Consider the following 72,089-nt stretch of genomic DNA (forward strand, 5'->3'; position numbering starts at 1 on the left):
GAAAACATTGCATTGGCTCAAAGTGGAGAGATGAAAGGTTTCAAATTCCATCACTACTCACTGTTGATGCACTTGACCTTATATAAGAATGTGCGGTATATAAACCCTAATTTTATTGAACATGCCTCTAATGCAAATGGAGAGCTGTCAGTTCAGCTGTGGACACGGGTATGGGATAATTGATATCACTTTTCTAATTATTTATCTTTTTTCAATAATTTTAATGCTATCATGATGAAAATGCTAGACCCAGGTTACTTTAGGGCACCTAAAATCTTAAAGAGTCTTTTGAGACCAGCTCTACTCCTAAAGAGCAAAAGATTAGACCATAATTAGGGAGATATCTTCATGTTTCCAACTTTTCCTTTGATGAGAGTATATGGTTGTCCCCAACTGCCCCACATATTGCCAAAATTCATCCCTCCTATATTGGCCATTATTGAATTTATGTAGCAATTGATTATGGTTAATAGGGATTATCTAGGGGCACATTTTTGTGTAGATGATTCAAGGTTGGGGACTTTTCAATTGGAAAAGAGGCCCTAGATCAAATTCATTCTTTCCTCCACCACTTCAACCTGTCAACTAGCCCTTACAAGATGCATGATCTTGATAATTGGATGAAGAACACCCTCAAAGAAATAAGAAACTATGTGTTGCCCAATACCAAGGAGCTACCCCGTGAGGATGTTATCACTAATATTGTTGTAGAGGGGAAGGTAGCAAATAAGTTGGCCAAACTTGATGATGTGTTGAGGGTAGAGAGGGAGATGAAGAGAGTAGATCCCAAATTCAAGGGATTTTATATGGATGTCTCCTATCCTCATAGGATTATGAAGATGGTCACTGATCATGCTGAAATTATGGCTCAAATTCCAAAGGGACCCTTAGGAGAAGAAGAGAGGGTCTATCTTGATAGCCCTAAACCTAATGTAACTCTAGAAGAAGAAATAGAGGAAGATGAGTATATTGAGGCATCATGGGTCACTAGGAGAAACAAGAGACAAATGGTTGTCCATATCCCTGTAGAGGTTAAACAAAGGACATTACAAATCCTACTTGGTAAGAGTCATTATTTTACTGACTTAAGGCAAAGTTATATATAGGACAGGGTTATTGCAGCTAAGAACACACTCACTAACCTAGAACTAGCTATAGCAAGGTTGGATTGTAGGATCATCCAAGCCCAACAATTTATAGAAGATGATGAATTCATCAAATTGGTAGAATTCGAAAGTTTTTTGTACAAGGTAAAATAGAGTGAGTTGGTGTTGAAGATGAAACCAAGAGAATCAGATGAATAGAAGCTAGAACTAGTTGAGAAATTGCAAGCCTATGATCTTGAGAGTGAAGTCATGATTCTAGAGGAGGCAAGAGAACTTGTGCATAGGAGTGGGATGTTGTTGGTACCCAGATAGGATTTGGAGCAAGCATTTATGCTTGATCAAATCAAAAGACAGGAAAATGTCATCTCATATGAGGCATATGGTGTTGATGAACTGTAGAGAGGATTAGAATTCAACATTGACGTCAAGTCTCTGGCAGTATGGAGCATGGCTCCTTTATCAAACAAACCAAAGTTGATAGATATGTAGAGCACAGAACAAGGTAACATGGTTGTGTGGACTTTGCAAGATACTTTAGGTACAAAGATCTCAAAGGCCATGAAACATTTTTCATTCATGAATGAGGCCAAGGTATAGGAGATACAAATAAGACTTGCCAAGTCTGTACATTATTACATTGGTGTAAGGGAGCTCTATGAGGATGAGCTCAAAAAGAGCCATGTCTACAAAGAGAAGATTGAAGAACTTGAGGCTAAGGTCCAAGTGTTAAAGGTTGAAGTTACATCTCTCATAGAGCAACTAGAAAATGTAGAGCAAGTGGCTACTGCAAAATAGGGAAAAGAACAGGACAATCAAGAGCAGTCATCTAAGGTCACAACTAAGGCCCCAACACAAACAGATGGGCTGGAGGTAGAGGATACAGCAGAGCCCAAGGGAATGAGCATTGATGCTCCACCAACTCAGCAAGGAGATGAGGTAAGGACATCTGTCCTTAGGTGTATGATTGGCCATAGGGTTGAGATTCTGAAGAGCACATCACAACAAGCCCATACATTGTATATTTCTTTACAAGATGTTGAGCAATTTTGCAACGAACCACTTTCATGGCTATCACCTACATTCAATCTGTAGGGGCCATATACTCAGTTCTTAGAGAGGCTTATTATGTTGATGGCTAAAAAGCCAAATTTACCTGATAAGATAATCACCACCGTGAAGGAGAGCCTAGAAGTAGTTAAAGATTTAATTGATTTCTTCACTGGGAAATTACAAACTATACAAGGAAAACTAAAGGTTTTATCTCAGAAAATTGATCCTTACATACCACCAATTTTGGATAGAAGCAACATGTTGAGAGAATGGCATGAATGGTTTGATGAATTCAGTACAATATTGAGTCTAGAGGCCACAGTGGCAATTTTTGAAGACAACACTAATGCCCCTTTCCATAATTTGATTGACTCCTTGTTCAGGGTTGAGATAGATTTTAATAAATTCATAGTGGAATCTAAAGCCATAACAAATGCCAAGTGGACAAAAGCCACTAAGGATCTAGAAGAGGCTAAAATGATAGAGTGGCCCACCAACCGAGCGATCTATGTTTGCAAAGCGGTGGGGGAAATAAAGGCTCTACCAGTAGGATGCAGCTAAGAAATAATTGAGATTAAAAGCGATGAGAGATTAAGGATAAGATCAAATACACCGATTAATCAAAAGGATAAATCTGTCATAATTATGCCCTTCAATTTTTTACTCTTTCGAGGAATCAGAGGGCAGAAGAAGACAAAGTGGATTAAAGTTAAAGTTGTTGCAGTAAAGTGTCACCTACTAACTTTTCAACTACCTTCCTGATTTTGGATCACGCACAAGAGAATGTTTTTTTAATATCTTTTTGTTTATGTCTTGCCTTTTTATTTTCCATTAAGGCGATGACATGTGTCCTCCTCCCATCTATACCTTGTTGCAATCTTTTATAAGGATTTCCAAGATGTGGAGTAGAGGTCGAAAGTCTATATTTTTTTTTAGTTCATGTTATTTTACAATCTATCCAATCTTTTGTGATTGTATGAATGTGTTCAGGGTTGTGAATTTGAAAAAATAGTGAATATGAATGATCAAATTGCCAAGTTTTGAGTTATACTATGAGTTTATATCCAGTGTCATGTATTTTCAAAGGAAATTCTGCATATCTATGTATCTAAAATTTATCTCCTTCCTTGCATATTTGTGGTCCTGAGATTGAAATGAGCAATATTCTTTTAGTTTAATGCAATTGAAATAGATTGTATATCTCTTATTAATTGCTTTTAGTTCAAAGAATTAAGTAATTGCTTTAGTAAGTGGTAGGGTTTTGGGTATATAAGGGGCATATGATAAGTATGAGATTCAAAGTTCATTGTTGACAAATTTAATTGCAAGTCAATTAAATAGGTCTAAGACTGTTGATATTGACTCTATATAACAATGGATAAGGCACTAATCAATTAGTTTCAGTTGCAAGTTGATGGTTTATACAATTGCAAAATATACATATCAATCAAAATCAACTTTCCATTTTATGTAATGAAGAACTAAAGTTGATGGTCAACCCTTATTTGTAATAACTTTCCTCTTAATTATAATTAGCCATTATGATCAAGAAGTTTATTACAAATCTAAGAAGAAATTGTGACCAAGATCTATTGTAAGGGATAGTTTTGAGGGAAAGTGTATTAATAAGTAAGTGTCTAAAGATAAAATCCAAGTTAATCAATTGCCTTCATATCCCTGAGGTTCACCCACCTTGGCTTTGCGAAGCCTAAATAGTAGATAGTATTGTGTACCATGTTGAAGTTGGTCTACATCTAAGACTAATCACACAAAATATAGGATCTAGCTAATCCTTAAGTTTTTTTATGTCTTATGTATTCTAGGATTGGGTTTGAAGTACCTAGTAGTCTAAAAAACAACCAACATGTCTATTCAAATAATTTTAACACCTCACATAGAGGTCATGTAAAGAGAACTTCAAGTGGCAAAGGAGGTAGTACAAAGAGATCCAAATCTCTCTATTGTTGACAGTTTGGTTGATCTAGTTGCTACACTAGAAATAAATATTCAAATTTTGGAGTCTATAATGACAAGTTGGGATCATGCTTTAGCCCATGATAGTACAGATTCAGAAACCATTTTTTGATAAGTATGGCATTACCACTACTCTACCCCAACAACCATGAGTGGAAAAGCAATGGGGGTAATGGACATGATCAAATAATGAGGGATAATGGACAGGATCGTATGAATCGAATAAAGAAAGGATCAGATGAAGAAAGCTTGTGTAGAAAAATAAAATAGTTTTGAAATTTTGAAGTTCTACATGTATATACCCAATGGTAGAGTTAGTATATTTACAATGAATACCAAGCAAAGTATGGATTATAGTCTAAGGGAGAGTACTTGTGTTTCAATTTTGTATTAAACATATGTTGATCATGACAATCTTAGTTATTCATAAGTCAAGTATTGAGCAATAGTTACTACGGAGCATGCTAATGGTCACCGAGTACTCACATGATTGTTGATAAAATCAAAGATCACAATGCATGTTGAGTTAGTCACAGTTTACTGGAATCCAAGTGTTATATAAATTGAGTCATACAGTTCACTCCCATGTGACTCAAATGCCTTCAACTTCTTTTCCATTATCTTAACTATTCTGTAAATTGGTAAAGTCATAGTCAACCACCCAATTTCCTCATAAATGCGACCACATTCAAATCATCATTACTATCTCAAAAAAGTTTGTCAACAGCTTACCCACATGTGCAAGGAGAACGGAAGTTCATGGAAAAAATCAACCATTTTTAAAGTTGCTTGTAGATATATTATTACAAATTCTGTAATATGAATTCCAAATATTTTAAAGATTCTCATAGTAGAAATAATTATATTAAATGGTTCTATTGAGTATTTCTCTAAATATTGATTTTATTTGAAACAAAATAAACACAAGAATGATTGAATAAATAATGATAAAAAAATAAGATACACTCTTAAATCTACAAGAGAGATGTATAATTATTCACAATTATTTAAACCTTCAAACTTCTCTATTATATTATCAATTCAACCCCATCTTCTATCTCATATTACATTAAATAGAATTACACTATTAATTTTTGTTCTTTTTGTACTTTTTCAATCGATGTTATTTTCACAAGTTTATTTGTGTTTTATTTTTTTTGTGTTTTTTTAATATTTCTATATTCTCTTTCTTAATAATTTTATTAAGATATCTCAATATCCCATTTTGTAGTTGTTTCTATTATACCTCCCATTATTATTTTTTCTTTCTTCATATATATTTAGGTAAACATTGGTTTGTTGAAGCATATGATTGAAAATATCTATATTCATATATTGTCAAATAATATCTTGATTGGTTTTAATATCTTTTAAGTAATGTTCTTAAATAACTCATAATTATTAGACGAGCTACAAAACAAAACATGTGATGATGAGATTGTAAAATCTATAAACATAATGACAAGTGCATTTATAAACAAAACAAAAATAATATGATATAAAGTTAATGATTATAGTCTATCCTATAAAATAAATTATTTAATTTAATTTTCACTTCTCCTTTCCAAAATTTGTTTCCCCCTAATATGACTACCCTTTTTAGAAAAAATATTAACTACTTTAATCTTTGAACTTATATTTTTATTACATTATTAAATTTTTGCCTCACCTTAAATTCTTTTGATTATATATTTTACCCACTTGTCTTCTTTTTTCTTTTGATTTGCACAATATTAAAATATCTTATGTTACTTTATTAAAATATCTTATGTTACTTTATTTTACATTTTATATTTGAATTTGAATTTACATAAATTGAAAAATTTAAATCAATTAAACTTGGTCATTAAACATTTTCTTGTTGCTACATGACCAATAAGTTCCATAATATTAAATGAAAACTAAACAATTAGTTATGATATTAATGCCATTTTCAATGAAAATGGTATTTAATATTTAATTATTTAACTAACATGTTAATTAAAAATTTTATTTAGTAGATTATATATCTAATTCTCTTAAACCTCCTAGTTAGATTATGTATACTTCAACAATAACTGTATGAATATTTGCTTTTTTTAAAAAACTTATAAATAATAAATAAAATAATTTTAGTATTTACTCTACTCAATTTTTAAATAAAACATATTTTATAAAATGAAGGAAAAAACACATCTAATTACAAAGAGTCATCAAGAGTCATCAATATTTTCTAAGTATTTTAAGAATTTAATCATTTTACATAAATATATTAAAGCATGAGATATAAATCAATAAATAATATTTTTAATCATTATAGAATTGATTTTCTTTTTAAAATGACCAATAATAGATTTTTTAATTAATTCATAAAAGTAAGAACATTAAATCATACATTACTCTATGGATTTAATCAAGAAAATTACTCCAACTGTGCAAATTGAAAATATCAAATTTCAGCATATTTTGTTTTAATTGTAATTTCTAAATATTTTATGATGCTTGATGGATTGTATAAGTAATTTTTTATTATAGTATATTTAATAATTATTTATCATTACATTAGAAATAATTAAATTATTCAATAATTTATAATATAGATTTAATTAGTACTACATAATTAGTTTTAAAAGTTATATAGCTTGATTATTGATATTGCATATACATCTCCTATAATATATTGGAGTTAATTGAAATTTTACAACTGATACTCCTACATACCCTTACATATACCCTTGCACCAACTTCTGATTCAAGTGCCTACATAATGTAGTACTTGAAATAATCATTGTTGGCAGACCCTTATGTGAAATCTTTACTTTCAAGCATGTAGATGTTTCATTCATCTCTTCAATTTTCTATCATCCTAAGCTAAATGTCACACACTACCTTCCAAGCTTACAAAAAGTTTTACACTTTTCCAAAAGAGTCTATTAACTAAAATTACCCTACATCTTAAATTATCATTAAAATTACAAAAGATCTATTTGATGACATTTTAACCTTAATTAAACTCCATGATAATAACCTTCAATGTTAAAAAGGATCCTCAATCGTTCTCATCCTGTATTGTCACCAATTACAAGTAATATGCTTAGCCAAAATATATGAAGAAATTAACTATGAAACATTCAAACAAAATTAGTTTCATAAGCATCTCCAATATATTTAAGTAAAGCTATGTTTATACATTTAAATATACATATTTAAGAGAAAAAAAAAAATTCAAATTATTTATTATAATTGTAATAACATGAAAAAAATAAAAAAGGACCCATTTGGCAACAAGAATACAAATAGAATAAACATATGTATATTCTTAAAATTTTGAATTCTCTGTTTGGATGCACCAAATCGAAGTTGGAATAGGAATAAAATTAGGTTTTCCAAATTCGGCACAAAAATGAGCATTTGTTGTTCCACCTAAATAGGTAGAATTGGAATACATGTTCCTATTCCAATTTTTTTATTTTAAAAAATATAAATTTGAGTCTATGAATTCCGCATCAAATTTTGGGTGAACCAAACCCATCTTCTATTCGAGAATAAGTATTCCTATTCCCAGAACCAAACAAGCCCTAAAAGAATTACATAAGAGGATTAAAAGATGATCTTTCATAGAAGGGTGCAAAATGGTTGATATAATAATACCTTACCAAAAGCTTATAATGGATTCATACTTCTATTAAAAGCATATATATAGATGTGCACTATCAAAAGCACGTTACTTCTATCAAAAGCATATATATAGATGCACACTATCAAAAGCACATTACTTCTATCAAAAGCATATATATAAATGCACACTATCAAAAACACATTACTTCTATCAAAAGCATATCTATGGATTTCTACCATTAATGTTAGTTGGAGATACTTCTATCTTGCAACTCAAACTTTACCACATTGAAGAAATGCATTTAAATTTACCAAGCTTCGAACTATATTCTTAATTTTGGTTTTTTTTTTTTTTTTTTTTTGTGATATACATTTACAAGACACAATGTTGAGTCAAATTTATTGAAGTTCTTGCTTCTTTTATGATTTGTTGGATTTTGCTCTCGGTGTAGTAATGTATAAGTTCCATTTATTAATCATTATAAGTGAAAGACATGAACGTTTTTTAAAATTAAATGTAAAGCTTCTAATCAACTCAAATGCAATCCAATAAACTAAACAAATACAAAAATATACTACTACCCTATTTTTGCATTTAAATATACGATAAAATAAAATACTTGCATGCATAAAAGATCCCATTTATCATTTTTTTACCTCAAAAGCATGCCACTTGTGATAGCTCAAACATACTACCATCAATACACACGTAAATCATACATCTTTGCTAGAACCTTCTAACTTGAATTGCTCTGTATCTTCCTTTAAATTCCATACACATCCTCTAAACATACAAATAATTATACACTTGTCAACCGAAGGAGGAGATCAATGTCATGTCCCCTATTCAAATAATTTAAAAAAAAATAAACTTTGTTAAGGCAATCAGGCTCCAAAAAGATGAAAATTCGGGCCAAAGGGGCTAATCTTTGGAAACCAATGGACTAATAAATAAAAATTATTATTAAATTATATTTTATTAACCCCTCTTGGACGTGAGTTAGGGTTATGCCCTCTTTAAAAGGGGTTTGGAGGCAGTTTGGGCTCATTCTACATCTTGATTCTTGCTAATTTCCTTGTTCTTCAGAGGCTGCCAAACCTGTGAAGAAAGAGACCCAAGAACGGGAGTTTGCAGGTTTTCAGGAAGGCTAAGGACGGGAGTTTGAAGCCATTCCATGTGCATGCTCATACAGAGTTTGCCTTTGTGCTGAATAGTGCCGATTTGGGTGTTTTTTGGGTTGTTTTTTGTTTGAGTTTGGGTTTTCAGTTGAGTGTTTCATATCAGTTTGGTTTGCTGTTGTATTTCAAACTTTATGATGTTAAAATAGAGCTGAATATATGTATTGGGTCGTGATTAAACTTTTGAGATAGTTTATGAGTGTTTTGTGGTGTTTCCGAGCATTTTTGTGTTAATTTCGAGAGCCTGATTGAGCATAGTTCTGCCCTACATTTGTGAGCTGTTGTGTAAAGGCTATACAAATCTGGAAATGTCATTTTGTAGGCTGTTATGCTGCTGAAATTTCTGTAAAAATGTCCATTTTCAGATTTATTAATAATTTGTGAAGTTGTGAAATTTTTGGCACTAATTTGGACATACCCGATTTGGGTTTTATTTGGAAATTGGCATATCTTTGTAATATTGGTTGTTTGATTTTAAAGTTCTGATTTGAGGTTGGAAATATCATAAAAAAATCAGTAAAGGGACATTGCAGTGGTATCAGAGCCGTGATCTTGCCAGCCTTAGGGTTTGTAGAAGTTGCATGTCAGTTTTAACAACTACCCAGATCTTGCATGTCAAGTTTTGATAACTACCCAAATCTTGCATGTCATATTTTATGATTGCATGCAACTAAGTGAAAGAGAAAAAAGATATTTGCAGCGAGAAAAGAATAAAGAAATTTTGATCAAACCCCCAGTTGAAAGCAAAAGTACAAAATCCAAGGAAGAAAAAAGTATGGCTGATCCAGATGAGATGGCAAAAAAATTCTTCCAAGACATCCAAAATACTCAGAAGCAAACAGTTGATGGTTTGACGGAAACTAGAGAGGCTTTGCGAATATTGACAGAAAAATTACAAGGAATTTCATCTATTAATGAGAAAGGGAGCACTTCAGAGGAGCCAACAAATGGGAGATCCACACCATCTAAATCAACCAAATCTATTTTCTTGCCTGCAGATGAGCCACCAGTACCAAATCCAGCCATTAATCCAGTGGAAGAGGTTACAGGTAATTTGATTACATTAAGAGTTACTTACAATGGCTTAGATGATGACTTTCGTAGTTCAGTTCCTTTTAGAGAATATGTGGATATGATGTACGCTTTGATGCCCAAGAAAGAGAACAAGAGGGAGCATGACACAAGTGGAAAAGAGCTCAAAAATAAAATAAGCAAGTTTACAGCACCTACTTTTGATGGAACAAATAAAATTTCAGCTAGAGCATGGCTACAAAAATTACAAACTTTTTTCACACTTAACCCCATGAAAGAGAGTGATGCTATTCAATTTGCAAGTCTACACTTGGAAGATGCAGCCTATGATTGGTGGTATCATGGAATGACTACTCAAAGTCACGATCAGGTAACTACATTTGAAGATTTCAGTCAAAAGGTGATAGATAGATTTGACCTCAAGGATGATGAAGAATACTTTAAAGAATTGTCAAAGTTGAAGCAAACCAAATCAGTTAATGAGTATATAGAAGAATTTCAAAAAGTGGTTGTTATGGTACCTGATATGAGTGAAAAGAGGATCCTTTATCTTTTTCTTGATGGTTTAGAAGATTCTGTTAAGGGTTTGGTTAAGGCTTTCTCACCCTCAACCTTACAGGAAGCTATCAAAAGAAGCTTGCAACTTGAAACTTGCGTGCCTATGAAATCAATCAATAATCAAAAACCCCCAAATCTTTGGCAACATAAGGGAAATTTTCAGAAAAAGACTTTCCCAACACTACCACCAAAAGATGTGACAAATGTGGCTAAAAAGAAGGTAGATGAAGAGACTATGAGTGAATTACGAAAAAAAAAGCTTTGTTTTACTTGTAGAGAACCATGGGTTCCAGGATACAGATGTTTGGGGAAAGGTCAAGTGCACTATATTGAAGTTGTTTCAGAATCTGATTCAAATGAGCATGAAGAATTTCATGATACTAAGGAGGAGGTAAAAGAAGAGAAAGTAAAAAAAATCAGCAAGGATGGCACTTTAGCAGCATTATCAAGAATCCCAAGATACCATCCCTTCCGAATTCGAGGGGTACTAGCAGGGCAAAGGTTGACTGTTCTTCTTTGATAGTGGGGCAACTCACAATTTTATTGATGAGAGATTTGTCATGAAAAGACGGCTTAAAGCAAAAGATTTTGAGGGATTCAATGTTACTGTAGCTGATGGATTCACTATGCCTTGCACACGGGTGGTGAAACAACTCAAGATGACCTTAGGAGATTATGAGTTATGTGATGACTTCTATGTGGTTGGTATTGGGGAGAGATCTTGTATTGGGTGTTCAATGGTTGCACTCTATCGGAGGCTATTACATGAACCATCAAACTATGGGGTTTAAATTTCATTCCAATGGGAAAGAAGTCATATTGAGAGGGTTATCGAATGGAGCACCTAAGGCGATCTCTGCAAAGAGGATGGAGAGGACTTTTCAAAGAGGACAAGTAACATGGGCAGCAGGAGTCATAATCCAACCAACAAGCTCTCCAAAGAATCAAGGTAATTTCCATTTTGAAATTCAAAATATTCTTGATAAGCATAGTATAGTTTTCAATGATTTGCCTCCAGGATTACCACCAGATAGAGGTTTTGAGCATGTTATAGAGTTAGAACAGGGTGCCAAACCAGTTATAACAACCCCATACCGCCATCCAAGAGGTTATAAGGAAGAAATTGAAAAAACTATTAAAGAACTCCTGGACATGGGATTCATAAGGCCTAGCTCTAGTCCATTTGCATCATCTGTGGTACTTGTCAAGAAAAAGGATGGTACAATGAAAATGTGTATAGACTACAGGGCTCTAAACAAGAAGACCATAAAAAATAGGTATCCCATACCACGCATAGATGAACTCATTGATGAGTTACATGGTGCTGTATACTTCTCAAAAATTGACTTAAGATCAGGCTACCATCAAATCCGAATGAGGAGTGAAGATGTGGAAAAGACTGCTTTCAGATGTCACTATGGGCACTTTGAATTTCTTGTTATGCCATTTGGACTCACTAATGCACCTGCAACATTCCAATCTTGTATGAATAAGGTATTCAGTCAGCATCTTCGAAAATTTGTTTTGGTATTTTTTGATGATATCTTGATATACAGTAAAACATAGGAAGAGCATCTAAAGCACATAGACACTGTTTTGGGAATCTTGGAGCAGCAATCCTTCTATGCTAAGCTATCTAAATGTGAGTTTGGTTTGACAGAGATCCTATATTTGGGACATATTATAAGCTCTAAAGGAGTACAGGTTGATCAACAAAAAATCTAGGCAATTTTGGATTGGCCTCCACCCACTAATCTTACACAGTTGAGAGGTTTCTTCGGGTTGTGTAGCTACTATAGGAGATTTGCCAAGAGATTCTCTCAGCTTGTTGCCCCCTTGACTGATTTGACAAAGAAAGGAGCTTTTGTTTGGACAGAAAGAAGAGGCACAAAAAACATTTGATAAGCTTAAGGAGGTAATGAGTTCATGCCCTGTGCTTGCAATTCCAAATTTCTCTTTACCTTTTGTTGTTGAATGTGATGCTTCTGGAGAAGGTATAGGGGCTGTCCTAACTCAAAGGAGACATCCAATAGCATTTGAGAGTCGAAAATTAAATCAAACAGAGAAAGGTTACTCCATCTATGATAAGGAAATGTTGGCAATCATGCATGCACTTCATAAGTTTAGACAATATTTGGTATGTGGGAGATTCATTGTAAAGACAGACCATAATAGCCTCAGGTTCTTCTTGAACCAAAGGGATTTGAATGATCGTCAACAAAAATGGGTAAGCAAATTGCAAGCTTATGATTTTGATATTGAATACATGAAAGGAAAGAATAATGTGGTTGCTGATGCTCTCTCAAGAAAGCCCACTTTGTGTTCCTTATCATCTATCTCTGCTGATTGGAAAGTCTCCATAATTTTAGAGTATGCTAAAGATTCATTTGCCACCAAAATTTTGGATAAGTTAGTGGATGATAACAGGTACAAGGTTGTTGATGAATTGATTTATTACAAGAACAAGATCTTCTTAGTGTCAAGGTCAAAAACTAAGGAGAGGATATTGAGGGTCTTTCATGACACACCTTTGGCTGGTCACCAGGGATACTTCAAGACATACAGGCAAATTCGAGAGCGGTTTTCATGGAAGGGTATGAAGGAGGATGTCCTTAAACACATTAAGGAATGTATGGTATGCCAACAAAGCAAGAGTGAGCAAAATTTTCCTGCAGGGTTGTTGCAGCCACTTCCTATTCCCGAACAAAAATGGGAAAGTATTTCCATTGATTTCATCACTGGGTTGCCCAAAGTTCAAGGTAAAGATTGCATATATGTGGTGGTAGATAGACTAACTAAGTATGCACATTTCTTTCCTATCACATCTGATTTCAAGGCATCACAAGTGGTCGAATTGTTCTTCAAGCAAAAATTTTAAATTACATGGTTTGCCTAGAAACATTGTTAGTGACCGAGACAGTAGATTCCTCAGCTCTTTTTGGAAGGAGCTCTTTCATTTGGCAGGAACTAAACTCACTCTTAGTACTAGCTATCACCCTCAAACAGATGGACAAACAGAGATAGTTAATAAATGGATAGAAGGATATTTGAGGAACTATGTTTCAAATCAACAACATGCTTGGGTGAAATGGTTACACCTAGGGGAGTATTGTTACAATACATCTCATCACATGTCTATTGGTATGCCTCCTTTTCGTGCTCTTTATGGTTATGATGCCCTTTCCTTTGTTGATCTAATACTTTCCAATAGCAGAGTACCCGCAGCAATTGATTTCATCAAGCAAAGCCAAGACATAATAAGGTCCCTCAAGGATAATCTACAACATGCACAAAACCAACAAAAGATATATGCTGACAGGGAAAAGGATTGAAAGATCTTTTGAAGTGGGAGATTTGGTATTTGTTAGGTTGCAGCCATATAAGCAAAGCACCTTGAAGAGAAGTGGGGCAGAGAAACTCAAGCCAAGGTTCTATGGGCCTTATAAAATCATCAAGAAGGTAGGAGAGGTAGCTTATGAATTGGAGCTCCCACCAAACAGCAAAATACATAATATTTTTCATGTATCTTGCTTAAAAAAGGTTCTAAGCCAGCAAACCATAGTATCTACAGAATTACCACCTCTTGATGATGAAGGGAAATTAGTTTTGATACCAGAAGAGATTTTGGATACAAGAGAGAAAAGGTTGAGAAATAGGAGCATCGTAGAGCATTTGGTCAAATGGAAAGGATTACCACTAGAGGATGCAACTTGGGAAGGAGCACATATTCTTGAGAATTCCAACCTTCATTGCTTGAGGACAAGCAATATTTGGGAGGGGAGGACTTGTCATGTCCCCTATTCAAATAATTAAAAAAAAATAAACTTTGTTAAAGCATGCAGACTCCAAAAAGGTGAAATTTCGGGCAAAGTGGGTAATCTTTGGAAACCAATGAACTAATAAATAAAAATTATTATTAAATTATATTTTATTAACCCCTCTTGGACGTGAGTTAAGGTTATGCCCTCTTTAAAAGGGGTTTGGAAGCATTTTGGGCTCATTCTACATCTTGATTCTTGCTAATTTCCTTGTTGTTCTTCAGAGGCTGCCAAACCTGTAGAGAAGGAGACCCAAGAACGGAAGTTTGCAAATTTCCAGGAAGGCTAAGGATGGGAGTTTGAAGCCATTCCATGTGCATACTCATACAGAGTTTGCCTTTGTGCTGAATAGTGCCGATTTGGATGTTTTCGAAGTTTTTTGTTTGAGTTTGGGTTTTCAGTTGAGTGTTTCATATCAATTTGGTTTGCTGCTGTATTTCAGACTTTATGATGTTAAAATAGAGCTGAATATATGTATTGGGTCGTGATTAAACTTCTGAGATAGTTTATGAGTGTTTTGTGGTGTTTTCGAGCATTTTTGTGTTAATTTCGAGAGCCCGATTGAGCATAGTTTTGTCTTACATTTGTGAGCTGTTGTGTAAAGGCTATACAAATTTGAGAAATGTCATTTTGTAGGCTGTTATGCTGCTGAAATTTCTGTAAAAATGTCCATTTTCAGATTTATTGATTATTTGTGAAGCTGTGAAATTTTTGGCACTAATTTGGACATACCCGATTTGGGTTTTATTGAGAAATTGGCAGATCTTTGTAATATTGGTTGTTTGATTTTAAAGTTTTGATTTGAGGCTGAAAATATCATAAAAAAATCAGTAAAGGGACATTTCAATCAACTAATATACCTCACAATAATACACCACTTGAGTTATAAACTAAATTGCTAAAGAATACACCACTTTTGAGTTACAAACTAAATTGCTAAAGATTTGTTTAAATATATTTTTAACCCTTTTTATAAATACAAGGGAATTATAACCTCATTTTCCTTGTATAAAAAGGATCCTTAATTTTTCTCTACCTTAATATGTATCTCCCTATACATAAACTAAACTCTATCCTTGAATTTGTCTCTTAGCTAATTTTAATATAAGCCAAAAAAAAAAAAACCCATCTACCAATATATTAACATTACTCTCTTAAAGTTTATTTCATGTCTTGGGTTTTAATCATTTTTGTGTTTAATTTAAATGCTTCATGCCTTGGATTTTAATCATCTTTGTGTTTAATTTAAATGCTTCAAGACCGAGCGTTTTCTTCAAAGCATAGATATGAAACTTTCAATCAATTAAACTATACACGAAGCAAAAACCAACTACACTTATTTCATGTCACTTAGATGAACATGCATGTATAAACCCTACTACACTTGCATCGACACTAATGCCCTCAACTATATTTCATGTCACTTTATTGCACGTGTGTATACTCTCAAGAGGATAACGACAACAAAAACATATACGTTTTCATGAGAATAATGGTGTAAAGATGACCAAAAACATATACTTTCTCATGTTTCTTTAGTTGGACAAGCGTCTATACCATCCCTTTCATGTTTACAATGAATATATGGTTGAAGCATGACCCAATCTCATTCAGTAATGATAGAAGTGTACTAAACTACATTCATCCCTTCCTATGTATTCCAAGACACTTTGGTTGGACATGCATCTATACTTCCCTTTCATGTTTACAAGGAATAGTACATTTTCACGTAGGTGTCACAATAATTAAAACATATATATCGTATTCATTAATTACATAAAAGATTTAATATACTACAAGTCAATTCAAACAATTTAACTTCTGATAAGGTTCTATTCCCTACTTAGACATGTTTCTGTGATGATATAATAGAATTTCATATTAGCGCACAAAAAATATGGCCGTCTTATTTGTCTTCATATTAATTTTTCTCATTAGACTTTCTTATTTCGCCTATTGTATAAACGAATCAAATCATTACTATTTATCTTTTACCTTCTCTCCAAGTGTTCACTCGTATATATAAAACACCCACTTATATATCTGATTTGAGCACATGCAAACATTTGTTAATACAATCTTGAATGTGCTTAGCATAAGATTTTGACCCATTAAATGTGCCATCATTTTAATAGATCATCAGCTTTAAGCACTTGAAAGATACGGCCATCACGATATTCAATCCCAATTATAACTAGAAAATATTAGATTAACTATTAAATATGTAGTTACGGAAGAAATATTTCAATAGGAAGTCCAACAGTAAAAAATTATTCGACTTTCAGAATGAATTATGTAGTTGGTTTATCATGCGAGGTAAATCTCTAATAGCGAAATTAATTTATCTAATAGCAAAATTAAACATTTGAGTATTAAAGCAATGGGTGTTGGAAGAAAAGAATAGCGTGGTATTTGGATAACAAGAAACATGGCCGCATGCATGTTTCAATGACTGGACTCAATCCCTTCTGGTAAAAGCAATCTAAACTAGTAAGACATTCCCTCAACCTAATTTAGCTATGTTAATCGTCATTGGCACACTTACATTAGATACCATTGCTACCATGTTTTAGTAGACAAACGGAGTTATTAAAAAGAGAGCAATCAAAAAACTTGAGGATGGTAGTGAACGAGTTCATCAAAATGAAGCATTTGCATGGCAGCATTCCAATAATGGCTCTGCACTCTTGCATCACTGTGTTATTTCTCAAATGTTTTAGCTTCAGGTAATAGCGCACCCTCATAACTGAAATATTGTTTAGGTATTGACAACCCATTTACTTACATGCATGGCTAAGCTTCTTTTAGATCTTGCATGCAGCTCCTTGGCCTTACTCCATTCATTCTCCCCTCAAACCAAATCCACATCACACATGTCAACCCCACATCTGTGATAGCAAACGTCAATGATGTTAGAATTGTCAAGGCTTAAGCTCATGGCTTAGCACCAATTCTGAATAAACTCCATCTCAATTTTGCCCGATCCCCGTGATAATTGGGAATCTTCAATGTAGGAACTATGGAAGCAGAAATATTATACTTTTATGATACCACAACTATATGCGGTGGAATCCCTTTGCCATCAGTGTGTGCTTTGTAATTTATATTTCATCTAGTAAAAAATTGAATGGAACCATTGTAATTTATTTTGTACCTAGGAAAATTTTGGGCAAAACCACCTGTCATATAAAAAAGGAAGCTTTCATCATATCAAGACATTTCTTGAATTGCGGATAGGAAACAAACAAAAGCCATTTTTAGCATTCTGTCTTAAGAGGAATCATGGAAAAGGGAATTGGGTGACATAACTTGTAGAATCTTTTGGGTCAGCATAAAGACAAGCACAGAGAGGCAGTTTTTAACAAACTTAAAGCAACTGCAATTATAAAAAGTATTTATGAAGTGCTACATTTGCAATGGAAATCCTTTTCAGGGATTTTTAGCACTTGTATGATTTTCTTTGTACAGATCTTAAAAATGAAATACCGTGTCAGATTTGCAATGACAATCCTCCATTGGACTTTTAGGTTATCTTCCTATTAATTTTTAAGAAATATGGTTTTACATATTCAATTTTTTATTCAATCAGGTCTGCATGTTTTGGCAGGCTCCAGAGTTCGCAGGATGAAATTATCCCTCTACTACTCAATTGATTCAAGGTATTCAACACCATTCTTTTGTAAATCTTAACTTCAAAACTCTGCAGACTTGCAAAGCTCGACATCAATTTCAGCAACATTTTGCCATTATTTCCATGTACACTTTTGCAAGCTTTCACCATGTGCACTTTGTTGCCACAGCGTCATTTCAAGCTGCAACGTCATTTCATCTTACTTTGATGGAAATGTGCCCATGTCTGCAATATGGGACCTAATCCTACCAGACTTGCAATTCAATTGTTCAAGAAATAGAACAAAATGTCAAGTTGAATTTCACACCTCCCAAATTGCTCCTCCTTGCTCAACAACCATAGTTATACACTTTCAAGCCATCCCATGGAAACATTAAACAGCAAAATTTGACTCAGACTATTTCATGTGTCATTCTGCCCCATATGTTATACTTTTGACATATATTTCTCTGCATCTTACTTTGATGGATAGATGCCCATGTCTGCAGCCATCCCATGGAAACATTAAACAGCAAAATTTGACTCAGACTATTTCATGTGTCATTCTGCCTCATATGTTATACTTTTGACATATATTTCTCTGCATCTTACTTTGATGGATAGATGCCCATGTCTGCAGTATGGGATCTAATCCTACCAAACATACAATCTCAGTTGCTCAAGAAATAAAATGAATATTGCATGGCAAATTACCAGGTTTGCATTGTGCTTGTTTTGGCACTCTCATCTTGAATTACACACAGCCTGAATTGCTCCTACTTGCTCAAAATAACCATAAATCTTCACTTTTGAGTCATCCTATGGAAATATTAAATGGCAATATTTGACAAAGCATATTACATGTGTCTTTCTGGCCCATACGTTTTGGCATAACTAATTTCAGTTTTTTGATTGCCCAGCTGTTATAGCAGTTATGTAGCGATGTACTCTGGCAAGATGGTATGAAATGGCACCATATGAACACACTTCAAGAGGGGTCTTGTGCTTGCTTTCCTAGCAAAATTACAACATTTAATATCCATATCCTTTAAAATCTGTTCACCAAATGTTATGTTGGATTGCTACTCTGAGAAAGAATGGAAGAGCCATTCGTACCACAAACATTATTTTGTGCCCTCTTTTTGTGGATAGGTGGTCAAGGGGTCAAATGTTGTGCTGCCATCTTTTTGTGGATAGGCGGTCAAGGGATCAAAGGTTGTACAAACAATAACACGAACAAAATCTTGAGGCAACTAGATTGCACATGGAAGGGGAGTCGTTGAAAACAATACTCCAATAGAAAATGTGCAAGCTAGTATGACTAAAGCATCTATTGGTAGGTTTTCTTTTTGCTCGTGGTATAAAAGAGAGGCAAATGTTGTTGATTTGTTTAATTTGAAAGCAAAAGTGGTGGCTTAAGCATCTATTAGAAGGTTTATCTTTGCTCATGGTATACCATTCCATGTGTCACATTCCTCATATTATAAACAAATGAGCGTCTCTAATTTGTACCACCTAGAGAGACAAAACTACGCAATGTTGTTCTTGATAAAGAGTATTCAAAATTGAGCATTTTGATAAAGGTTATGAAACCAAGATGGTTAAGTATGCTCCCATCATCATGGATGGGTGGACCAATATCAAATATCAATCTTATTGTCACTAGTAGAACAGGCTCTCATTTTCTTAGAGTATAGATTGTTCAGGGGAAAGGAATCAGCCTTCCAATTTCAGATTTATAAAGATGCTATAGAAGAGGTTGAACCTGCTAATGTTGTGCAAGTAGTCACTGATTCAGCTCAAGCGTGCAAGTCAACTGGATTGATGGTGGAGAGTACTTATATGCACATTTGTGTACCCCTTTTTGTAAACATGCATTGAACAACACCACGGACACTGGCAAAATTGATTGGCTAAAGGCAGTGGTGCATGAGGATAGAGATGTACAATGGGGGCCCATAAGGCAATTTTTATTTTGTGTTCAACTCAGGTAAAGAGGGGTCCATTCTAAACTGTACAATGGAGATAATGCTGCTAAACTTCAAGGTCAGTGGCTTGCATTCACAAGTCTTCATGGTCCAACCTTTGGTAGACCAGATGTGAGGACTGATAGAGCTACACTAGCTCAATCTTACCCTATTAGATGGCAGATGTGCCATGGTAGAGATGTGCCTGAGCTAAGAATTACTGCCCTTCATCTTCTTTGACAAATTGACAGTTCTGCTGCTATAGAAAATAGTCCCCTAAAAATTGGCTCTTAATCGCCTCCTTCCTGGAAACTCTATGGAGCACAGAAAATCATTTTTAATTAAATACACAATTTTTTATATTTTTCATCTCAAATGAAACTCCTAAGGTTGATATGATTCTCCACTCTTGGGAAAAGATATCAACACTATATGCATGTATGATAAGAGATGGTGTTGGTGTCCTAAGCTGCTCTTCCATTAATCCTCAAGATCTGACCTGATTACCAAGACTTAAGCTGTCAACTTGAGAAAAATAAGCTAAAACTCATTATAAGACGGTCAAGATCAGGGCCAATGCAGAGTCAATGCTAAACCAAGGAGGGAGATCCCTTGGGTTTTCTACATATAAACAAAAATAAATAAAACAATGATTAACTTTTCTTGGTAGCTACCCACCCTTAACAGATGAAACACCTAAATCTATTACTTAACTTTACCGTGCAGATCTGTGCACTGAAATTCAGATCCCATTTGATCAATATCATCCATGACAAAGCAGACAAACAACTCCACCATAACCTACAATAAATTTATAAAATACTGGCTCCCATAAAATGCTACAACATCAGTATTACCAATCTTTGCTAGCTGATAATACAAGTCAACAAAAATAAAAGATGGATGAATTTTGATTTCCTCAAGTGAGCGGGCGGTGAGCAGACCAGTGATTTCATCTCAACTGCCTGGCAGGGTTCAACCTTCTACACCAAGTGCTCATGTACATTAATAAAAGAAATTGGCATCTTAATTATGGTATGACCTAAGATGCAAAAGACAAACCAAGAGTGTACTTGAACTAATATAAGACATAGCTTTATATTTTAGTTAGAATGTAATCCAAATGTATGGCAAAAGATCAGAAATCAGGCATGTACTTTATCGATCCATAGGCAATCATATAAGCTCCATATTTTAAAAAATATACAGCAATGAACTTACGAAATCTAGCCGAATTAGCATCTTAGGATACACTTTCAAAATGGATTGGAAGAGCTCTGCAATTCAAAAGCTATCATCATACAAGCTCCACATATTGCAAAAAAGGTTAATCTATGAAAAACGTCAAAGAAACAGTACAGCTTTTGCTCAAGCCAAAAAATCCTAATCAATAATATCAAAAAATGACACCAGTCTAAGAACACCCAAATTAGTGGTAGTCTTGCACAGTTGTATCTTTTCTCTGAAATTTATAATATACATGAGCCCATTTAATTCCAGTTCTATTTGACCTTTAGGCACCCAAGACATGCATCTCAAACTAACAGAATGTCCTGGACCAATCTTGACGATGAATGCTTTCACAGTTTTCCTATCTAAAACACAGGCCAGCAATCATATTCTGAATCGAGCAAGGGAAAAGGATTGAGATAAGCAATCTAAGTTGCTCTTGAACAATTACAAATATTTGCCAAGTAAAAGAGTTAATATAACAATTACAAACAAACCAGCAGTCTCCTTGTCTGAAGACTATCAGAATCAAGCAAGGGAAAAGGATTGAGATAAGCAATCTAAGTTGCTCTTGAACAATTACAAATATTTGCCAAGTATAAGAATTAATATAACAATTACAAACAAACCAGCAGTCTCCTTGTCTGAAGACTATCACATTAGCAATTATATTGACAAAGAAACAGTAATTATCAAGAACAGAAATTTCTTTTGATAAAGAAAGAGTAATTATCAAGAACAGAGATTTCTTATGATAAAGAAACAGTAGTTATTATGGCAAAGACCAGCTCCTAATAAAGGGTTCGACTTGTAGAAAGTGGTCTAAGAATAAGCCTTAATAGAAGGATAAGTATTTACCCGTAAGACATAGCAATTTGGCATTCAGAGCCATAACAATGGCTGCCGTATTAATAGCAAGCAAGACAATAAATTAACGACGACTTTAGTAAATAATTAAGTTGCTAATGAAAGTGATGGGGTGTGACCAAGAAGAAGGAAATAAATAATTAATTTGCAATTAAGCAAGAGGCATGTCTCATCTCAAGGATCACCTCTCCTCGAAGGGGTAATAAGATTTAAAAATGGAGAGTGCTCCAATCGAAGGTATTATCATATCAATTCATATATTAAGCAGTTCATTTCAGCAGGAACAGAGGAACAAAATATGAAACAGCACAAACACATGTACATCTGAAAGATATCTAATCACTCATCAGAAACAGATAAATATAGACTGAGTGGCAGCAATAAATTAGCAGAGGAACACTGATACATGTTTACAACTCTCACCAAGATATTAGAAGGAACACCTACAGCAATCCATCACAGCAGCATAATCAAACTCTTCAAACATTTTCAACAATTCATTTCAACTGCAAAATCATAGGTATTAAAACCGAAGATTAATCATTCTTCGACATCAGAGATCAAATCCCCAGCATAGCACTGGTAATCTTGGTCCAAATAAATGCAAGGAAATGAAATACAAACTACTATTATATTTACAGCAATCTGAATAAACAGCATAGAAGGCAATGAACATTCTTTATCATCCAATGGGTATATTCATACAACCATAGGGATTACAATCATCAGACCAGAAGCAGCTACAGGAATTAAACAATAAGATAATATACAGGGACCAGATTGGTAATTGGAGAGCAACAGACCCTTGGGATTTTTGGGTAATACAAGCATCTAGCAATCTAACAATTGATATTGTGGCATTAATATTGCCTATACATTATTTGGCAATCATATTTTATGTATGTATATGATTGGATATGAAATGCATGTGTCAAAGGTCTGTCAGTAAACCTCCCTCCTCTTCGAACCTCCATTACTATGTCCTCTCCAACTCTATAATGATGCCTATTAATCTCAAGAGGTAAAGCGAGGACGGGCAAAGCAAGTACAAGCACTCCACTAGGTAGTGCTCCTAGGCAGCATGCCTTCAAGCACACCTATAGTGCTTCTTTGCCAACACCCTAATGCATTTGCAATGATCCTATAGATACTGTATGAATATCATGTATTATGAACTAACCCTATGCGTGTGTGTGTTATGGTTCTAGGCTACAATCTTTGAAGAGATTTTAGTTAGTAAGATATAACCCTAACCCTAATTATTTGTCATTATGATTTTCAAGGCAACTTAGGGAGGAGCATCAATGGTAACCCTAATGGAATTTGAGCTTGGTTACAAGATGGTAAAGCCCAGATAAATGACATAATGACACATAATAAATAGTAACTCAAGGGCCTCGAAGACCACTAAACTAGGGTTGGTCGAAATTGTAGAGGTTACCATGAAGATAACTTGGGCTAGGGCCCATCGCAAAAGGTAAAGACAATAAAATTCTTACAAGACACATGACCACCATGGATGTAGAGTTCTAGAATTTGAGTGATGCAAAAATGCCTCACTTTAGAGCTAAATAACTAGTAGAGGCAAGGGACATAAAGGAATTATTGTCTTGATTAAAAAACACATGGGCCAGATTCATAAGAATGGAGAAAGAAGACTTTTTATTCATAAGAATGGAGAAAGAAGACTTTTTATTCATAAGAATTGAGAAATAAGACTTTATAAAGCAGTACATATGGCTGAAAATAACTTAAAGAAAGATTCCAAAGTTTCCATAAGGGTGGCAACATGTTAGTTTGCCCCAAAAGGATCAAAAACATATTAGAAGAGGAACTTGGACTGGAAATACCCCAACCAATGAATTGCTGAAAAAAGACATTCCTCTTTATAATACTTTTAGCAAGGTATTAATAACAGGAGACTTTAATGCCAAGACAGCAAATAGCCAAGCCATCAACTAGAAGAGAAGTTACATAGAAAGAAGTGACCCACTATGACTAGACAAAGAGACACGTCGTGTTGAGAAAGGTCATCACAAGACAGCAAGGGCAATGTTAATCATTATGGAGCAGAACTGAAGTGCTTCTGCATTGCACAACATGTCTTTATGCAATTGTACAAAAGCAAAAGCGAAGCCAAATTCAAGAAAAGCCACTTGTAAAACATACAACTCTCAAGTGTGGTTGACTATGTTATTTGCCTTCAAGATCACACCTTAAGAAAAAAGGAGATAGAGATAGGAGACTATGTCTTCCAAACCCGACTTTAAGAGGTTCCATTGCACAAAAAGCATACTAAGACTTGTTATTGAAGTCTGAACATAGGATGCAGACCCGAGATGGAATGCACATCACAATGATGTAGTGAAGATAAAAGAGCTTTAACAAAGTGATCTTTTACACAAACAACGCAAAGGGAATAATGGATTATGTTGACTACAAGATCATAGAATTTTGGATGATGCACACGGAGAGACGGTAAAACTTATGCAGTCATGTTTCTATAACAATAGCTACCTCGAAAGTGTTGACAGTAGAAGTGTACCGTCACAATATGCTTTCAAGACAAATATCAAGTGGTTAGTTAAGATGCCCTTACATTCTCCGTTTCCTATTTCAAGTGCAAACTTCCCTCTCCTAAAGAACCAGCACCACCCAAAGCTTAAGGATGAGCTTGGAGCTTGTTATCCAAAGGCACAAGAATCATGCGATCAAAACCCTCAAGCAGGCTTGCAATTTTCAGCAAAAATCTCTGAAACCAAACCACAAAATTTCATCAAATTTCTGCAACAATTTTCATTTAAAAAATTCAATAAACAATTTTTTGGAAAAGATTCCAGATCAAAATATTAATTCTTATCAGCTTTATAGGAAATAGGAATTTCAGATTGTAATCACTGTTGTCCAGAGTTATGTGCAGATTCGATATGTTGCTGCTGCAACTTGTAATGGTACTTAACGATTTTTGTGTTTTTCAAGTCACTCTTTCAATGAATATGCATATGATATGAAGAGGCATGTCTCCCATAAAGACGTCTCTTTGTTAATATCTTAACACATTAGTTATTGCTTTAACATTTTCACAATTGATATTTGCTCGATGTATTTTATCATGATTACAATATATGATAATAATTTATTAATATATACATGTATATGTTGCTCAATGTATTTTATCATGATTACAATATATGATAATAATTTATTATAATGTGTGTGTGTGTGTGTGTGTGTATGTGTGTGTACGGGTGCGTGCGCGTGCTCGTGCGTGCGTGTGCGTGTGCGTGCGTGTGTGACTAATATATCTCATTTACATAATATACATATGCGTGTGTGTGTGCGTGTGCGTGCGCGTGCGTGCGTGCGTGCGTGTGCGTGCGTGCGTGCGTGCGTGCGCGTGTGTGTGTGTGTGTGTGCGTGCGTGTGTGTGTGTGTGTGACTAATATATCTCATATACATAATATACATATGCATATACATATACATACACACATACATACATCTTAAGAATGAGCTTGGAGCTTGTCATCCAAAGGCACAAGAATCATCAAGGATGCAAGATGGTGTACCGAAACTAGGTGCCTTCACCAAACTTGAAGTTTCCAGGAACACACCATCTTGTAGCATCAGAGACGCTTGCTGAAACCATCTTGAAGTTTCCAAGAAATCATGCGATCAAAACCCTCAAGCAAGCTTGCAATTTTCAGCAAAAATCTCTGAAACCAAACCACAAAATTTCATCAAATTTCTACAACAATTTTTATTTAAAAAATCCAATAAACAATTTTTTGGAAAAAATTCCACATCAAAATATTAATACTTTGGAATCTTTCTTTAAGTTATTTTCAGCCATATGTACTGCTTTTTAAAGTCTTCTTACATACATACATATCCAAAAAAAATTTAAGGTTGTTAGGCCACTCAAAAATTTAATTTCATTGATTGGGATAATTTGATCGAAGATACAATCATTAAAACTCCCTCTGAGCTAGGGAAGATGATTTCTATCCAAATAGACGACGGAGTAATAATGTTACCTCATGGTAACATCAAGAGTATGGTATACCCAAGCATGTCATCCATATGATATTCACCATACTCATCTTTTCTTGGTATGTGACTGACATCACATCTCCCAGATAAGATATTTGCGCATGGTGTCTCTATTGATACTACTGCTCATAGTATCCACCATGACATACCTCAATAATAACTTATAGTAGCATGGACACTATTTAGCTAATTACATAAAAGATATTCACTATGATAATCTCCATAGACGTCATCCATATGACATCCATCATGATAACAAGTTAAACTATTGTCAAGATTGTCAGCTTACAATAGTAACCACAAGTAAGCTTTCTTGACGATCGTCACCTCACAAGAAGTTTCACAAGATCATGTAATAACTCACACAGCATACACCATGAACCATATCAAAGGGTGGATCCACCAAGAAGAATCCCAAAGGTAAGGGTGTTCATATCAAACTTCTCCCTCATAGATAAGGATACATTAAGGAACATCTCAAGAAGTCATTGATGTTGAGTCTTCCTCTTAGTAAGGTCTTCGATCCATAACTTCAAGCTTGTCTTCAATGATGTACAAACTTCATTTTGGCTGAAGGCTCGGAGAAAATATTGGTTGTCAAATCTTCAGTGCTAATGTACCCTAGATAAATAACATTCCAATTATTCATCTACCGTTTAGGATTTGCATATTGGCCTTCCAATCTACACATAAGGAACTTCATCTTATGAATCATATAGTCCTCTGACTACTACAGTTTCTTGATCACAAGAGAATCCATCTCAACATGATCTACTCCTTGTGAATCACAATATGACCAAGATCTTCAGAAGTCAACAAACGCATATCCTTGATCAGCAACCTCTATCACAAAAACAAACGTTGATTCATAGGAAGATGAGTGAATGTACTAAACAATGGATTTATCCTTGGGCTTGGCGACACCACATATATAGATAATGTGCTTCCCTTTTGAAGGTTCAAGTTCATGCATCAAGCTCTTGACCTCTTTCTCCAAGGTTGCTTCATTATTAACCTAAACCATCAAATAGTCTTGTTCAATAGCTTTGAAAAGAGCATAACTTCCACTTAGTCAATGTTGCTTATTCAATTGATGATGGATACTTTGAACGTACAATTTTCATTTTTGACTTTATATATATTGTTGACTTTATATATATAAAGCAAATTTATAATCTAATTACATATATTTTTCTGTTTAACACGTCTCTTATTTCACTTACATCACTTTTATTTATATAAATATATATCAGATTAAAAATCTGAATATATTTCTTTATTTTCACTTTCTCATTTTATTCTTTTATATTTTCATTCTGGCTCACATATCTTCTTATAACGCACTTCTCTATAACGCACTTCTCTATTCTATTCATTCTGCTTTATTCTGATTAAATAGATATCAGATAGAAATATCTGAATATATATTCCTTCTTTTTTTCTTTTGCTTCTCTACACAAATCTGACTTCGTGAATAAATGACTTCTTTTATATTTCTTTATTTTCACTTTCTTATTTTATTTTTTTATATTCATTCTGGCTCACATATCTTCTTATAACGCACTTCTTTGTTCTATTCATTCTGCTTTAATCCACACACTCCAACTATTATTCTGATTAAATAGACATCAGATAGAAATATCTGAATATGTAAAACTTCTGTTTTTCTTTTGCTTCTCTACACAATCTGACTTCATGAATAAATGACTCTTCTTTTATATCATAAAATAAATCAATGTGCCTTTTCAAAACAAAAACTCACAACCCTTCAAAAAAATAATTATACTTAAACATAATCATAACAAAACCATATTTTTCATCGGTCTTATTTCTTACTAATTTCACCACTGTTATTTTAACGTATTATGCATATTGATCATATATATTTTAAAACACCAAACATTATATGTATCTCCCAAATTGCTCTTGGCACTATTTTGGCTTCCTTGTTATCAATAATAAATTTAATAAATGACACTCCTTATTTTTACCAATTATTTCAGGTGCCACCAATTTACGTGTCTTTTATTGGGCTTATTTTTGTTTAAACAAATTTTTTTTGAACTTCGATTGTGCTTCTATATTGAGCGAATGGTAGGATGCAATGATTAAAATATGAATCTTTCAATTTCGTGTATTTCCTGTGTCTACGTCTTCATACAATGGCATATACTTCAACATGATTTGACTTCTCCCGAAATCATCTTCTTTGCCAATGTGAGTTCTACAAATGTCTCTTCAAACTAAGCATTTACTCTTGTGATTTACAGTGAATACTAAAGTATTTGATTTGTTCTCCAACATGTACGTGTTTGACTTCTGGACCTGTATAGTGTTGCCAGTCAACCAGCATTGGGAATTCCATATGTTGCAAATTATGCATATATTTTAATCATCCCATTTACAACCACATATACATCATTGTTATTATAATATTTTTGTGAAAATGTTGTTTGCACAATTAACTGTTATTCCTTGCATGCCTTCAAGTCAATTTGTGCTAGACAAGATAGAAGTTTTTTTTTAAAAATCGTTCTCTTCAATATTTGTGTATTTTTATTAAATGATTTAGTCTCTATCATATTCTAGCTCTCAAACCCATGTTTGTGCCCGTACTCCATTGACAAGATGCCAATGAAGAATTCTACTTTCTTACTGTTGTAAAATGGATATGCTAAAACCATGTTCATTGGCTTATTTATTCAAGTTGTTGAATAATCTCATATTCACTGATTCTGCCGATAAGATTTGTAGCATTCCAATATACTTTTCCCCCTTATATGTGTTAACAGTGCTTTTGGAGTAATCGGTTTAAGACCAGGTGCTCATGTGTTTTATAACGTAGAATTAGTTATCTGAGATGTATAAATCGATCTCTCGATAGCATATATGTTGTTTTATTTTTTCCTATCTTCACTGACTATATTGGTAAATGCTGAAGCTAAGTTGTGTGCAATTCAAACGCAGAGATCTATAAAATTATTAATCCTCTACAAGGTCACGGTGGGTGTGGATGTATTGTTCAATCTTCCCATTTTCATTTTGATGAAGGACAATATTTTTCCTATGATTAGTTTGTTCTTCCTTCTTTTCCCATATAAATTTGGTTAGCATAATAGTAAGTATACTCTATGCTTCCTGATAATCAAATAACAATTTTATATTATAAATTCGTCCAACATTCTCTATATTTTGCAATTAGTATGCACAATACTAGATCATTGTCTTCCTAATTGGTATTTTCTAAGTAAGCAATATTAGAGTGAAGTACTTTGAATTATCTATCTTCCTCCAAACTTGGATTGGGTGATTAGGTTTTGAATGGATGTACGACACTTTTATAGGTTCACTGATTGATCCTTAGTAATATCTATCGTGTGTTTGTGCATATTGTAAGCACACTAGCATAGTGTAATCTTTTCAATGGCTCTTGATGGTGAATGGTTCTCCTAATCCTTTCAGTGTCTACTTCATAATTCTCCTCCTTTCTTACATTTGCAACCTGCTCTGATACCATGTTGAGTAACAGGGATCTTTTTCTACAAATATAATAATATAGCCATTGTGATTGATATGTTCCAAATGCAGATTTGGATCTCATATAAATATGAGAGAAGACATATCTTATGAATGAGACATGCCTCCAAAGTTTAATCATCATTTAATTAATATATATTTCATAATAATTATTATTATTATAAAATATATATATATATATATATATATATATATATATATATATATATATATATACACACACAAACACACACACACACACATTTGCATCCTGCTTTGATACCATGTTGATGTGATGTCCCCAGAGTGGGCCCTTAACGGAAGGTGATGTAAGTGCGGTTTGTCGCTACCACGTGTCTGGAGTCCTCGCCAGCGAGGCTGTCCTAGGGTTGCCCCCTTAACGCGAGGAGGTGCCGTTTACTAATAGTCCGAGCTTTTGGTGCAACGGTTACTAACTTGGTATCAGAGCCGGAGGTCTCGAGGTCGAGACCCGCGGAGCGTGGTGGGTTGTGATGTCCCCGGAGTGGGCCCCTAACGGAAGGTGACGTAGGTCTGTCCGTGAGGTTTGTCACTACCACGTGTCTGGGGTCCTCGCCAGCGAGGCTGTCTTGAGGTTGCCCCCTTAACGCAGGGAGGTGTCGTTTACTAATACTCCGGGCTTTTGGTGCAACGGTTACTAACTCCTGTAATGTCCCATTTTTTTTTGGAGAAATTAATTGTAAAGTTATCAATTAAAAAATATATATTACAAGGTAACTTTATAAATTAAATTAAAAAAAAGCTTCTAGAGGTTGCTAAAAGAAGCGGAGAAAAAATTTTAAAAAGGAGGTCGACCTATCAAAGAAAAAAGAATAAAAGGCATTGAGGGCTCATTGCCTATCATCGAGATTTATTATTGATTTTTGCTTATGTGTGTTGTGGAGCCTAGGTTTTCTGCAAATAGTCACAATTGGCCATTGAGAACGAAAACTCTCAATTGGTACGCAATTTTGAAGGTGTGCGAGATCCCCTGAATTATTGCAGCTGCGGGAAGGATATTTCAATCTTTTCATTTGTGCTTAGTTGCTGATTTGGAGTTTCCAGTGGAGTTGCACTTTCACCATATCATCTACAGCATTCAGTCTCCACCATTTGATCAATCCGGGTTCTTTATTTCAATCTGTAGTTGCAACAAGTTCTCAATTGTATACAACCAGTTAGGGTTTCTTTGTAATGTGCTATGTCATAATGTTTTGGTGCTGAAATTTGCCATATCATTTGTAAAAACATTTGATTTTCATTGAATGAATACATTGGCACTGCTATTTCTTTTATTTCAGCAATATATTTTAGCAGTGTATTAAATTTAGGGTTTGTTTAGTGGCCTACTGGTACGGGTCATTACAGTGGTATCAGAGCGGTTTCTTGCCACCCTGATAGGGTTACCCAGCCACCATTTAATTTAGTTTACAAAAGAACCAGCATAACTAAGAATATGGTTGAGAGACATTCTCAAAGTCCATCCAGAAGTGTGCGTAATGATGAGACTTTACAGCAACAGGAGAGGCTTCTACAGTCAATAGAGGCAAGTACACAGGCAATGATGGTTATGATGCAACATTTGATTGGGGAAAATAGGAAGAATAATCATAATAATGACCAGGATGACAGGAGCATAGCAGGATCACAACATAGGACACGATCTGGAACAGCTGACAGACCCACACGTCCTACATTCAGAGAAGAAATTCCAGCACGCACGCCTAATGCTATGGTAACAAATATTGTAGATGAACTCCGACAAGCAAGGAATGAGTGGGATTCATTACCAGTAACAAATATTGTAGATGAACTCCAACAAGCAAGGAATGAGTGGGATTCATTACCAGAATATGTACAAGATGGATGGACATTTGACAGGGACCTGAACTATAGGGTTGCCAAGCAAAAGCAAGTATATAAACACAGTGAGTTGCAACAGGTCTCCAACAAGTTGGTATTACCCACATTTGATGGCAGTGGAAAAATGACTGCTCGTGCTTGGATTCATAAGGTGGATACTTCCCTATCTTTGAAGACTATGACAGAAATTGGAGCACTCAAATATGCCACTTTACACTTAGATGGGGCAGCGCATGATTGGTAGACACATGGCATGATCATATTGCAACACAATCATGTAACCACTTATCAAGAGTTTGTGGATAGATTGATAGAAAGGTTTAATAAAAAAAATCCTGAAGTTTATTTCCAGGAGTTAGCCCAGTTGAGACAGTCAAGAGGCTTAGAACAATTTATCAATGACTTCCAGAAGCTTGCAGTGATGGTGCCTGACATTTCAGAAAGGAGGCTAGTCATTTTATTCACAGAGAGATTAACTGAACCACTCAAGGGATGGGTAAAGGCCTTTGATCCTCCTACATTACAGGAAGCCATGAAGAAAGCCCGCAGCATGGAACTTGCAACTCCGGCAAACCGGTTTAGTTCAAAGGGTTCTTCATCATTTAGAGATAACAAAGGGGAATTCAGCAAGGGTAAAGAGAAGGTTAGTGACTCAAAAGACAAGCTAGCTGCACCTTGGGATAAGGAAACACTTAATGACTTGCGTAGGAAGAAGCTATGCTTCTTTTGCAAAGGTCCCTATGAGTTTGGTCATGATTGTCCTATGAAGCCTAAGGGGAAGGCTAACCGGGTGATGTAGGCTTATTATGAAGGTTCAGATTCAGACATCTCAGAGCACCATGATGAGGATCCTAATGAGGTAGAGGGTGAACAAGAGGTAGATAATGCTGAGAAAAAAGAGGCTCCAGAGATACATTTACAGAAGGCACGTCTGTCTAGTATTCAAAGAGAGGGATCTTTCAAATTTCGAGGAGTCTTGGCAGGACAAAAGACTATTACTCTGTTGGATATAGGTGCCATGCATAATTTCATTGATGCACGATCTGTGGAGAGGCGTGGACTCATTACTGAGGAGTTTGAGGGACTGAGAGTTAAGGTAGCTGATGGATATAGGATGGTGCAAGATCTACCTTTGCGCCTGACCAACTATGAGTTTAAGGCGGACTATCATGTGGTCAACATGGGTGACATGGACATAGTACTTGGGATGCAATGGCTACATTCTTTGAAGGAGGTTACCCTGAGATTGGAGGATATGGAGATACGATTCGTGGTGGATGGCAGGACTCATGTGCTGAAGGCTATCCGTAATGGTGATGTTAGGACTATCTCATTTAGGCGGTTGGAGAGATTAGCCAGGCATAATAATATAGAGTGGGCAGCAATATGTGCCTTGATGCCTACCCAGGGGGAACAACATAAGATTGAATATCATTCAAATATTCAAAAATTGAGAATCAAGTATGGGAAGGTATTCAATGAGATTCCACCAGGCAGACCACCAGACAAAGGTATTGAGCACATTATCGAGTTGGAGGAAGGTGCCAAGCATGTCATGATCACACCATACTGGCACCCAAAACGACTCAAAGATGAGATCGAGAGGACCATCAACAAGTTGCTAGCAATGGGACACATCAGACCAAGTAAGTCACCTTTTGCATCTTCTGTTGTTTTGGTAAAAAAGAAGGATGGAACTCTACGAATGTGTATTGATTATAGGGTGTTGAATAAGAGAACTATAAAAAACAAGTATCCCATCCCACACATCGATGAGCTGATAGACGAATTGCATGGGGCTTGTTATTTCACAAAAATTGATTTGAGATCAAGCTATCACCAGATCAGAGTTCGAGAGCAGGATATTGAAAAAACTGCTTTCAGATGTCATTATGGGCATTTCGAGTTTGTAGTCATGCCTTTTGGTTTGACTAATGCACCTGCCACTTTTCAGTCCACTATGAACAAGGTCTTCCACCATCAGTTGAGGAAATTTGTGCAAGTGTTCTTTGATGATATTTTGATCTATAGCACGACATGGCAGGAACATTTAGAGCACTTGGAGATAGTATTAAGCATTTTACAGAGCGAGTCCTTGTATGCCAAGGAGTCCAAATGTGATTTGGGGATGACAAAATTGTTGCATCTTGGACACATCATTAGTGCAGAAGGAGTGCAAATGGATCCTGAAAAGATATGTGCTATTGTTGATTGGCCACCACCAGAGAACCTTACACAGTTAAGAGGGTTTCTTGGTCTATGTGGATTCTATCGCAAGTTTGTTAGTGGCTACTCACGACATGCAGCGCCCATGACAGATTTACTGAAAAAGGGGCATTTGTGTGGACTCGAGAGGCATAGGAGTGTTTTATGCGGTTCAAGGAAATAATGACTACATGCCCAATATTAGCATTGCCTGATTTCATGAAGCCATTTGAGCTTCAATGTGATGCTTCTGGAGAGGGAGTTGGTGTTGTACTCGTGCAGGACAAGCATCCTATAGCTTATGAGAGTAGGAAACTCAGAGGGGCTGAGAGATCATTCAGCATATATGATAAGGAGATGTTGGCCATCATGCATGCCTTGGCCAAATTCAGACAGTATCTTGTGGGCAGCAAATTTTGTATTAAAACTGATCATAATAGTTTGAGGCACTTTTTGGGACAGCGGAACCTGAATGATCGTCAGTAGAAGTGGGTGAGTAAGTTACAGGCATATGATTTTGATATCACATATGTTAAGGGGGCACAAAATATTGTTGCAAATGCTTTATCCCATAGGCCACACCTCACTTCTATGATTCGGATATCAGAAGATTGGCGACACTTGATTGTAGCAGAATATGCCAAAGACACGTGGGCCTCTGCTATAGTGGAGGGAACAACAATTGACACCAGATACACTCTCATAGATAATTTGATCATTTACAAGAACAGGATTTACTTAGTCCCAAGATCGAAAGTGAAGCAGTTGATTTTTAGAGCATTCCATAATTCACCTACAACAGGCCATCCTGGATATTTCAAGACTTACAGGTTAGTACGGAAACGATTCACTTGAAAGGGACTTAAGGCTGATGTTTTGCAATATGTGCGTGAGTGTCATGTTTGCCAGCAAAACAAACAAGAGCACACTTATCCAGCAGGGCTCCTACAGCCACTTCCTATTCCTAACAGGAAGTGGGAGTGCATCTCTATGGATTTTATTACGCGCTTGCCTAGGGCCCAGGGGTGTGATTGTATCTATGTGGTGGTGGATAGGCTGACAAAATATGCTCACTTCTTCCCTATCGCTACTACATACTCAGCAACTCAGGTGGCAGAGGTATTCTTCAGGGAGATCTTTAGATTACATGATTTGCCTCGAAGCATTGTGAGTGACAGGGACAGCCGCTTCATAAGTCACTTTTGGCAGGAGATATTTCGGTTGTGTGGCACTGAGCTTACACCTAGTACCAATTATCACCCACAGACTGATGGTCAAACAGAGATCGTAAACAAATGGGTGGAAGGGTATTTGAGGAATTATGCGGCAAATCAACAGCAAGCTTGGGTCAGATGGATATATCTCTGTGAGTATTGTTACAATACTACATATCATATGACTATACAAATGACACCCTACATGGCACTTTATGGTTATGAGGCACCTAGTTTCTTAGATTTGTTATTGGCAGACAGTCGAGTACCCCGTGCAGGTGAACTATTACAGGAAAGTAAGGATATGGTTGCTACTCTCAAAGACAACATTGGTAGAGCTCAAAACCAGCAAAAACAATATGCAGACAAGAAGAGGATTGAGCGTAGTTTTGAGGTAAATGATATGGTTTACCTCATGTTGCAGCCATATAAGCAGTCCACTCTCAAGAAGCGTGGTACAAAGAAACTCAAGCCACGCTATTATGGACCATTCAAGATCATCAAACGAGTTGGTGAGGTGGCTTATGAGTTGGAGCTTCCCACACATAGTCAAGTGCACAATGTGTTTCATGTATCACGCCTCAAAAAGGCGTTGGGTCAGAATGTGATGCCTTCTACAGTATTACCTCCTTTGGATGATGAGGGGAAATTGATCTTAGTGCCAGAATTCATTCTAGATAGTAGAGAGAAGCAGCTTCGCAGGAGAGTAATCAGAGAGTATCTAGTTAAGTGGAAAGATTTACCTATTGAAGATGCTACTTGGGAGGGAGAAGTGATTTTGCAGCACCCAGCATTAAGATTGCTCGAGGCCAAGCAATTTTAGGAGAGGCGGACCTATAATGTCCCATTTTTTTTTGGACGAATTAATTGTAAAGTTATCAATTAAAAAATATATATTACAAGGCAACTTTATAAATTAAATAATAAAAAAGCTTTTAGAGGTTGCTAGAAGAAGCGGAGAAAAAATTTAAAAAAGGAGGCCAACCTATCAAAGAAAAAAGAATAAATAGGCATTGAGGGCTCATTGCCTATCATCGAGATTTATTATTGATTTTTGCTCATGTGCGTTGTGGAGCCTAGGTTTTCTGCAAATAGTCACAATTGGCCATTGATAACGAAAACTCTCAATTGGTACGCAATTTTGAGAGTGTGCGAGATCACCTGAATTATTGCAGCTGCGGGAAGGATATTTCAGTCCTTTCATTTGTGCTTAATTGCTGATTTGGAGTTTCCAGTGGAGTTGCACTTTCACCATATCATCTACAGCATTCAGTCTCCACCATTTGATCAATCCAAGTTCTTTATTTCAATCTGTAGTTGCAACAAATTCTCAATTGTATACAGCCAGTTAGGGTTTCTTTGTAATGTGCTATGTCATAATGTTTTGGTGCTGAAATTTGCCATATCATTTGTAAAAACATTTGATTTTCATTGAATGAATACATTGGCACTGCTATTTCTTTTAATTCAGCAATATATTTTAGCAGCGGATTAAATTTAGGGTTTGTTTAGTGGCCTACTAGTACGGGTCATTATAGTTGAGTAGCAGAGATCTTTTTCTACAAATATAATAATATGGCCATTGTGATTGATATGTTCCAAATGCAGATTTGGATCTCATATAAATGAGAGAAGACATCTCTTATGAATGAGATATGCCTCAAACGTTTAATCATCATTTAATTAATATATATTTCATAATAATTATTATTATTATAAAATATATATATATATATATATACACAAACACACACACACACACATATATATAGTATCTACTAATGTATATTAATATTACATGAATATGAATATATAGAAATTGATGATTTACCAATAACAACAATGTAACTCAGATCAAATTTATCTGACTAAAGCAACAACTTTAACACTCCCTCTTAGCTAGTGAGGATTTGTAGAACACCTTGTGCTCTCAAGTATATGATATCGTCTCAGTATGATATTCCTTGAATAACATATATAAGGATATCAACATCAACACACACATATATATTATATTACATATGGAATTTACTTCAATTCACTATGAAGCCAAATTTCTCAACAAGAAGCAAGTTAGGAATATGTACTATAGGACGGTAGTGATTTAGACAACAAAAAAAAACAAGAGATGAAGTCAATGTGATCATCTCAACGAGGGCTATCCATGTCCATTTAATAGATCATAACAAATATAGGCATAGTGGATAGATATTCAACAAAATCACACAAACTATCATTTGGAATCATCTACTTAATAGTTTCATAGTGCTAGAATGCCTCCATACGAATCAATATAGATTACAACCATGTTAGAAAGTGACTCCTGAACCTTCACAAGTCATTTTAGGAAAAAAATTACATTGTTAGCAAAAAAGGTCCAATGATGTTAGAAAATCAAAATCAAATTTTACAAAAACTAAAAATTTAACAAAAGTGGAACATATTTATTCAAATATATCATATCACTTCACTTATCTTCAACAATTTCCAACTTCACGGAAGTTGTAAATAAGCCTTCGACACATGTTTCATGATGAAAAGTTGGATCTAGAATTTATCTTATAATTCTTGGTAATTTAATTTACATGACCATCATGCCCCTTAAAAAGTGAATTATAGAGCATAAAATGAGATGTTTTTGCAGCCTAATGGATATTCATATCATTATTTGTTGCCATCATGTACGTTAATTCATATTTTAGAGATACAAAGTTGTCACTGTGAGTAACGAAACCTCACACATACCACTAAAGCATGTGTGAAATTTGAGAGAACAAAATCTACAAAGACAAAAGCTGTGCATTTCTCTTCAATCCATCACACCTCTTAAAAAGTGAATTATAAAGCATAAAGTGAAATGTTTTTAGTGTCTGATGCCATCCCAAGGTATTAAAGCAAAAGTTATGCCTTGTGAACTTAAAAGGGTGATTAGTTTTTATATTTATTCATATTATTGTCATCATGTGCATTAATTCATATTTTAGCACATTCATTTCACGTTAAATTCAAATGCACAAGAGATCTAGTTTTTAGATATACATTTCTTTAAAACAGTGCATAATGTAACGTAAGACCAGGAAAATGGGATATCTATAACCTTTAAAAGATATATTCATCTACAAAAAAGATTCGTGGCTCAAGAAACCTTACATGCAACACAAGCATTTGTGGAATTCAAGAGAACATTCACAACCACAATGCTCCATTTCCTTTTGATCCATCCCACGCATAAGTGAAAAATGAACCACTATTGCATTCTGAAATAAAGAAAATATATGCAGATAAAAATTTAAAAGTGAAGGAAAAACCTAAAGAAATGTTACGAACACAAAAAAGCATTTTATAAAAAACTATTCTTATTATAGCAATTATAATGCCTAAAGAGAGGTTACATACCATAGAAGCATGTGATGTTTGAAATAACAAAGCTTACAACCAGAATAGCCATATTTCCTTTTGAATGTTGATTCATTACACCCCTAAGCAAGTGATTCATGAAGCAAAATACTGGATGTCTTTTGATAGCCGAACTTCATCCCACTGCATTCTGAGTTTGAATACACAGTAATCAGTAAAACTTGATAAAAAGTTAGCTGCACCATGCAATCAAAAAGTAAAATGTAGAAATAAAGAACTGCATTTACTAAGCATGTGTAAATTTTTAAGATAAGTTAAATTTGGCTAAGTTGAATTTTACAACATATAAGTCTTAAATAAATCATTTTATATACAAATCAGAATGGTAATTTCAGCTGACACTACATTCAAGTTCGACATCCAATCTCATTTAATACACTTTGAGGGAGGGAACTATGTGTTATAATGCACAGATAATGGTGAATTCACACTTCTGTAACATTCAGTTTCACACTTTTCTAGCAAAACTGTCACAATTTTGCAAAAAAGAAAACATAATTATCAAGTGCCACTCATCCTCTACCCAAGTTCTTGAACAAATGGGGTTGTGTGGCTTCTCAATCTTGAATAACCTCAGCTTGATCATAGAAAATAATACATCTTTCTCCACTCATTTCCTGTCAGCATGTAAGTTTCAGGGAAAAAAGAAGCCTTCAGTTTCAGCAGTCAACACTATAGCCAAGCCACACATTCTCTAGAATAATATGGTCCCATCAGGAATTTAAATATCCAAAATGTCACAATTCATTGGATTCTTAATTTATTGGAGCCCGATAATATCTCATCCTGAACGGGATTGAGAAAACCACCCATGGATATCGAGCAACTTCAATCCACATAGTATCATGAATTTATTCATTTATGCCATTCGGTCATCTCATCATCCATAGAGATCTTATTATTTTTCTACAAAACAGCATTCAAATGCTTCAACCAATTTTGCAGCATCCACTACTTGCAGTTTAGAGGTGGCAGCATAAAAATATAGTCCATTTGAGGTTGACATTATCATTGTAGTCTACTAGTTATAAACAGGCATCCTTGTAAAAAATGTCATTATCTTTTTTATAGTAAAGTTTCTTTCAAAAGACAGTTTAAATGAAATCTTCACCATTCTCCAAACTCTAGAACAACTGTCACCTTAAAATTGTCCACCATCTTACCAGATTAAATCAGAGAAATGCATTTCAAAAAAGTGAGGCTTACACAAGGAGCATCTCTTCCTTGCAAGCAGTTGTTCTATTCAATTGTCCATTGGCATGATATAGATTCAACCTTCATTACCACAACAAACTTATTGTTATACAACCATTGATTGTGCTTTTAGGAGTTTCAGCTTTAAAACTAAACAATGCTGATCACCAACACCATGTTACTAGTGGAATACTAATGCCATTCCTTGCATTATCTATACTAGCTGTTACCATGAAATATTGTAAAATAATGTAGCTAATTACTAATTCCTTGAAACTTGTAGTCAATATTGTCAAATACAATTGAGTTGTAGCCTTCAAATTTTCCTTCGTTCTATTTGGCCGCACAATCAATATCTTTTCTGTCAATACGAAGTACTTGTATTAAAAAAATAAAAATCGAATCAGTGCCTTTTCAGAGTTACTATCTACACAACCTAATCCTTCTCATTCATCATTTCTATTGTTGGTTTGAACCATACTTCAAAGTATTCCAGTGAGTAAGGAGAACAATTATATAACAAATACCCATATCAACTCAAACCACCTGCATCATTATTTTTGTTGTTGATTTGAGTGTACTTCAAAGTTAACAAAGAGACTACCATCTGTGCATTCTAATCCCTCACATTCAACATTTCTACTGTTGGTTTGAACCATACTTTAGAGTAGACAAGGAATCTTGATTCTGATCACATCGTGGTGTAAATCCAAAGATAACATTTCTTAACAAATATCCACATTGGCTGTATCTCGGCTAAATGAGCCCTAGAAGCATTTTGTGTTTCCTTAATATCATGGTTAACAAATCTGAAAAAATCAATCTGATCCAAAGGCCAGCAAATGGGCGACTGGAAAATCTTCAAAAAAAATTCAAAGAAATTTACTAAACAACTGAAAAATAACAAACACAACAGATTTGGTACCAATGCTTAATATTAATACTTTTATTGTATTCTTGACTCAATTGATTTGCCTGTTTCCACTATAGCGGTCTGATTTCCAAACATTTGTTGGATCGCATAAATACATCAACAGTTCGATGTTTGGTAAGAAACACAACAGATTTGGTCCCAATGCTTAGTATTAATCCTTTTAATGTATTCTTGACTCAATTGATTTGGCTGTTTCCATTTGTGCAATCTGATTTCCAAACATTTATTGGATTGCATAACAGCATCCACAGTTTGATATTTAGTAATAAGCTTGATAACATCACCCTGAATAGTCTGATCAGTATGTCCATTCTCAAAAATGTTGATTATGCATAAATACATCTGCACTTTGGTTTTTGAGTGATAGGCTCCATATCAAACACAATGAATAGTATTATCAGTGTATCAGTTGTAAAACAGATGCTGTTTGGAAAGCAAATGCCTAAAATTCAAAACACCAAACTATTATTCCATAATCACTTCATTGTTCCCCTTGTAATCAGGATTTTGTTTGGTTTATCAAACATCTTTTGCTGCAAGCCTAGTATTCCTGTGTCCCATATACCTGTATTCTTCCTTGCGCTCTTAATTTTGAATACAAATATTCTAGCATCTCAAAAATTCATTAACCAATACCCTTGTTCACAAGAACTGCACCATTGTCAACCACCCTGCTGGAATTGACCACACATATTAAATGTGGATGCATTAATTGTTAAATTGAACTGTACATTAATAGATATCCAATATCATCTAAACTAAATTCGCTAATTATACCATGCTAAGCCCTTGGACAGAAATAGAAAATCACATTCCCGTATATCTAAATACATAACCTTAGTCCTTCACAGAAACCCTAAAAGCAATTTTTTAGATTAAGAGCACCGATGATCAGAAAAAAAAACTGTCAACGATGACAGATTTCTATTAAACAAAAAATATTCAAGTTATGAGCATATCACAACTGCTAATTACATTTATTCTAATTTTACAAAATCAAAAAACTACTGTTGTACCTTTGGAAAATTGAATCAACGAAACCAAATCATTATAGAAACAGTTGTAAGATAATAAGCACTTACAAAGGTTGAAAGAAGTACATTCTCCTGCAGGCTTCTACGCTGTAACTCCATGACTGTGTCAATGAAAGGCACTGATAGTTTTGTTGTCGTAATGCTCTAGAATCTCTTGCTCCAGCCATGATCTGCTTCTACTTCATATTGTTACATGACTCATTCTCAGTTTGCCCTGCTGCTCTCACTCAAACTCAGTGATGTACACAGTCATACTCAATAATTTAACTCTCTCAAATATTGCCCCAGTCTGTTATTTGTTTGACTAACTTGCAAACAATGCACTAGAGACTCGGTAGCCCATTGCCAAAAAATGATTTTTTTCAGAAAAGTGCTTAATGCAAATCAGATCCAGATAATCTATTGGAAGCTTATATACCTTGAACCATATAAAGAAAAAGAACGTAGTTGTGGTTCCTCTTGCTAGCATTATAAAACACTAATTCAAGTGAGTTGTTTAAAGATATATATTTTTTAGGAACAATTCTTATCACCATTGGCAGTTGTTTAAAAGGACTTCTGAAACTCTTCTGCTGCTTATTATTCATTTCTTTCTTTGAAAACCTTAAAGACATATTTTTTTAGGAACAGGACTCTTATCACCATTGGCAGTTGTTTAAAAGGACTCCTGAAACTCTTCTGCTGCTTATTATTCATTTCTTTCTTTGAAAACTTCACTGAATTTGAACATCAGTGTGAGCTGAGCATAGTCAAAGGGCTGGCAGTTGTGACTCTCAAATGTTTCACAACATTATCTCTAGCATTAAGCATCACATTTCAGCTCTTCAATTAAATTTTTATCTGCAGTAAAGTAGACATGTAAAACTGATGTATCTGAAAGCCAGTATCAATTAGGAGACGCCAGCAACATTACACTGTCAAAAAATTAAAATTCTCCAGTTGAATTCTAGCAATATCTTCTTGGCTCACAATTTACTAATGATCCATATTCCGCAGCAACATGTATCGTTATACTGATTTTTCTTATCACAGAAGTTGTACTTCACAGAACTCTTTTGAATGGAAAACTTCATCTCAAAGAAATTACAGTAGTGAAGAAGAACCAAGCATTGGATAAGAAACAGTCCCTAACTTTTTATGCTTGGTACATCCTAATACCCATAGAGTACACAATTTTCAAGTAATCCAGATTCCACAGCAAAATGCATCTTTATACTGATTTTCTTGTCGCAGAAGTTGTATACTTCACAGAACTCTTTTGAATGGAAACCTTCATCTCAAAGGAGTTACAGTAGTGAAGAACAAAACATTGGACTAAAAACAGTTCCTAACTTCTGGTACTTGGTAACATCCTAATATACGTAGATCATAAATGTCAACAAAAGACCACAAATAAGGTCCCACAGTACTGATACAGTCCACCTTTAGTGATGAGAATTAATAACATTGCTGTATAAGCATGGCATATTCTATACCTAAGGGTTGAATTCACAAATATTTGTCCACATGGAATACATTCGCAAAACAATTGTTACATACTATATAGCATAGAACTGTATCAGGAGAACTCAAATACCCTGATGGAAATGTGATGTATCTTGTAATGGTGGAACTAGTTAATTGCATGTCCTAGACCCGTCACCATACAATGAAACAATTCAGGGTATTGGCATCACTTCATGTAATAAAGACAGACAAATGAGCCACAACAGAATAAGACATATCAAGCATTAGACAAGTACTAATAACAAAATTTTAAAAAGGCCTTCACTGCTAGGCTCTTATGGATTTCGTCATGGTTTTGGTGTTCAACTCCAAAATTACATTCGTACAAAACTTCTATATTAAAGGTACACAGAGAAATGAGAGAAGATTTACTTCCTTGATATTGTCCACCTAAGACTTCCAACCTATGTTTGATTCTGAACAATGAAACCAATTCAAAAGTTCATTGATTCTCTGTTGACACACTTCTATTTTACTATTGACATCCAGAACCTAATTAACACTCAAATGCAGGATGTCACTGAGACATTGGAATGAATCAGAAGAAAATAATTTATTTTAGTGTTTCTGTGTATGGGAAACCAGTATTCCACCAGACTATCTTAAGCAACTGCCTATGATAGATAATGAGGGACTATCGAGAATATGATGCAATAGCAAAGCTAACTCTGAATCAAAAGAGTAAACAAATGCTCAACCTGCCTAGCCTCACTGTGTTTCTATTATTTGATAAATGCTAATTAATGTATGGTATAGGCACCATGCACTAACTAGTGGAAGGTCCCCAAACAGAGATTTCAAAGTTGAATGAGAACATATATGCAGTGCTGAGGTTGTCAAGGATGAAACAACTCTATATCAGTAAAGATCATTTCCATATTACGAACACTAGACTCAAACTTCTGCTGGTGCCCACTACTGTTGCTTTAGCGAATATCTGTACTCAAAAGAATTTTGGTATTGCCTATCAAAAGGGTTGTGGCGAGATGGAAAAACCAAATTGCAATGACACAAAACGGGTAAACAATAAGAAAAACAACTTTATGTGAATGTTGATGAGAATATCAAAAGGATGCCGATTACGAGAGACAATTTCAAAGGTCACTATTTCATCATCCCCAAGTGGTTATGCTTCGAAAAATATAGGTTGTTAGGAATCTAATAGTTTCAATACAAACAAGGAGATATATGAAGTGAAACAAATACAGGATCAAGTTTCGCTTCAAGACTTACTTTCCATTCATATAGAGTATACCATACAGACAATGAACAGTGCTGCTACAAACACTGTTTGTTATCTTAATCATAGAGAGGATTCATCTTTCTCTTTCTAACAACCTATGATAATTGCTTAAGCTGTTGTGGCAAACCACAGCTGACTCCCCAATGATAAACTTCTAAAGTACAAGCAACTAGTAACAGACTCGAAGGCAGACATAAAGGAATTCACATTTACCATTCTTAGGTCAAATAACAAGGATAATGCATTTCCATTACAATAAAAAGCTGATAAGGATGGTAATCGATGACAATTGAAACCATGTGCCCTAAAAGCTTACAAATATAGCAATGAAAATCCACCTAATCAACACCATTGTTGAGCCATGTGGTCACAAATCCATATATGTATCAGATGTCTATTGAAGAAATGAATTAATATGTTATTAGATATTCTGTAGTAAGGATTTCAATTATAACTGACAGCATAAAATTACAGCTTATGTTCCAACCATGGTTGCCACATTTTAGACCATACAAAATTATGTTTTCCATCTCCAATGGCCAACTAGTTCCTAACAATTTCAAAAGATAAAAAGCTCCATGATCTCATACTTTGATACTTCCTCTATGCCAACAGAATCATAATCTTACCGTGTATAAATTGAATGACTCCAAACATGGAAGCTCACAAACTAAGCTCAAACACATAACACAAATTCATAGTAGTCGATAATTAATATGTTATAAACTTTTCAATCAACATTACTCAATGCATTCCTGTCGAAATCTCCGATTTGCAATTGGCGTAATCATGTTATTGGTATATTTAAAAAGTAAGCTTGAATAATGGAACAGCTATTCTATGTTCTGAAATTCCCATATCACTAATTCTAATGTGAAGATGCCTGTAATTTTTTGATTTAAAATATAACTTGAGTCAGACCCAACTCACTGTAATGTTTTTTTTGTAGTTCACTCCCCCACTCAGTATAGAATGTTAGGAAAGTCCACTTGACTCTCATAAACGTGGCAGGAAATATCACAATTAGAAATGAAATATTACTAATGATGAAGCATGCTAAATATAACTAAAATAATAGAATTATAGTCAAACAGGCAGACCAAAATCATCAAAATTCGCAATGACTTTCTAAGGCAGTCAGGTAATGAAATAAGCTTTGAACAGCTGTGTTAGCTAACCCATCCCAGATGACCTGATCTGAAGAGATCAAAGGCATGCAAGAAAAAGCTATTTGAAAGAACAGAAAGAAGTCACAACTTCAATATCTTTAAATAGTCGATCTATCTTCTACCTTCCGCAACTTACCACCAACACATGCAACTGCCGAAATATATCCTTTGAAATAGTTCGCATAAAGTTGACAAAAGAATGGTGCTTGCTTCCAAGAGATGCTAAGATATATTATTGTCATCCTGAATATTACTTTGTAGTTCATACAATACCTTATCATTATTAGTATAATCCTTCAAAGGATGGCCTCCACGAAGATACCATGAAATGAGTACCCGCACCATCAATACGAAAAAATCTCTACTTTGTTGAGCTTTCTCAAATCTGACATTGCAAAAGCAATTAAGATTATTATATCAAGTTTTTTCATTCATAGCTTCTTCAAGTTACCCCAGAATGAATAATCTAGTTCCTTGACACCATTTACTTCAGTTATTCACCTTCAAAACCAGTTGCATTATCTGTAATCATATCACCAGTTGCAATGTGACAGAAATAAAATGGACATAGCTGAAACCCTATTTATCTTGAAATTTGAACCTCAAATATAAGCTAACCTATATATCTCAAGCTCAAGATTTTAAATTTAACAAGTTCCCAATACACATATAGACACTAATCTTACCTTGCAACCCTCCAGATTTTACTCAATACAATTAACTTCAGTTATTGTCATCTGTAAAACAAGTTGCTGTATCCATATCAACAGTTACACTGCAACAGAACCTACAGCAATCAATCTGAAACCATATTTATCTTCTCACGTAACCATAAGCCAACCTATATAGCTCACGCTCCTGAATGCAATTAAAATACAGGGACTTCAAACTTCACAAGTTCCTTATAGAGCCCAATCTTACCAAGAATAACATGAAAATGCATTTTCCTCTCCAGTAGCTTCTAATGTTTCAAAGTGGCATATATCACAGGTGTGATCTTGCTAACTCTCTCCCAACAGGAGGTTTTTCTGAGGAATTCCAATTCTCAATATAGATATACCTCAACTGCAAGGAGTATTAATCTACACAGTGTGCTCAAAACGAACTGCCTAAATATTAAAATATACAGTTCAATTAAAAAGAATTAAGAAGTGCTCATAAATAACCAACCATATACCTTTTCATACGAAAAAGAACCAATTTTTGGTATACTCAAGACACTAAACACATTCTCAATACATAACAATAAAAGCATCTTTGTACATCATCCAACTACGGATGACACAAGTATTTTCTGATTTTGCTACCATAAGAAATTGAATGAACATCTGTTAACAAGATAAATTAAATCCCTTACTGTCCTAATTCACAATAATTGTTTTGGAACAGAATTTACGGAAAAGAACAATTCTTGCTATTCTAAGTACATTCCATACAATCCCACCACCCTTCCTAAGAAAAGTATAACATTTAGTCCATCCTTTCAGAGAGTACAAAATACCATTTTCAAATGAATAGATATTTTGCTCACACAAACCAAAACTCCAGATGAAAGTCAAAAATTTATATGATCAAGTCACTTTTTGAAATCAACGTACTTGAGATAAGATTCAAGAGTATAATGCCACAATTATATACCAAGTAAATGACCTACATGCATCCTACAGCTCTACCGCAACATTAAACCTTTGCATTCTAAATAAAACAACAAAATGTAAACTGTAAGATATGTTCAAAACAGTTTATACTCTAATTATGTCCACATGGCATGTGTCAATGCTTCAGACACTAGAAGCTTCACACAAAATACCAGTTTAAAGTATGAAATCAGCAAGCAAATCTGAATTGCTTTGATGAAAACTTGGCACTTCAATTTATCTACGGCCATGAGAACGTGGTTTCTCGTATACTCCCCAAGGATCAGGTCCAGCCCCATACTGAGAGCCTTTTTCAGCGCTAGATTGAGCCTGCAGATGATTTAGTGTCAATCAAAAAGTTAAGGGAAAAATAGAAATAATAACATGAGTTCAGTAATCATGCCAAGTATATAAATAGCACTTAATATTTTAAACTGTAAATAAGGAACTCAACACACCATATGCATGCCATATGTCTCTGCATATGGCCCTGAATATCCTGCAACACTGCCCAGTTTTGAACCATACGGCCCACCTGCCAGGTTCAACATATAATCAGAAGACGAGATCATCATAAAAATTTAAATGGACTGACAATGAGCAACATTTAATTGGATAATAACACAAAGTTCATATGTCTTCACTGTTCATCTTAAAAAATATAGCAAAAGACAAGTTGCAGGTGATGCATACCAAAGTTGCATGGATACATATATGGGTAGCATATCAAATACAGAAAAAGATAAGGCCATTTTAATATGGATACGACAAGATATGGCATCAATTTTCATAAAAGCTTTTTATTAATTTAAAAGCAATGTCCACATAATTATGACATATTCAGATATTCGAAGTGATTAATCATTATATTCAACTATACCTCATCAACAAAATAGGATTCAAATTATTTTAGTCAAAATGATAATTAAAAAGTTACTCATTCAAGGATTAAATTTAGTAATAATATATTTTAATTTATAAAAATCAACAGAAATAGAATTTATAATTTAAATTAAGATTAAATTAATCCAAAACAAGTTATATTTATTTAAAACTGTTAAATGTAAGTTATTTAATATTCATTTTATTAAAATATTTTTATTTTAAATACAAATTTAAAAGTATTGAGAATATACTATAGATTTACAAATGTTATGTTTCATCAAATTTAAATTATATTTAAAAACTGTTACATAACTGTAAGTATATCAAAAACATTACAAACAATGCCTGAATTCATTTTGTCTTAACAATTTAAAAACACTACATTATTAACCATTAGTTCCAACTTTTGTGTTAATAATGGATTCCAATTAGTTTTAAAATAAATGCTTTGCTTTGAATTCAGATGCATTTGTAAGTATGCCTTGGGGGTTTAATAAATTTTATTAAAAAATTAGTTTCCCTATGACGCCAATGATTTGTTTGTTCAAGAAGGATTTAATTTGAAGCCTCTGGTCTTAGGTTCATGGTTACGCAGCAGTTTAGTTCGTTCACAATGACAACTGCAACCACACGACAATCAGTAAAGTACACAACGGCAATGGAACCCCAATCATATTACAGCCTTTGAGCAGTGGATGTAAAAAATAGGATATAGAAGATTTAAAGTAGAATCCCTCTGCATTCTTTTTCTGACAGCTTCAGATACAACTCATTTTTTCTGGGCAGCTGAATCCCTACAAGTCTGAAATGTGGCTAAAATTAGGGCTTTCTACTCCTTAATCCGACATGTATGCATTGTATTTCTACCATAGCATACCTGTACCAATTTTTGGTATACTATATGCAATATGCATAACCCAGGAAAGAGGGTGACATAACTGGCAACAAAACCACAAACTAAAAAAATATTTATTTTTTTTCCATCCTTGGTTCTCGGACCACCTACCATTCTCTTTGCCTTCTTATTCTTAGTGCTGAGTGTTCTCAGACCACCTATCATTCTCTTTGCCTTCTTATTCTTAGTGCTGAGTCTGCAACTCTTATTAATTTTCTCCTTTTTCTCTCATTATCATCCTGATGGTGGATTATGGAGTGTGATCCAAAACGTTGATGGAAAAACTACTACACAATCTACCCAGAAAATTATGAAACATGTAAACACCTACTTAATACACAACTTTGTGACAACATCACACAATCTACATGATATAAGAAAGCATGCCCAATCTAATACAATTCCGATGTTTTAAGTTATTTTGGCTTATTTTGACTGCTAGAATATTAAAAATTGTATGGAAGGCTAACATATTATAGATTTTATGGAAGACCAGCAATGAGGAAATGTATCAGGACACTAGGAGTATGCTTATTGGGTCTGTAAAAAGAATCATCCTTCATAAAATTGTAAAAAAGATAAGTACTTCGTATTATTGCTATCCCGGTAACTCTTAACAATGAAAATCTATAAATAGAAGTTTCAGGCATGAGTGTTCAACAGAAAGCAAAGTGTGTAAGTCATGGGATACAGTAGCCTTCCAATAGAGCTGTGATCAGCCATAGACAATGCTACATGGCTATCCACAACAGCTACAATGAACATCACTCCTCAAAGATCTTAGTAAATGATTTAAATTTCCAAAGAGGACCAAGGTTTCACATCAAACAAGGAGATACATCTACAATTTAAGCTGTCAGGTCTGATGAGGATATTTCAGCAATTGCCAACCTCTTAATGACACAGGCTCATTCTGCAGCAGCAGACATTACTGATTTGATATAAATAAATAAATAATGATTATATTCATATATAATGAGCAGATATACTGCAGATAGCATGGTTCCAGGGTCTCTTCTTGTATAAATCAAATTCAAGTTTATATAAAAGTACACAAAACTGGATAGCTAGTGCAGCATACCCTGTGTTGTCTTGTAGTAGTTCTTGGAAGCTATGACTGATATTCTCTATTGATAACTATGAAAGTTTTGATATATAATTTTAATGGAATAGACTGGTACCTCACAAACTCCTCCCAGGACAAAATAGAAAACACTAGCTATAGTTAACACCACAGCAAATAGCATGCATAGTCATAATATAACATGTTTAACACAGAACTAATTTTATGATCTATCAAGGTAGGATGTTGTTTGAGCATTAAAAAAAACATCTTATCATTTCTATATAAATTTGGCTTGGTATCCCAGACCTTATTTTTGTATACCAAGAAGCTGTTTTCTATCCCACTGATCATTCGAAAACAGCAACATTAAATATATTTTCATTTCTTCCATACAATGATAAAACTATAGCATACACACAATTTCCAGTCAACATTATTAACACACCTGGATTGCTTGCACCCCATGATCTTTTCTCAGAATTTGTGAGTTCTGCTCTAAGTTTCTCAACTTCACGAGCCATTGAAATCAAATTCTTCTCCATTGCCTGTCTCTGCTCCATTTGCTCAGTGTTTGCCTTCTTTTCATATTCAATAGCAGTCCTAGAAAATAACAAACAAGCACAAAACTAAATGATTGAGAAATATTAACATTCTACTGACCGATCTGTCCACAAATTTGGTTTACTTTTATTTAAATTCCCCCCAAATATATAATATTGCATAAATCCATTATATTACAGGAAATATGCCTTGGTAGAATACCAAATACCTGGATCGTATGAGTTCTTGGTGCAAAGTATCCAGCTCTGCCCTTAACGCAGGAACCTGCTGCACGTCAGCTTGTGCTCTAGCCAATTCCTGTTGCAAGGCTTGAACTTGAACTGAAAGATCTTGTCGGGCAACACTCAGCTTTTGAGCATCAGAACGTAATTGCATAACTTCAGCTCTCAAAGGCTCAACTGCACGCAGTTCTGCTTCCATTTTCATACACTTATCAACTAATTCCCTGGCTTGAAGGTCTTTGTCAGCTTTAACATTTCCCACTATCTGATTCAGACGATGTATTTCATCCTGAGCAGCAGCAAGCTCTTGGCGCAGCCCAACTTGAGTTGCTGCAAGCCTCCTATTCTCTGCAACCAGCCTTTGGATTTCTTCATGCTGCAATTCAAGCTCCTCCTCCACTACAGCAGGATGAGGCAGGGGTCTTTGTCCTCTACTGTAGGGACCATCACGAATGGGACCAGGACCTGGAGGGTACCCTCGGGGACCATCCAAAACATGACGAGGTAGGCGATTTCTTCCAGCCATTATCACCTAGCGGAATAAAACATTTACAAATATGAGAACACTTGGCAATCAAGCAGGCCTGCTGGAGAGAAATTTAGATTCAATTATTTATAGCATGTCAAATCTATCAAGAGAGATCAAAATTATGGCTTAAGGAGATTGTGTATGGCATTACTTACTAACATCCAAGGAGATCATATTTGACCGACCTTACTAACATCCACTACTAGAAGCAATTTCAGCACTATAAAGGCTGATATGAGTTTCAGAGTACTGGCTAACAGTGCAATTTCTTTAAAATCTCGTCCCATTTCAAGTAATTTTGAAAGAAAAATCATTTTATTGCTTGCAAGTGCCATGACATCTCAAGTAAATACACTACAATGTGCCTATTCAGACCTTTAAAAAAAGGTATGTATGAGAATGCAAAACATTAATAATGGTTAAATAATTAAATATTAAACCTGTTTATGTAGCAGTCCACACAGTGTCATTTTACTTGCAAATAGTAAAGAGAACAGAGTGGCCCAAACTGATACAGATAGATTTTTATTATACCAGTGCTTACTAGAAAGACCTAGTTTAATGCTTCGGATGCACTAAAAATCTTACATGTTATAAAATTCTTATTACATTCATATTCCAGGGAGAACTTATTTGACTAATAATCTTTATCAAGCACTACTATAAAAATGGAATTATCTAGGTTGAATTTAGGTGACTAGAGGTGCAATGACAAGGATGTGAGAAACAACGACACAAAAACTTAAAGATAACTGAAAATATGAGCTCTAGTGACACCGGAAAAGAGGGTATCATGCACCAGAACTGGATATCATCTAAAAGAAGGCTTTGCAACTACCTTTTAAAATATCCCCAAATAATATACAACCTTAAAGCATTGTTAAAATAAACTTATACATCAAAACCGGACAGCCTTTCTAGTGAGTCCATTATATTCAAATCTTTCATAATTAAACAAAACATACTCATAAAAAAATCTCAGATAGAATATCACGGCCAAACAATAATTCGGCTAGCCGAAAATAGACACCACCTATTGGGAAAGGTAAACTAAAATCAAAAAAATAAATTGAATCCCTCATCATAAACGAAATTACTTTTCAGATATTTACAAAGCTTGAAAATTCTACACAAACCCACAACAATCAACCTCATTCATTTCAAGAGTACAAAATCTTCGTGCAACTAGTTTATTTTTACATCGCAGTCCACTTGGAAAACACTAAGCAGCAATGACGAGGGATTAAGGCTGAGCTTAAATTTCAGCCTCGGAGATGCTAGCCATGTTATTGCTAGAGGCCTCCAAACATTTATGCAAGTGTGTTCCCCGTGGGAATAGGCACCATTTATATAGAATCAAAAGGAATAAGTGGATAAGTGTAGGCATCAATCTCAATAAGTAAACAGGAACATTATGTCCAGAATAACGCGATGACATAGCCAGTAGCACTCATTTACCAAAGTAAAAATTAAAATAACAATGTTTGAATAGAACTCCAGCGAGACCATATACCAATAAGAATGAGTAGAACCACAACTGGATATGTAAAACCCTAGCTATAAAACGAAACGATGGCAAAGATTGTAAGAAGGAAAAGCCCGCGTTTATTTATCTGTCATTCCTTCGCCTCGTGGACTCCTCCTTGTTTGCGTAATAAAAAGAAAGAATTTACATGCAACGAAGCACAGAGGGAAATAAGGAGAAAGGAAAAGGAAAAGGCTTGCCGTAAGAACAAAACAATTGCAGCCAAAGCATTTGCACACACAAAACGAAGAAAGGCCTTACCGACCTATCTTTTGCATTCATCAATAATAAACAGATCTTTGTTGAAAACATACAAAAAAGAACCACGTTATCGTTCTATGTCATCAGCAAAAAAAACAACGAAATTTACAGATATTTAATAGACATATAAACATACCTGATAAATTATATAATTATCTTGCGGCTGTCTAGGATCGAACCAGAGAAAAGAGTGAAGCCAAGGAGAGGAGAGGAGTCTGGATACTATGCAGAGCACGAAGTGGAAGAGAAGTAATAGGGTAGAGGTAGGGTTACCGGCTGTCACTTGTGGATGACCGGCTGTGGAGGGTTTGTTCGACACACAAGCTTTGGCTTAACAAGAGGCTGTGATTTAGTAACAGAATTAACCGGGAGGAAAATGATATTTTCATATATTTAGGGTTTCAAAAAGCAATATGAGAAGTGAAGTCGGCGCGTAAGGTAGTGGCTACAAACTTTGGTTAATTTATTCTTCTTTACGGGTATATGCTTCTTCTTTTTTAAGTTAATTTTATCCTATATTTTAAGTTAATTTTTATATTATACGCTTGTTTCACATTTAAAATCATCAATAAATCTATAAAAAATATCTATAAAATTAGTAGACGTATTTTATTTCTTTTATTTTTTTAAAAAATCAATCAATTTATAAGTTTTTTAATGAGAATAATAATCAACATTAATAATTTATTAATTTAATATATGGTGTTATTCTTCTTTTGTTAGCATTAGGAGATAATCTCAGAGTTCTAAGAAATAGATCATTTTTATGTACACAAGTTTAAACCAAATCCATTATCTATTAGGACTCTTTTTATCTTATGTCATTATACAAGGACTTCAATGTGGAGCATCATATTGTGATGGGAATCACGACTTCAAAAATCTTTGTTTGTAAACACTAGGTATTGTTGTGCGGTGAGATCTACGATCGTGGCAGTGAATTGTGAGGCATTAATGTTTTCAAGCACATGAGACTCTAAGAGAGGAATCTCGAAGATTTTTGTAGGAATGGGTGAAGTTGTAAGAAGCTCGAGTATGGATATATGTGCAAGAGTCTTCCCTGATTCTAATAAAACACTATAGCAAGAAAGGGGTTTATTTCGAGTGGAAAGCGCAACAAGCGCATTTGGAGTAGATGGATTAGTGGAAGTGGATGCTTGTAGAGTGACTCTTTCCCATCGTATGGTAACATTAAAATTAGCAGCTTTTAGTTTGATCATGTTCACATAATTATAAACTTGTCCAATGCGACCACACATGGAGTCAAACCCACATATATTGTTTAATCTTCCCACACAAGGTTTCAAATCCTAATATGTGGTTAGTAGAGTAGTCAAAGTGCATTGTGTTAGATGTAGAAGCTTTGTTGACATTGTTTGTGTTGATGTTCAAGTTATTGTTTTTTGCATAGTTTGTGTTATGATCAGCGAAGGGTTTATCATGGATCTTCAAGTCTGCATTGTTAGAGGATGGTCCTCCTTCTATCTTGATCTGTTCATCATCGGTAAGGTTTTGAATAAAGTGTTTAAATTTAAATGTAAACATTGTGTATGTCAGTATATTAACATTTTAGCTTGTACCTTTATATTGTTGTATAATATTATGGTACAAAGTATGTGTTGGAGTATTTTTCATCATTTATTTGAACTTATGGTGTTGTAATTTTCTATTGTAGCTTGGAGAAAAACTTAACTATATAGTAAGCATGTGTTTTGTTTTGTGATGAGCTTGTTTAGCGAATTTGTGAATAATAAGTAACATTTTTTAATCTAAAACTAGTGTAATTTTTAGGTGCTAATATTTGTGATTTTTAACACTTTTTAATTATAAGTGTTTATGTTTTGTATACATGTCAAAGTAGTAAACATTAATTTAATATCAATGCATTTGTTATAGTCATCGAAATTGAATTTTGCAAATATTACTATTTGACATGACATTGTTCATTATTGTCCAATGCAAAGCAAAATATTTTGTTTTGTTTTGTTTTTAGCAAAAGGTAGAAGCCTAAATATGTATTAAAATAGGAAAAATTACACAATATTAAAATTTAAAATGGCTCTAATAAGCTAGAAAAAAAGCGTTGAGTTTTTCAAGTATTATCTATCTATGATATCATCTAGACCTAACTACCATCCTAATAAGCCATCCCAAAATACTTTCATGGTAAACCTAATTACCGCATAGGCAATGATTATAACTTGATAAACTATAACTATGATGAATATTAATAAAATTGTCATCCCAACTCAAAACTAATGACAAAATAGACCCAAAACTACCTATATTCAATGGTTATTCTACCATCAAATTCCTAGCTACATCTTCTTCATTTGCATGTGGTGCATTCTCACTTGGATCATCTTTACAATCATGTTTTCAAACAGTTGTAGGCAGACAAACAAATGGGGCATTATCCATGAGAATATGATCATGCTCAAATAAAACCAAAATAGCATTAGTAATTGTACAAATAGCATATGTTAAGGTCAGTCAAAAGGCCCATCAAGTCTTTGAGTTGTGACATGAATGAAATTGAAGCTCCTGGTCACAGTGTGTATTGTCTTAAAATGGACATACTATATGTTAGGATATTAATTATCTCCCCCTTACAAGATATTTTGGATCAGACCTAAATGCCTTGATTAATTTAACGAACGTTTGTCTGATTTGTGCCTTTTTGGGCCTCCATTATGCACTTTCCCACCTTTCTATTCACTTTCCCCAAGACCCCAAAGATTTCCCAAGGTCTTGTTGTTGGCAATATGGCTAGGTAGATGTATGAGTGTTTTCATTTATGGCAACATATATTTTTGATATTTCATGATATTATCAAAGTTAGAAATTTGTGTAAGTGTTAGACAATTTGCAACAATACAGAGATAGATACGGTATGTACAAATGATAGACTTTGAGTTAGCTCATGCGTAATTCAGGATCGATAGTTGACAAGGTCACAATAACGTATGTCAATGTGCAGACCTGTACAGACAGTACGACGCAAGTTACAATTGAATTACCAGTTTAGGTATTTAATTGAGCATGTCAGTAAATTGAACTGTACGACTTAAGGAAATATTTTGGAAATAAAATAATTTCTTAGTTATGTTGGGTCGACATCCTAGATGTTAAACCCAAAGTTATTTTATATTTGGTCAAGTGTGTGAAAGCATCAAGGCTAACTAAGCAGAGTTTTGATAATTTGCGAGATATAAGTAAAGATCACATCTTGTGCAACTAAGATGTGAAACATATGTCATGTGTGTAGACACCTAAAATCCCTTAGAAAATAAAGTAATTTTATTTTATGAAAAAAGTCTCTAATGATATCATCATTTATTAATTAATTATTTATTTTATTTATTTATTTATTTTTATGTCATTAAATCTCTTTATCTTAATTAAAAATATTTAATTAAGGAATCATTCCCAAAAATGTTTAAATCTTATTTAAACATTATTTCCTTATTTATTAATTATTTAATTAATAAATTGACCAAAAATCCCAAAATAAATTATTTATTTATTTTTTGCTCAAAACTTGGCCAATTTCCTTAAGACCACTAACCTCTTCCAAAATTTTCTAATCCTTCTTTAATTTTGATTAAAGGCTAATCCCATCATTTTCTACCCTTAATCCCAACTCAAAATATTTAATTAAGGTTAAATATTAATCCTCGTGTTTATTAAAAATGTTTTAATGAATATCTCCTCAACCCAAACCCATGAAATGAATAAAACTTTATTTATTTCCTAAAAAACCTTTTATCCTCATCCTAGGAAATTCTAGACTGTTCTAGAAAGTTTTCATCCTCATCCTAAGCCTATCTCTAAACCTCCATTTTAGCCTAATCCACCCCATCCACCCATACTAACCAAGCTTGGCTACTAACTCACCCACCCTCATTGAATGTCATCCACTTGCATATCTCTAACATCCCTAATCTAAATCCTAAATCACCTCTAATCCTAAGCTTGGTGGTGATTGTGTCAACTTAAGGATAGACTGATGATCCTTTAGGAAGAACACGAGATTGACCACTTGTGGATCCCAACCTTTAGCTCAAGGTGATGAGGGATAACAAGTGACAAAGCTAGATTACCCTAAACAAAGCTCTGTCAAAGGGATAACCTAGGTGAGATTGGTGGATTTGGAAGATGTTAGGAATGGCAAACTTTTGGCAAGGTGACAACAATTTTGAAGGCTTGGATGTGAAGTTTTTGGATTGCTGGCTAGATGGTTTGGTTATAAATGAGATGGATGAGCTAAAATGCTTAAGGGGATGACTAAGGATGGTTGGCTTACCTACAAGGATGATTCTAAAGTGAAGCTTATGCAAGAAGATGTGGAGAACCAAGGGGGTCTAATCATAGAAATCATGCCTAGTTGGTAAGGCATAAGCAGGGTTAACTCCTAGATGTTGGTTAAGTTGGATGGTGTGATCTAACCAGGCATCTTGAAGGGCTTCGTCGACAGCTTTTTCCTCTGCTTTGTGGATTTTAGCAATTCGAGGGCTTGGTGTTAGTTCCTTTCTCTTGGCTGAAAGTTCTTGGTATGCCTGAGATGGCTTGAGTTTGACTTTGTGAAACTTCTGTTTGGGTTTGGGTTGTTCTGACATGAATTCCTGAATCTGCTTGGCTTAGAGAGATTTTGGTTGTTTTGCTTCAACTCGTTCAACTTCTAGAACAAGCAGTGACTATGCTAAGTGTACCCTAAGCTAGGATTGACCAAGTTTGGCAAACATTCATTCAACAAGTAAAAAATCAAGCAATAGATAAGAACAACTAGATAGAAGTTTGTGATTCTAAGAATGTGATACTTGTGCCATAGAGTGTGTATGTTCTACAAATGTTTCGATCAGTCACTTCAAACACATTAACATCTTAGATGGTTGTCTACAAGGCTGACAGTTGGTTTAGCTAGGGAGTTCTCGATATACCCAAGTTACGTGAGGCCCGAATCCATAGATGAAACCAAAACAATGTCACACAGTCGAGAGGAGCGGTAACCCACTTCTCCTCTTTCACTTCTCAAGGGTATAAAGTTCCTTGAGGCTTAGCCCGAGTGACAAAATCTTGATTCCAAGAGAGGTGTCTTTGGATTCACCTCCCGATCTTTATACTCTGCCAGAACGCTGGAGTTGAGGTCGTCCCAAGGGGTGATGAAATCCCCAAGTAGGCCTCCTAAAAAGAGAAACAAGGTTTTGGATCCTAGTCTTATGCACCCAAGATAGCCTCGAAAGACGACAAGGGGAGAGAAGATTTGGATGACCTTGGGCTAAAAGACAAAGTTCTTTTCCAACTGACGCTTAAGTTTTTTGATCTAGACCTTGCAAACACACATGTTTAGGATGCAAATGTTCAATTCCAACTTGAACTGTTAACAAAAGTAAAATAGATCGAAGAATGCAAACAAGAAGAAGAGTTAGGGTCAACAAGAAAGTAAACCCGCGTGCCTAGAGGCCCTCCACGTCAAGTATCGATTAATTTCCTTTAAGGCATTCAAGATTGAGTGTGAGTTAATTTTAAGCCCAAAAAGAAAGATGTGTAAAACTCGGTTTCAAGCGCGAGCCCGGAGGCCCTCCACGTCAAGAGTTGTTCAATTTTAATGTCCAAATGAAGTGTTAGCGAGCCTAATGTGCATTCAAGGAATTTTCTAAATTAGAAAAACTAATAAAAACACAAATAAGTGAAGTTTGATCTTTGTGGAGCACTTAACACCCTCTTAGGTGGACCCATCCCCATAGATGGCGTTGAGATTGCAACCAATGGTTAAATTGATGGGTGATTAAAGAGGGTGAGTCCAACTACAAACTCACTTAAAGCGTCTTTATTTGATTTTTTATAATTTAGAAAGTTCCTAGAATGCAGATTCTTTTTATGCCCCAAAAAATTGAAGTGTGAGATATTGCAATGGTTAGTTGATCTTTTACATTCAAGATTGAGTTTGTTTGTTTTAAGCATGCATTCCAAGAAAGATTGATTTTAATCCATGGCATTCAAAATTATGTTTGAGCAACATTCATTCAAAAGAAAAATGTTTAAACATTCAAGTTCATTTTAGCAACATGTGTTCAAAGACAAGTGTTTAAACATTCAAGTTTTTTCCTTTGAGCATTCAAGATTGAGATTTTGTGTGTTTTTTAAGAACTTTGAAGTGCTTTGTTTTAACCTTAGATCATTCAAGATTGTTTTGGACTCAAAAGTGAAAATGACTCTTTGGACTTTGTTTTTCATTCAAGATTTTGTGTTCTAGTTTGCATGTTTTAAGCCCAAAAATGATATTCCTAGATTGTTTTGATGTATGAAAAATCTAAGAAACATTCAAGATTTTGCAACAAGACATTTGTTTGGAACAAATAACAGAGCTTTTAGGACAATTTTGACAACCATTTAGGACTCTTAGTTTTCATGAGATTTTTAAAAGAACTTTAAAATATTTGCAAATCAGGTTGATTTTATCCTTGATTGATGCTTTGAGTTTGATTTAGATTTTAGTGTGCACTTAGTGTTGATTTTGAACCTTTTGAAATGGAAACTTGAAGTTCTTTTTAAATTCCCAAAAATGAAGTGTTCCCAACTTTGCATGAATGCATCTAAAACCTTTATGTTGCAAGGATGCAAATGATTGGATTGGTTTAGTTTCACTTGTTAAAAGATATTTTATTTTTTTTGCAAATTTTTAATTTTTAATGGATTTAAGTATGATTTGGGGGTTCATTTTAAGCACTAAAAAGAAGTGTGTATGATTTTGCTTTCTTAAAAAAAAGTGGCCAAGATCTCCTACAAGAAGAAGAAGAAGAAGTAGATGGAATAAGAAGAATATAAACAAGAAGAGGAAGAAGAATTCCAAGTGCTTTGTCCGCCTATAAACTTGAAAAATCTGCAAACACTATGAGATAGACTATGAGTTCCTTTGTCTTCTTCATGCTCATGTGGACCTAAAAAACCAATTTATATAATCCTACCAATCACAAAAACAAGCAAAATTAGCCAAAAATAACAAATGACATACAAAACTTGACTAAAAAAGCTAATGAAGATGACCCATGCGGGGTCCCACCAGACGTGCCAAAATGTATATGAGCAATGTTAGTATGCTAATAGAAACCAAATTTAAATAAAGCTTCTACAAATTAGACAAAATTCATAAACTTCAAGATAGACTAAGATGAACTCTCAATTGAGAATATGAGCCATTAATGGGCTCTCTCAATGAGAAGCTCTCTTGTTGAGTGGCTTTGTCTAAATAGATAGGATGTATGCTCAAGCTTATGCTTCAAAAAGGGCTTCAAATGGAGTTGGAATTTGAGTGTGAGTGTATGGTTTTGATGTAAAATGGCTTCTTAAAGTGGCATTATGACTTTACTTCATGGATTGTGTTATTTTGCAAACAGGAAGGATCCAATTTACAGGCAAGAGGCTTGAGGGATTGAGGGCTAAGATGCAAGGATGGGGAAAAGCTCATGGAGGGCTCAGATTGCATGAGAGGAGAGTATATGGATTGTGCTTCCTTACAGCCAATCAGGGAGTGACACATGTCACAGGGTGAGAGGATGGAGGAAAGGGGAAGGATGAGTCAACAAAGGAGGCTCAAGGGATAAAATATTCATAAAGACCCTCATTATGGCTTGTAAGAGCAATGAAAGAGCTTGGAAGAGTCATTTATGGCCTAGTGGGCTTCTTAAAGTTTTATGGTTGGGATATTTTGAGGGAGATGAGAGGAATTTCAACTTGGGCTTGATTAGGAAGGTTTTAAGCTTGCTTAGGATTATGCAAATGATTAGAGGATGGATTAGGATGGTTTAGGATTAGCTTAGGGATAGGCAAGTGTATGACATTTAATGAGGGTAGGTGAAGGATGAGATATTTGTTAACTTTGGCTTGGGTTAGTAAGTCTTAACCCATGTTTAGGGAATGTGACAAGGTTAGGAGGGGATTAGGATTAGGTTTAAAGACATCTTTTAGAAGAGTCTCGACTTTGGATGAGGATAAAGACTTTCTAGAATAGTCTAGAACTTCCTAGGATGAGGATGAAGACTGTCTAGAAGAGTCTAGAACTTCTTACGATGAGGATAAATTAGATTTTTAGGAAATAAATAAAGTTTTATTTATTTCAAGAGTTTGGGTTGAGGAGATATTTATTAAAACTTTTTTAATAAACATGAGGATTAATATTTAATCTTAATTAAATATTTTGAGTTGGGATTAGGGGTAGGAAATTATGGGATTAGCCTTTAATCAAAATTAAAGAAGGATTAGAAGATTTTGGAAAAGGTTAGTGGTCTTAAGGAAATTGGCCAAGTTTTGGACAAATTTTTTTTTAAAATTTATTTTGAGTTTTTTGGTCAATTTATTAATTAAATAATTAATAAATAAGAAAATAATGTTTAAATAAGATTTAAACATTTTTTGGAGGGATTCCTTAATTAAATATTTTTAATTAAGATAAAGAGATTTAATGGCATAAAAATAAATAAATAAATAAAATAATTAATTAATTAATAAATGATGATGTCATTAGAAATTTTTTCAGAAAATAAAAATACTTTATTTTCTAAAGGATTTAGGTGTCTAGAAAAGGAAGTAACACCAAGCCCTCGAATTGCCAAACTCTATAAAGCAGAAGACAAAGCTGCCGACGAAGCCCTTTAAGAAGCCTAGTTAGATTGCACTGTCAAATTTAGCAAACATCCAGGAGTTAACCCTGCTTATGCCTTACCAACTAGGCATGATTTCTATGATTAGACCCCCTTGGTTCTCCACATCTTCTTGCATAAGCTTCACTTTAGAGTCATCTTTGTAGGAAAGCTAGCCATCTTTAGTCCTCCCCTTAAGCATTTTAGCTCATCCATCTCATTTAGAACCAAACCATCTAGCGAGCAATCCAAAAACTTCACATCCAAGCCTTCAAAATTGTTGTCACCTTGCCAAAAATTTGCCATTCCTACCATCTTGCCAATCCACTAATCTCACCAAGGTTATCCCTTTGACAGAGCTTTGTCTAGGGTAATCTAGCTTTGTCACTCGTTATCCCTCATCACCTTGAGCTAAAGGTTGGAATCCACAAGTGGTCAATCTCGTGTTTTTTCTAAAGGATCATCAATCTATCCTTAAGTTGACACAATCACCACCAAGCTTGCACATAGGAAAGCAGACCTTTCATGCTTTGGCAACATATCTTTGAAGTTAGAATCCCCAACCTAATCCTCCTTAGGTTTTTTCATATAGCTTTGCCTCAACCTAGGAAATCATTTGCATAGAAAAGCCTCCCCCCTTTGCATTCATCAACATTGTTGCATCTCCTCCCTAGGAACATTTTGCATTTTCATGCCACCTGTCACTCGCTTAGCCAAGAAGAAGAAGGAAACAATGGAGCCCTATCATTTGGATCAAACAACATTGCTCCCCTTGAGCACTCAACCATCCTTCAGCCCAGAGAACACTATACCATCACCTACTGACATTGAAGCTTTCGTGAACCAACCAGAAAATGCAGTATTGGTGAACACCATTATAGACAATAACAAAGAAACAATCATGGCTAACTTTCAAAGGGAAAACATAGGAACCTTCGACTTTGGAAGACCTCCTCCCTTATCAAATCCATCTCACCCGTTGTTTGGACAACTCCCACCACTCATAGGCTCTTATGATTCAAATTATCCTTAATATGTGCCAAAAGAAGAGCCTCAACCCACCCCATATGATCCAACAGACCCAAACATACCAGCCTCCACTCAAGTTGAAATCTCCCTTCCGCAAACCAATTCAGCCACCACCACTCCACCATTGGTCCATACCACTCCATCCCAAACCCCCTTCGCCCAAAACACCTCATCATTCACTCCCTTCACTATTGTTGTTGCTACTCTCCAACCTAGCCTTCCAAATCCACCCATCTCTCAAATTAGTGCTAGTATCTTTGGCCAACCTCAGCAATATACAATCAGGATGCCACCGATGGGGCCAAGTAATCAACCTTTCATCACCCCCAGCTTGTTTACCTCAGCTCAGAACACAATTCCATCATTTCCACTAGGTCCTTGGAGCTCAATGCCATCAGCCACAAATCCACAAGCTACTACCCTCACTCCACAAAGCTATCAAACCCCACTAGCTACTACCAATGTTCTGCCAAGCTCTCAAGTGACCCAAGCTCCTTCCACCACTCTACCAAGCTTTCAAATCCAGCCACCAAGCTATCAAACCCCATCAGTTCCATTTCCAAGCTTTCAATTCCCACCACCTCCACCACCAACTAATCCATTACCTCCTATTACTAACTATTTTTCTATGCCACTTCTAGGAGGAAATCCACCACCATCAACCACCAATTACTTGGCCTCTTTTGCCATGCAGATACCTTCCCAAATGGGGGCACAACCCACATATATTGGTCAAACTCCTCAAATCCAAAGTCAAGTTCCACGAGCTCCCCAATCCTTTCCCCAAGCTTCACAACCATCTTATACCTTACCTCCACAAAGCAATCCATTTATCCCATAGCCAGCCTACATCCCTCAATCCCTATCCCAAATCCAATATCAACAACAAGCCTCACAACACATGCAGCAATATGTGCCCCGTCCACCTCAGCAACCCATCATCCACCATTTAGTTGCCCAAGCCATGTACAATCCCTACCAGCCCATACCTCAAAGCCATCCATATTCCATTGCCCCATCTAGCACATACCTACCTCAGCGCACTCCTACATTGGGGGCACCCCAGCCATCACCCATTAATTCAGAATGGGAAGCCATGAAGACAGCTTTGAAGAACATCCAAGAGGGAAATAATCCAAAAACTTTCAAGTTTGAGAATGTGTGTCCTTACCCATTTGACAGAGCCATTACCATGACACCATTTTCCAAACACTTTGAGATACCCAAGTTTGACAAATTCAGAGGAAAAGGAGACCTTGTCACACATATCAAAGAATTTTACATGCACTGCCAAGAAGTGGCATACGGTGACGTCTTCCTCTTCCATCTCTTTCCCAAAATCTTAGCCGGACCAGCTCTTGAATGGTTTTATAGAATCCCATATGGCACAATTAAAAACTTTGCTGAATTGTCTGAGGCATTTGTAGCCCAATATGCCCATCTTGTTGAAACAGAGCTATCAGTAGTTGATCTTGTCCACACTAAGCAAAAAGGTGGAGAAAGCCTTCCCAAATATCTGCAAAGATGGCAAACCCTTACCACCAGCATATCTTGCACCTTGCCAGAGCGCCATTTGGTGAAAATGTTTATTGATAATGCCCATCCCAGCTTGGCTCACCACATGACCATGAACTGTTTGCAGACCTACAAAGATATCAAAGAAAGATGAATGATCCTTGAGCAAGGACTCATTAAAGATGGTGTGGTCAAGATTTACAAAGAAGCCAACCAAAATCAAACACATTCAAATGTCAAGTCTAGGTATTGGAACAAAAACAAGCATGTTGCAACAGATGGGGTTACCAATATGAGACATGTGAATATTGTTGGTCCTTCCCAAAACTAGTCCAACCCACCTTATCAACCAAACAATCAACACGATATCAACTACCAATAACAGAATAACCAAAGCTATCAAAACCACAATCCAAGACCCAACTTTCAAGGGTCTAGCAACCAAGCTAATGCCATCAATGTAGTTGCAGAGCAAAAGCCCAGATTCCAACTTGCACCTAGAAATTATACACCCCTTGGTGAACCTTTGGATGTCATTTTTGAGAAATTGACTAAGGAAAACCTCATCAAATTTCCTCCTACCCAGCAAATTGACCCAAGCCAATCCAAAGCTACATGGTAAGACAATGAGTACTGCAAATTTCATAGGGTAAAAGGTCACACCACCCTCAGATGCATGAAATTGAAAGATTATGTGCAGGACCTCATTGATCGAAAAGAAATCACCGTTGGTGCCAAAACCTCTCCCAATGCAGGCTTACAGATCTATCAAAATGCTTTTCCTCCTCACAACAACCAAAATCTTGGAAAAGCACCTATCCAAACCAACAACAACAACACCAACAACCGCCAGCCAAACCAATAGCATGGGAAGAACAATGACCACACTTCATCCTATATAGACTATGGTAGCCTTATAGGTTGTATATCCGAGAAAGATCCTTCTGTCAATGTTATCAATATCCAAGGACCAAACAATGAGTGTGCAGTCACCACTCGAAGAGTGTGATTTAACATCGCAGGCCCACCCATTTCACCAGTGTTAGAGCTTGTAATTTTAGTCGTCACCTATCAAATTTTGGTCCCAAGTCATCCCTTTGAAGTTGAACTTGAAGTCGTAATTTACTTCAACTTCAGGTTCAAAGTCTTGTTGGTCTGCCATGTAATAAGCACACTAGGTTTATCGAGTCAACCTTTGTAAGCTTGAAGTCCAAGTTGATGTTGAAATCGATCACTCAAAACTTCAACTTCAATTTCAGTGTTGATTTTGTCCACTAACGATTTTTGTATGCAGATTACCAGCATAATGTTTTCCCAAGCACCTGAAGTCATATGCAAAGAAATCTAAAGCAGCACGAATTCTCTTTGAGCAATACTTATGGAGTATTAATGGTGTAATTTAATGATTACTTGTTATGGGAAGGTGCGTGCGGATTTGACAGTTATTTAAAGCAAGAACACTCGCGACACCTTTTCCGATGAATGTCACACGAATGAGCAATCATGATTTTTACTTGCTAAATCTGTCCTGCGATCCTCTATCCATGTCATTCTTTAAATGCATGTAATTACCCTTTCCCACTCATCTCATTTTCTCCAAGAAAAATCTCAGCGCTTTTGGGTGAGAAAGGCGAATTTCGTGCTATGTCCTTGTCAAACTGTAAGTGCATCTCCATTTCTCCCATGCATTTTGGTTGTGCTTTGCTTTGTTTTGAAAAGTATTTTAATCCTGGTTTTGTAGATTTGCTGTCATAATAATCATGACGCTTTTCTAGCCAAAAATGCCCAAATTGGAGAAGCCTCCATTACTCAGTTCCTTGCCTGAAATCCGTGATACATTTTTGGTTAATAAAAATTTGCCTGAAGTCGTCGAAAGAGCCAAAACTTCTCTGTCAAGTCCCATTTACCAGAGGCTAGTTGATAGTGGTTTATTAGAAGCTATCACTTTTCCCACTGCTATCCAATACCCTGAATGTATCCTTGAGTGTCTAAATCATTTCGACCCTGTTTTGGGGTGTGTTAAGAAAGCCTCAGGAGAAGTAGTTGTCAAAATCAACAAAACCAGTGTAAATTCCGCCCTTAGAATCCCTCATAAAGAATCTTATGAGCCTTGGACATTCGAGGAGGCTGAGCGCCTGTATGCAGCAAATAAAACCAGCTATGACACCAAGATTGCTTAGTCCTGGCTCTTGAACCCCGCAGAGGGAGGTGCTAGATTACCCAAACCACTGACTATCGAGCATTTCATCAAAGAGATTGTAGATATTGTCCTCCTGTTGAACAGAATTAAAGGAAACGAACATGCTTTCCACTGGGAATCCTGGATGTATTTCTTTATACAGAAGATAGTGAAGGGAGTCAAGTTCATTGATTGGTCAGACCTCATAGCTGAGAACTTGCACAAGGGCCTGATTAATGTGACCAACTGCGATCCGTTCTTCTTGTCTTCTTACCTGATCTACATCCTAGCGACGTCCAAATATTGGGATTTTCTCCCACATTCACCTTGGATAGTTGACATGCCTATATATCAGTATTACAGTTATCTCCAAGAAGACACAGTATGTAAAGAATTTAAGAAAATCAATGATGTCTTTTTAGGGAAATTGGCTTTTGAACTACAAGGTTGAGAGAATGATAGGATGTCAGAGGAAGCCAAACAAGCTATTCAAATTTATGGTTGCTATTTTATTCAGTTTCCCAAATTTACATATATCAGAGTAGGTGGTTTGCCTGGTGAACCCTTGAAACTACCTCACTACTGTTCAGACTCTACGGTGTTATCAGAAATGTGTAGACAGTTTGCCTCTCTTGTTGAGTCCTTCCAAATTTCTAAAAAATCCTCTTCAGTATTCTTTCTGATTGAAATTGGACATTATAGATGCCCTAGTGTGAAAGAAGCTCTATTATCAGCCAAGTCATTGACCCGCTTGTGTCTTAAACCTTTCACCTCTCGGCTAGATTTTGATTACACCGGCTTTACTAGAAACAATGTCAAAAATGCATTTGCTCTATTTCACTCCCCATTGCTAGAGGATTTATGGGCAAATTGCCACAATGAATTTGACGTGAGGAAGAGGCTTTGGTCACGCTTAACCATTAAGCAGGTCATCATGTTCAACATGGAGCTAGATACCTATGGGTTGAAGGATGATGACTCTGAGGAAATAGTTGATCAATTTTACATAGATCAAGTTGAATGCATGCCTATTCTGGAAATTGACTGGGAGAAAAGAGAAGAGAATGATGTGTATGCTCGTACTAAGGATGTGATAGCCAGAACTGCCAAATGGATAAAATCAAGGGCGACAATTACTCCAAGCTTTTCTGAGAAATCTTCAAAGAGCAGAGATAAAAGAGTTGCCCAAAAGAAAACTAATCAAAGTGTCCCTGAATTTGTTGCAGGTCCACTTGAAGTCGAAGTTGAAGCAGTTCCGAAAACACTTCAACTTCAGGTTCAAGAGGAGACTCCAAAGAGTAAAAGGATAACTCGCTCGAGTACGAAGAAGGCACTGATCACTAAAAGTAAGAGCACTATAACTGTGGACCTTGAGGCAACAGAAAATCCACCCATGGCAGATAATTTACCAGAGACTCAGAGCTTGTCAGCGACCACCGACAATCAACAGGGTAACCTCACTATAGTCAATATTTCCTCCACTGCAGAAAAAGAACAGGCACCTCCCAAATGGCTGGAGACATCAATGGAAAGGAAAAGAAGCATTGTTCCCATATCCATTCCAATTGATGACCTGGTTAGCAAGTGCCTTGGTAAGACGCCTAAAGTGAAAAAAGCAAGAACAGAGTCGAGGATCAACTTCGACAAAACTTCAGGGTGATGGGCGGCTGAGATAGACACACCACCTGATGGAAGTGCTCAAGACTCCATAGCTCCTTAGGATTATCAGATAACCAAGTTCGACCTTGGAAAGGAAAACTGCGAGACAGATATGAAATTCTTCGAAGTATCCAACAAGAAGATCGCAGAAAGGGTGTGGAAAGACGGGCAAGATAAGCAGGAGATGAAGGAAACAATTAAGAACATGGCGCAGTATATTAACGTTATCTTGCATCCCGAAGCCAAGCCAATCTGTGAGGTGTCAGCCATTGTTGACATATCCTCTGCAACCAACCAGCAATCGCTGGAGAATTTACGCAAGTGCAAAGCAGTAGCCAAAGTAGCAGGTGAATGGGTATAAGATGTTCTGCTTAATACTATAAAACACATTGGACATTTAGATCACACCTCAAAGGAGATATCAAATATTACTAAAAAGGTGGAGGCGAGTAACAATGGATATGAAAAAGAAAAGAATAACTGGGCAAAAGTGGTAATATTGTTAGAGGATGTGCAGGAATTCGGGTTGCAGAAATTTCAAGCTGAATGTCCTGTAGCGGGTCTTGATGAAAAAAATTTGTATGTCATAAAAGATTGCATCAAATGGCAAAATGAAGCACAGACACAAGGGATATTTGAAATCAAAGAAGCATTGCAAGAACTTAAGGTTATACATCAGATTATTCAGAATGAGCTTAAGTGGTTTGTAAAACAATTCATGGAAAGAGAAGATGACTCTGCTGCCCAATCAGATGAGATAATCAAAGAAGTGCAAAATAAATTTCAGGAATGGTAGGACAAAAGGACACCAGTCAAGCAGGATTTCTCCAACGTGGCTCACACTGAAGCTATGTTAATTATCAACCTAAAGCACTTGGAGATGCACGAAGAAAAGGTTGTTGAATTGAAAAAGATGAAGGAAATTTGGAAACAAAGGCTCACCTACATTGGTCTTCCACATCAATCCATTATTTCTGCCTTTTCAACTATCTACGAAACGTGGAAGCTGGCAAGAGGAGCAGTTGGTGGCGACAGTTCAAACTGATCAAGAACTGCTTAGCTATAGTTTCTTTACCATTTGGTTTTCTTGCATTTTTAGTTATTAGGTATATCAAAAGACAATTAACTCCTGGCAGGGTAATTTTTGGCTCAAGTCCAACCCCATGCCTATAAATGTAATAATTAGTATTGTTTGAGGGGTTCGAATTTCTCCAGTAGGCTGGTAGATAGAACTTCTTTTGTTTACAGTTTTATTTCCAGTTTATAAGTAACATTTCAGAACTTCAATAGATACTTCAAACTGTATAGTTTGATTTTGGGTTGAAAGCTTTGTAAGTGGGTACTGTTGTCTGCTTATTTTTAGTATTTCTATAGATACTATTTAAGCTTTTAGCCACATCTGTTATCGATTTTGAAAATGCGAATTCTGAATCTGGAAATTCTGTGGGAAATGAGTTCATGAAATTTGCCTGCTCGATAATTTAATTATTCGGCTATGTGGATCATTTTGATAATTAAAGTCGAGTGGTTCTTCTGCATCAAAGTTTGTTTCATATTGACGAGATAAAATAAGTTATTCTAACATCTCCAACAGATTACATTCTTAGAGAGTTATTCCGTTGAGTTTATTTAGTTAAAACTTTCAATGCAATAAAGGTGCTGCACCTGTTTCATTTGAAGAAATTTTAAGCAGAGAATTCTTAAATTATTCAAGTAGGAATTCATTTATTAGTTTACATTCTTTTCTTAGTTTTGATACATGAACATCCATGGGAAAAACTGTTCACTAACAGTTTTTGGTGACTCCGTTGGGGAACAATAAAATGGTGTTACCGCATCATAAAGTTTTCCCAGTACTTCAACCAGGCTTAGGGTTCGATAACACACAAGAAGATATCATTTCTGACTTAAGTGCACTAGCCTGGAAACTCAGAACAAGCGTAGAGAAATTTACACAAGTTAATCAAGTGCTTGAAAGAGAGGAAGAAAGAGCCAAACTCATTAGGGGTGTACCTATTGCTAACGAGGAAGCAATAGTGGATAGACTAGTTCCAAGAGCATTCTGAGTATTACATATTAACCTATACAGCGATAAGCTGGCTAGCAAAAGGTATACTCGAAGCAAAGAAAGGAAGGGATTCATTGATGAATCTTATGAGTTTGTAAAAAGTCTCAATTTTGCCCTTGATCTCTCTCAGAAGCGAAAGAAGTCCATCAAGAGCAAAAGTAGGCCAACTTCTCTTAGCAAACCTACTCCTGTAGCCATAAACCTTCAAGCATTAATTCTACCTGGGACATTAATACCTTCTCATTTAAACATCCAACCTTTGCACCTCATTTTCCCTACGATGGCTGCTAATCCTTGGGGTGCACAAGTGGGTCCCTTAGCTCTTGGAGGTAACCTACAACCACTTCCTAAAGGTGCAAAAGATGTATTGCCTAAATTCTATGGTGATGGAAAGAAATCAACTGATGAGCACCTTAATGCCTTTAATACCTCATGTGTTGTCCTTGCTGTGGCTCATGAAGATGTAGCTATGAGATTATTTGTGCAGACTTTAATTGATGATGTGGCAGACTGGTTTCATCATCTACCTCAAGGATCTATTACCGACTGGAATCATATGCATACTGCTTTCGAGGATAGATTCAAATCCTCTGAAGATGAACATACCTTGCTACTTCAACTGACTCAATTGAAAAAGGAGGTACATGAACCCATGAAGGATTTTGTAGCAAAATTCAATAAGATAATTTATAAGATTCCCGCTACCAAGAGACCCAATGATGAAAATCGTAAAGGATTCTTTTTTAATGCGATGCCTCTGGACATTAGTTTTCATTTGAGGAGAAACAGAGTAGCAGATGTTGAGGCAGCTCAAAGATTAGCCGTTGAACTAGAAGATGATCTTTTAGCTGTAGGAAAATGGAAGAAAGAAATGCAAGGTTCTAAAACTCAATCACCTTCCTTAGAAAAGTCAAACCCATTAGTTCAAAAGTTAATCAACGCTGTGATGACTCTCAAGAAACAACTCCCTAAAATGAACACACCATACCAAGATACCCCAAGAAAATATCCAGGCCAAAGTAGTTATCAGGGGAAACAATTTGTATTACCCTCAAGTCAACAAAGATTGCAGATTGAAGCTCCACCCGGCAAAAACAACATGTGTTTCTTCCATCTTACGAACGACCATGAGGGAACTTCTTGCCCTTAAAATATTAGATATCAGCAACTAGAAGCAGAAAGGGTGGCTTCCACTAATGTGATAATAGAAGAAGAATCTTCTGAGGAACCTGGCGACTCTGTAAATTACTACCTTGAGTACAAATCTGATTCTGACAGAGGTGATGATATCTTATTAACCTTAGAAGAAGCTTCATGTTCGGTCTTAACCCGAGGGCAACGAACTGCAGCAACTGATATTCATGGCAAAGGTATTTCAATTCCAACTCAGGCTAAAGAGCAAAAAGTAAAAGGGGGTAATGAGAATAAGTCATCACCTGTCTTTACAACTACTCCTCAAATCCTAAAAAGGGTATCTGATCCCAATTCCTCGTTTGACATCGTGGAGTTTTGTAAAACATCCAAGATACAAATTTCTCCTGCGAAATATTTAAGAATGAATCCCAGTGAACTTGATAAGCTGATTGAATGTGTTAACCAGTCATCCCCTGATAAAGCAGCTAAGCAAATCAACAAAGTCAAGGTCTCACAAGGTAGTGAAGTAGTTTTTGAACACAAAAAAGATCTCTCCAAAAGAAAGAAACCAGAAGCACAAAAGTCTCATGATAAGGAAGAGGTAATTCAACCAGACTCCATTAGTCCTGAACCTTCTTATAACCATAAGCCTGATCCATTTTATGTTTCCCTTTTTCTTCATGGGTTTAAATTGAGTAACTGCATCATAGATTTAGGGGCTTCTGATAACATAATGCCAGTAGCAGTAGCAAAAGCTTTAGATCTGCCTTTAACCAAAACATTTGGCAAATGTTATTCCATGGATTCCAAATAGTTACCATTGGTGGGTCAAATTAAAGATGCCCAAGTGGCATTAGTTGCTAAAGATGCCCAAGTGGCATTAGTTGCTTACCCAGAGAAAAGGGTTAAACTCACCATCCTAGTAGCGGATA

At 35.4% G+C, this 72,089-nt stretch overlaps 1 protein-coding gene and 1 long non-coding RNA gene across 5 annotated transcripts; both read right to left on the bottom strand.

Moving 5' to 3' along the window:
- Positions 1–7,400: 7,400 nt before the first annotated feature.
- Positions 7,401–45,616, bottom strand: LOC149564448 (uncharacterized). Of its 4 annotated transcripts, none has more exons than XR_016361835.1 (4): positions 41,485–45,613; positions 38,254–38,404; positions 38,008–38,114; positions 7,401–7,687 (listed from the first exon to the last, which is right to left on the bottom strand). It is a non-coding gene; the product is annotated as an uncharacterized LOC149564448 (long non-coding RNA). The 4 variants fall into 4 exon arrangements; XR_016361836.1 differs by lacking the exon at positions 7,401–7,687 and adding an exon at positions 21,341–24,740; XR_016361834.1 differs by lacking the exon at positions 7,401–7,687 and having other exon boundaries at positions 37,928–38,114.
- A 1,281-nt stretch (positions 45,617–46,897) lies between these two features.
- Positions 46,898–53,155, bottom strand: LOC149564449 (protein FLX-like 3). The gene is made up of 5 exons (XM_089817996.1): positions 53,071–53,155; positions 50,607–51,151; positions 50,283–50,437; positions 47,450–47,526; positions 46,898–47,321 (listed from the first exon to the last, which is right to left on the bottom strand). Exons 2-5 carry the CDS (start codon positions 51,143–51,145, stop codon positions 47,229–47,231), a joined length of 864 nt encoding a protein of 287 aa, XP_089674122.1. The 5' UTR covers positions 51,146–51,151; positions 53,071–53,155; the 3' UTR covers positions 46,898–47,228.
- Positions 53,156–72,089: the final 18,934 nt, after the last annotated feature.

Source organism: Cupressus sempervirens, chromosome 3 (assembly GCF_028749045.1).
Source record: "Cupressus sempervirens isolate cs-2001-9-10 chromosome 3, ASM2874904v1, whole genome shotgun sequence".
Classification (NCBI taxonomy): domain Eukaryota; kingdom Viridiplantae; phylum Streptophyta; class Pinopsida; order Cupressales; family Cupressaceae; genus Cupressus; species Cupressus sempervirens.

Bases quoted from the DNA above. Each gene is read 5' to 3' on its own strand.
- LOC149564449 (XM_089817996.1), bottom strand. From the start codon at position 51,145: ATGGCTGGAAGAAATCGCCTACCTCGTCATGTTTTGGATGGTCCCCGA. The intron at 50,438-50,606 runs GTATTTGGTATT...GTTATTTTCTAG, and splicing joins CAAGAACTCATACGATCCAG to GACTGCTATTGAATATGAAA. The intron at 47,322-47,449 runs GTGTGTTGAGTT...AATCATCTGCAG, and splicing joins AGACATATGGCATGCATATG to GCTCAATCTAGCGCTGAAAA.